This window comes from Zeugodacus cucurbitae, chromosome 2 (genome assembly GCF_028554725.1).
Source record: "Zeugodacus cucurbitae isolate PBARC_wt_2022May chromosome 2, idZeuCucr1.2, whole genome shotgun sequence".
Lineage (NCBI taxonomy): Eukaryota > Metazoa > Arthropoda > Insecta > Diptera > Tephritidae > Zeugodacus > Zeugodacus cucurbitae.
In genome coordinates, this window is record NC_071667.1 from 25,050,794 (window position 1) to 25,111,741 (window position 60,948).

Here is a 60,948-nt window from a genome sequence, read left to right on the forward strand (position 1 = left end):
TGGCAGTATAATGAGCGAAAAGAAGAATAAGAGAGAATAATACTTTTATATGCAGTTAGTTTTTACCTGCATATAAAAGTATTATTTCTCTTTTATTCTTCTTACATATACATATATAATATATAAGCTTTTGAAGATAATATGTAATAAATATCTACAAAGACTAAGCCGAACAGCTTTTCTGTGGATCAGGCACGAACTGCTGGGAACAGAATTAATTAAAAACGACTTAGCCGACAACTGTCTGTCAATATAATTTTGTATATATGGACATAAAAACAATGTATGTGCGCCGACAGGTGGCGCTGTTATCGACATTTTTTTAAATCCCATTTAAAACGTACCACGTCCACAAATATTAAAATTAGGCATCATATGTTTATGCACCGTTTTAATTGAACAAATTGAAGTTGCCACATGATAATGTTTCTTCGTATTTCTGTGTCCGTCTGCAAAATATGGATCCACTAATACACACCAGAGGCCAATGAGTCATTAAAATGGCGGACTTTATCAAGCGAAACTGTTCCGAAGAAGACAAAGACTGTACTATCGGTCGGAAAGGAGATGACACCCATTTTTATACTCTCACATAACGGTTGTTTGTAGGTCCTAAAACTAAACGAGTTAGACATAGGGTTATGTATATGAAAGTGATCAGAGTGACGAGTGGATTTGAAACCCGGATGTCTGTCTGTCCGTCCGTCCGTCCGTGCAAGCTGTAACTTGAGTAAAAACTGAGATATGTTGATAAAACAAAGGATCGTCTTAGGAAGGGGCCTCGCTTCCTACTAAGTATTTTGTACATATCTTGTAAACTAATAAAGCTATACCAACCAAACTCGCTAGAGTCGTTATGTTTAGGCCCTTTCTTATACAGTCTAAATCGGGTTATAACCACGCCTACTTCCCATACAAAGGTTATGTTGAAAACTGCTAAAAATTATTTAATTCAGTAGGGATAAACATCAGAAACCTTAAGTTTCATGGTAAAGATGGCACAGCAGGGCTGAACTCAATTTGGTATACAAAATTTTAAATGGGCGTGGATCCGCCCACTTATGGGCTAAAAACCATTTCTCAGAAACTAATGAAACTATATAATGCTATACTTTGGAGATTAGAGAAATCGATTCGCAACCACACTTATTTTCCTTATACCACAAGTTTGAAGCCCATCTGATTCGTTCACTTTACAATATATTATATAAGTTAAGCACAAGTGAAGATATCGGAAAAATTGTGCACAAATACTGTATTTCTAGTATGACATAACTCATTTTAAAATCACCGAAATCAGACTATAGCTTTTCAAGGCCCCAGATATCGAACATGAGGACCTCGAAGAATTTGGCTTTTTTTTTAATGAAAATATCGATATTCTAAAACATTTCAAAGGAGATATGTTTCTTATTACAGTGTGCCTCAATATTTCCTCTAGTTCCCATACACATTTCTCATAAACAGACTTTCAAACTAGCTTGGAGTTGAAACCGGTCCAGGAATTATCACAGCTCCTATATAGTATATATAATGATTTTCGTTATACTAGTGGACTTTCTGTCAAATATACGGGTCGAATTGTATGTTCTCATAATAAAACTTTGTACATAAATAAATTTGTAAATAAATCTGTCCTAGACATAGTCAAATTGGTCGAATCAGGCTAGTAACTGGCCACCAATCCACCGTATTTTCCATTATTGTCCCATGAGATTTCTTTTTGCATTCAAAATATGAAAAAGTCGGACAGAAATTTTAAGCGGATGAGGAGGATAATTTGCAGATCTCCAGAAAACCTATTTTACAAACGAGTTCAAGTTGGAGCATAGATGGATCAAGTGTACCGAGCTAAAAGAATACTAAGTATATTTATATCTTTTTTTTCAGAAATTTAGGATTTTTTTAAGATTTCAGAAGAATATTTCTAAGTCCCTCAGGTAGCCTGCTCCCTTGTATTACATGCATAAATATATGATCAATGATGTCTTACATCTTGTTAACTTCAAACATAATCAATTTTAGTCACACTACCGCCTTAAAACTTAGCAATTGTCTGAAAAGACAAATTATTATTTTTTTACCAAAAATTCTTATTCAAAATAATTGTAAGCTCTACACTTTTACGACGTCTTTCTTTCTTTCTTTCACTACTTACTCACTTCGCTTTACTGGCTCTCTGTTGCTGTTGTTGATTGTTGTTTTTTGTATATATTTAAACATACTACGCGCGACCTCATTTCATTCCGTATGGTAAGCAACAGCAACACGTTGGCAACGACGAGCAGCAATGAGGCAAGCCAACAAGCAGTAATAACAAAAACACACAATAAACACAGTTACAAGCTTGGCAAGAGCAGCAAAAAGTAGACAGTGCACACAGCAACAAGTCGCCATATATAGAGATGGAAAGAAAAAAATCACAGCAACATTCACATGCGCAGCGTACAACAACAACCAACGCAAGTCGCCATAATGGCCAAAGCAGGCAGGCAGGGAGCAGTTAGGCAGTCAGCATTGTTGTTCTACTTTGAATTTCACTTTTAAAAATGTGCACGCGCAGCCGGCCGCGCCGCCACACCGCCACACCTGCCTCGCATGTGATCACCGCCAAGCGAGCGCCGCCACCGCTTACCCCACATTCACTCAGCGCTAACCAGCGCTATGCCATACTATGCTATGTTGTTGTTGTTGTTGCGCGGCACTTGCTGATGGCGTGTTCTGGTTATTTTATAACTCGATTGCCGTGGCTGACTGTTACGGACGCAGTATTGTTTTTGTTTGCCGTTTTTGTTGTAACGCCATCACGTTCAAGTGCACCGTTTGCTGTTGCGCTGCACACACTGGGAGCGCCTGTCCCCTGCCTGCCCACCGTACACTCACTCTCTTTTTGTTTGACATCATTACATCGTGATTGAATGCGCGCGCACAAACTCCACGAACTGCCGAAGTGGACGCGAAGACGCGGCGGCAGCACGCAATTTAGGTTAAACTGCCAATTGACTGCATGACTGAATGATGACTGCGACGCTGCTGCTTGTTAGGTCGGTTTGGCTGTCTGGCGGAGTGGCTGGTTTTACAAAGTGATTACAATTGATTGCCTGCCGTTTGCCGCTTGACTCTTTCCACCCCAGAAAAGCAGGCGCTGCTCTCCTTCGAGCAGGAATTGTTCAGTCAGTGGCGCTCAACAAGTTTGTCGCTTAAGTCTTTTGTTTGCCAATTGCAGTCAGCATTGTTGTGCTCACATACATAAGTGTGTGTTGCGTGTCTCATACACCAATTTTCCGCTGAAAATCTCAGCCAAATAATTATATATGCAAGCGCAAAAAGTATTGCCAGCCATTTATTATTTATTTCATCATGCGCAGACGCTGCCCTTTGCTTAGTCTGCTTGCTTTTTCGGCTATCAGCAACAATAAATCGCTATTTTATCGCATGAAATATAAATAATGTAAATTTCGGAAATTGCAATAATCAAATTGCACTGTAATTTCGCTTGTCATAATTTCGTTTGCAGATAATCAATAGCGCTACACTTTTTAAATTGCTTTGAGAGAAATTTGAGTATAATTGCACATATATTCGTGCCCAATATTATTGTTTTTGTGTTTTGAGAACACTAAAGTTGTCATGGTATATTAAATTGCACAGAAAATATCACCATCACTGGATTAGACTTCAAATAAGTTCTTCTTCCTTCTGATATAGTTAATCTATCATGGCGTTGTTTTATTATATTCATAGCCAAGGATATATAGACACCATGAATTCGAAAGGTTTAAGTAGGATTAACGTAACGTTTTGGTCCCTAGTAAGCCTGCCGTACCCTCTCTCAGTAAAAAAACTCACACCTTAGAATTTCAGTTTTTTATGAATCATTCGATTACTTTTTCTCACGTCGAAAACCACTGTCTTCTAAATATAATGACATAAAAAAGTTATTACGTTCTCAATAAGGACAGATCTGACTTTTTAAAACCCCATATATCGAATATAATAACCTTAGTGTCTATTGCCTCTTGGATATCTTAATGAAATTCAGAATACATCATTTTGATAATAATGTGCTCTAGTACCAATCCGCATCAAAGCGAGGTTCTTCAACATATCGCTGATTTGCGCCCATGCCCCGACGGAAGAGAAGGACGAAGTGATCAAAGATACTTTCTATGAGCGCCTAGAACGTACCTATGAGCGCTGCCCCCGCCACGATGTCAAAATCGTGCTTGGCGATTTGAACGCTAGGGTGGGTAAAGAAGGTGTCTTTGGCACAGCAGTCGGAAAATTCAGCCTCCATGACGAAACATCACCAAACGGTCTGAGGCTGATCGACTTCGCCGGAGCCCGAAATATGGTCGTCTGTAGTACTAGATTCCAGCATAAGAAAATCCATCAAGCTACTTGGCTGTCCCCGGATCGAATCACTCGCAACCAGATCGATCATGTTGTGGTAGATGGACGACATGTCTCCAGTGTTTTTGATGTGCGTACGCTTCGTGGTCCCAACATCGACTCGGACCACTATCTTGTAGCAGCTAAGATACGCACCCGCCTCTGTGTAGAAAAGCGCACACGTCAACAAACACAAGGAAGGTTCGACATCGAGAAGCTGCAATCACAACCGACAGCCGAACAGTTTTCTACTCGACTTGCACTCCTGCTCTCTGAGAGCACTCATCAGAATCTCGGTATAAGGGAGCTGTGGGACGGCATATCAAACTCCTTGCGTACAGCTGCAACCGAAACCATTGGTTTTCGGAAAAGTCAAAAAAACAGCTGGTATGATGAGGATTGTCGTCTCGCAGTGGAGAGAAAACAGACTGCCTACCTCGCAATGTTGCGATCGACGCAACACGAGCGGGATGGGAAAGATACCGAGAGCTGAAGAGGGAAGCGAGACGCATTTGCAGACAAACAAAGAAAGAGGCCGAAATGCGTGAGTATGAAGAGCTTGACAAGCTGGCCGACATGGGTAATGCTCGAAAATTTTACGAAAAGATCCGGCGAATAACTGAAGGTTTCAAGACCGGAGCACACTCCTGTAGGACCCCCAGAGGTGATCTAGTTATTGATGACCAGAGTATACTGAGTTTGTGGAGGGAACACTTCTCTAGCCTGCTGAATGGCAGTGAAAGTACAACACCAGGAGATGGCGAACCCGATTCTCCAATCGACGACGATGGAGCAGATGTTCCATTGCCCGACCGTGAAGAAATTCGAATAGCAATTACCCGCTTGAAGAACAATAAGGCAGCGGGGGCCGATGAATTACCGGCCGAGCTATTCAAATACGGCGGCGAAGAGCTGATAAGGTGCATGCATCAACTTCTTTGCAGAATATGGTCGGAAGAAAGCATGCCTGACGATTGGAATCTCAGTGTACTCTGCCCAATACACCAAAAGGGAGACCCCACAATTTGCGCCAATTACCGTGGGATAAGCCTCCTCAATCGCGTATAAGGTTCTGTCGAGCGTATTGTGTGAAAGACTAAAGCCCACCGTCAACAAACTGATTGGACCTTATCAGTGTGGCTTTAGACCTGGAAAATCAACAACAGACCAGATATTCACCATGCGCCAAATTTTGGAGAAGACCCGTGAAAATAGGATCGACACACACCATCTCTTTGTCGACTTTAAAGCTGCTTTCGACAGCACGAAAAGGAGTTGCCTTTACGCCGCGATGTCTGAATTTGGTATCCCCGCAAAACTAATACGGCTGTGTAAGCTGACGTTGAGCAACACCAAAAGCTCCGTCAGGGTCGGGAAGGACCTCTCCGAGCCGTTCGATACCAGACGAGGTTTCAGACAAGGTGACTCACTATCGTGCGACTTCTTTAACTTGATGCTGGAGAAAATTATAAGAGCTGCAGAGCTAAAAAGAGAAGGTACAATATTCTACAAGAGTGTACCTCCTCCGAGCCGTTCGATACCAGACGAGGTTTCAGACAAGGTGACTCACTATCGTGCGACTTCTTTAACTTGATGCTGGAGAAAATTATAAGAGCTGCAGAGCTAAATAGAGAAGATACAATCTTCTACAAGAGTGTACAGATACTGGCGTACGCCGTTAGTTCTGCTTTCTCCAGACTGGATAAGGAAGCGAAGCGTATGGGTCTGGTGGTGAATGAGGACAAGACGAAATATCTCCTGTCGTCAAACAAACAGTCAGCGCATTCGCGTCTTAGCTCCCACGTCACTGTTGACAGTCATAACTTTGAAGTTGTTGATAATTTCGTCTACCTGGGAACCAGCATTAACAGCAATAACAATGTCAGCCTGGAAATCCAACGCAGAATCACTCTTGCCAACAGGTGCTACTATGGACTAAGTAGGCAATTGAAAAGTAAAGTCCTCTCTCGACGAACAAAAACCAAACTCTACAAGTCTCTCATCATTCCCGTCCTACTTTACGGTGCAGAAGCGTGGACGATGTCAACATCCGATGAGACGGCACTAGGAGTTTTCGAGAGAAAGGTTTTGCGGAAGATTTATGGTCTCTTAAGAATTGGCAACGGCGAATACCGCAGACGATGGAACGATGAGCTGTATGTGTTATTCGACGACATAGACATAGTCCAGCGAATAAAAAAACAGCGGCTACGCTGGCTAGGACATGTTGTTCGAATGGATGAAGGTGCTCCAGCTCTGAAAGTATTCGATGCAGTACCCGCTGGTGGAAGCCGAGGAAGAGGGAGACCTCCACTCCGATGGAAGGACCGGGTGGAGAGGGACCTGGCTTCGCTTGGAATAACCAATTGGCGCCAAACTGCCAGAAGGAGGGATACGTGGCGCGCTGTTTTGGACTCGGCTATAACCGCGTAAGCGGTGCCTACGCCAGTCAAGAAGAAGAAGAAGTACCAGAAATGGATGAAATCGGATTAATATCTGACATTATATATCGGTCAATATGTGATTTGTGTTACAAATTTAAACTTCGATATTCTATAGTTAGTGCAAGTCCTAATTTCGTAATATTTCGTTTCAACCCGAACCTAGTCCTTCCTTACTTGTTTGTATCACCCAGAAATAAAAGAGTTAAATATGAAATATATATACATATATATATAAATTATCAGAATGACGAGTGGAATCGAAATTCGAATGTCTGTCCGGGCAAGCGATAATTTGAGTAAAAACTGAGATATCTTAATGAAACTTAGTACACATATTCCTTGGCACCCTGAGGAGGTTGAAATTGAAAATGGACGATATCGGACCATTGCCACTCCCACAAAATGCGTGAAACCGTGCGTGAAAACATCGGAAACACTAAATTTTACAGAAGAAATGGCAGAGGAGAGCTACATTCAGATTTAAAAAAAATGGAAAATGGGTCACCCACTTATGGGTCAAAAACCATATCTCAGAAACTACTCGACCGATATCAATCAAATTCGGTACATAATACTTTCTTGACACCCTGATGACACGCATCAAAAAATGGGAGAAATCGGTTCACAACCACGCTTACTTCCCATATATCTCAATTTTAAATTCCAACTGATTCTGACACTTTATAATGTATACATGAGAAACCAATGAAAATAGCGGAATAAAACTTTACACAAATAAATTTACCTCAGCCCTCATATACTATATATAATGATTTTCGTTATTCTAGTGGACTTTATGCCGAATATATTTTCAAATTGTGTGTTATCTTCATAAAATTACATCAATAAATTGCGAGATTATAAAATGTGCGGTTCCACCCTAAATTAGCCTTTCCTTAATTGTTTTATTTGTAACGATTTTGTATACATTTGCTGCGTCTATCATATTCGGTGCTCATATGACCTGCACGAGATTTAGGGAAGTGAGTATAAGATGTGATTCTGTTTATGATGGCTATACTATGAGTGGAAATGAGATTTCTTTTTTTAAAAAAAATCAATGTATGATCATCAACAACTTTAGTTGTTTAATGATGCTTTCTGCTCTTCACTTGACGCTATTATAATTTGTCCAGCTTATGCTTACAGTTGAACATACAATTTTTGATATTGTTATGAAAAGAACTTTTACTCACTCGAAAAGTATTATGTTAGCATTAAAGATATAGCAGCGGCACTCGACAATTCTTTTGGATCCAACCAAATATTTTGAATAGTTGTGATGAGAAATTTTTTGAAGCTAAGATAAAACCTGTATTTGAATTATTTGTAAAGAGAAGACCATGTAGAAGTCGCTCATAAGATATGTACATATGTGCTCACGAAATACAAAAATAAGTCATCTTTCAGTCAATTTATTCGTCAGATTTGCCTCTCTGTAACTATTGCTGATTCTGAAAGTCGTAAATCTGATTCCGGCAATATACCATAGGTCATTGAGATTAGGGAAACAAATGCGTGAATGGATCTAAGACTATTCTAGAAGGAGAAAGTAACAAATTCTAAGGACTACAATAAAAATTTGTATAATAATATTGTTTTTATTTTCCACTATTCGCATTAAATTTGATACTCTACTTCCACCGCTAATAAACTCTGTCACTCTCTCAATTATGATTGCGACTGGCAACTGTTACACATTTATTGCCAATTGTGGCATGCAACATTGTAGTCGTATGAAAAGAGCAACAGCAAATGCAGGTAAATAAACAAACACTTACGATAGCAATGACAAAATGCGAGAATGTCAGCGATTACACTACACTAATAGAAAGTAAAGTAACGGTAGTTGCGACCATTGTGAAAACAAATCAAAATGATAGTAAATACTATTAGGAAAGTAATAACATGAACGCAAATAAAAATAAATTAAATATGTAACAAATAATTAATACATGCTCACATACATATACATACACACATTTCGATTTATTTATTTTTTCAGAAAATTACACTAGAAAAATGCACGTTTGCAATAAAAACAGAAAAGCCATTACAAGTGCCAAATGACAACGGTAGCTAATATAAATATGTATGTATGTATCTATCATAAAACTACAACAACAACAACAATAGCAATAACAAAACACCAGCAATTGGTACAACAATAGCAATCACAACGAAAGCAAACAAACGATGGACACAAATAGACACATTGACCATGGCGGCATTATAATGTAGCGGTGTTGGAAGCAGGGGCGGCACGGGTCGTACAAAAATCGAAGTAAAGAAAAAACAAAATAAATAAACTGCGCAAAAAAGTGACTTCAAAACGTAGCTTACACAGCCAAATGACAGAAAATCGCAAAACGACACAATATGAAGAAGAAAAGAAAAAACAGCAACAACAAATTGGTGGCAAAATGGAGAGCAGTCAGCACTGCTACTTTCACCCAAGGTCATTGTGTTTTAAGCAGCGCAGTCGCGACGACAGCAACAACGATAGCGGCAACAGTAGCAACAGCCAGTTGGTAGGCACCGTCCGAGGCCACCATTGACGCTGCCAGCCAATAGTTGAGTCAAACAATCAGCAGCGCATACTGGTGGCCCGAGTGTTGCTGGTTGCTGTCAGTGGTCGCGACTCACCCAAACTTTGTCTGTTTGTCCGAATGGTTGACTAACCGACTGACTGATTCAAATGAATCAGAAATTAGCTGGAGAAAAAAACGCCCGTGTTTAAACCGTTGAGGAGATTTGCAGTGTGCGGCGCTTTGGTTGTCGCTGGCGGTGCGCATGTGCATGCGCCATTGTGATTGACGTTGTGTTGCTTTGACACAAACTTGCCACTGTTTATTTTTTCTGCTGCAATCGCGATTATTGCTGTGGCAATGCGACTGTGGAATTGTGGAGCAAAATTGTTATGGGTAATTTGGAAATTCGGATGCTATGAGGCGAATGTATGTACTTGTGTAAGCTGGGGTATTTAGAGAAGTCAACAAATTTTGGGAACAAGCTTTCAGGCAAAACGCTTCTTATTCTATTGATGAAGTAACATTGATATATAAATGTTTTATATTTTTAATTCTTCTTTGACTCTTATTTTACTTTGATCTTTTTTGACAGAAATTGCTCACTTTGAGTGTTCCCTGATATTCTATATTTTTTTCATCGGATATTTTAATATAGAAGAAGGATCTCAGAAGATATTAGTCTGATCTGCTTTCCTAACTTTTCTGCTACCATTAATATAAGTAAAATCAATTACAATGTACGAATTTAAAATCTTTAAGCCGTCAGACAGGTGGGTGTTATTTCTTTAAAGATATCGTTACAACCAAAAACCCTTCAACAATTGTTGATATTTTTCTATACTAAATCGCAAGGTCCCTATTAGTATAAATATGTATAATGAAAGTTGAGATTGGATTTGAAGAATGAAGGTGTTCTAATTTTGCAGTAGTAAAAATATAGTAAAATTTTATTAAAAGCCTAACTTTATATACATTCCATGGTGAAATATTTGAGTAAAACTTTGTGGGACAGTTTTTTTTAGAAAATATTGGATAAATATTTTAGAAAACAAGTAAGGAAAGGCTAAGTTCGGGTGCAACCGAACATTTTATACGCTCGCAATTTATTGCTATATCTTTATTAAGAAAACACACAATTTGACCCATATATTCGGCATAAATATATTTCACATATTAACCGATTTATAAGCTATTAAGCTCATCGTATTTTTGGAAATTCTATAATTAGGTATTCTCATATATTCATATATAAGAGAAGTTATGATGACCCGATTTTAACTTTTTCTGGTACAGAGACACACTATTAGAAGAAAAATATTTCCTCTGAATTAAATTAAGATGCCTGAGAGATTTACCGAAATTTTCGGTGAAAAGTTACCTTGGGCACTGAGTTCTTCATATTCGATATCCGGGGCATTGAAAAGTTATAGTCCGAATTCGACAATTTTTTCACAAGTGATGCCACAGATCATATACAGTATTTGTGTACAGTTTTATTTCGCTATCTTCATTGGTTCCTTATGTATATATTATAATATATATATATATATTTGGCGTAGGAACCGCTTTAAGCGATTATAGCCGAATCCACCAGAGCGCGCCACTCATTCCTCCTTTTTGCTTTTTGGCGCCAACTGGAAACACCAAGTGAAGCCAGGTCACTTTGCACTTGGTCTTTCCACCGGAGTGGAGGTCGTCCTCTTCCGCGGCTTCCTCCAGCGGGTACTGCATCGAACACTTTCAGAGCTGGAGTGTTTTCTTCCATCCGTACAACATGGTCTAGCCAGCGTAGCCGCTGTCTTTTTATTCGCTGAACTATGTCAATGTCGTCGTATAAATCGTACAGCTCATCGTTCCATCGTCTGCGGTATTCGCCGTTGCCAATGTTCAGATCGACCCCAAGAGTCGTCTCATCGGATGTTGTCATCGTCCACGCTTCAGCGCCATACATCAGGACGGGAATAATGAGCGACTTATAGAGTTTGATTTTGGTTCGTCGAGAGAGGACTTTACTTTTCAATTGCCTACTCAGTCCAAAGTAGCACCTGTTGGCAAGAGTGATTCTGCGTTGGATTTCAAGGCTGACATTGTTGGTGTTGTTAATGCTGGTTCCCAGATAAACGAAATTATCTACAACTTCAAAGTTATGACTGTCAACAGTGACGTGGGAGCCAAGACGCGAGTGCGCTGACTGTTTGTTTGATGACAGGAAATATTTCGTCTTGTCCTCATTCACCACCAGTCCCATACGCTTCGCTTCTTTATCTAGTCTGGAAAACGCAGAACAAACGGCGCGGTTGTTGCTTCCGATGATATCAATATCATCGGCATACGCCAGGAGCTGTACACTCTTGTAGAAGATTGTACCCTCTCTATTTAGTTCTGCAGCTCGTATTATTTTTTCCAGCAATAGATTGAAGAAGTCGCACGATAGTGAGTCACCCTGTCTGAAGCCTCGTTTGGTATCGAACGGCTCGGAGAGGTCCTTCCCGATCCTGACGGAGCTTTTGGTGTTGCTCAACGTCAGCTTACATAGCCGTATAAGTTTTGCAGGGATACCAAATTCAGACATCGCGGCATAAAGGCAGCTCCTTTTCGTGCTATCGAAGGCAGCTTTAAAATCGATAAAAAGATGGTGAGTATCGATTCTTCTCTCTCGGGTCTTTTCCAAGATTTGGCGCATGGTGAATATCTGGTCCATTGTGGATTTTCCAGGTCTAAAGCCACACTGATAAGGTCCAATCAGTTTGTTGACGGTGGGCTTTAGTCTTTCACACAATACGCTCGACAAAACCTTATATGCGATATTGAGGAGACTTATACCACGGTAGTTGGCGCAGATTGTGGGGTCTCCCTTCTTAAGGATTGGGCAGGGCACACTAAGATTCCAATCGTCAGGCATGCTTTCTTCCGACCATATTCTACAAAGAAGCTGATGCATGCACCTTATCAGTTCTTCGCCGCCGTATTTGAATAGCTCGGCCGGTAATCCATCGGCCCCCGCCGCTTTGTTGTTCTTCAAGCGGGTAATTGCTATTCGAATTTCTTCATGGTCGGGTAATGGAATATCTATTCCATCGTCATCGATTGGGGAATCGGGTTCGCCATCTCCTGGTGTTGTACTTTCACTGCCATTGAGCAGGTCGGAGAAGTGTTCCCTCCATAATCCCAGTGTGCTCTGGACATCCGTTACCAGATTACCTTCTCGGTCCCTACATGATAATGCTCCGGTCTTGAAACCTTCTGTTAATCGCCTCATCTTTTCATAAAATTTTCGAGCATTACCCATGTCGGCCAGCTTTTCAAGCTTTTCATACTCACGCATTTCGGCCTCTTTCTTTTTACGTCTGCAAATGTGTCTTCCTTCCCTCTTCAGTTCTCGATATCTATCCCACCCCGAACGTGTTGTGGTCGATCGCAACGTTGCGAGGTAGGCAGTCTGTTTTCTCTCCACTGCGGAACGACAATTCTCATCGTATCAACTGGTTTTTTGGCGTTGCCGGAGACCAATTGTTTCGGCTGCAGCGGTATGCAATGAGTTTGAGATGCCGTTCCACAGCTCCCTTATATCGAGATGCTGATGAGTGCTCTCAGAGAGCAGGAGTGCAAGTCGAGTAGAAAATCGTTCGGCTGTCGGTTGTGATTGCAGCTTTTCGACGTCGAACCTTCCTTGTGTTTGTTGACGGGCGTTCTTTGCTGCACAGAGGCGAGTGCGTATCTTTGCTGCTACTAGATAATGGTCCGAGTCAATCACAACGTGATCGATTTGATTGCGCGTGTTTCGATCAGGCGACAGCCACGTTGCTTGATGAATTTTTTTTTTCTGGAATCTGGTACTACAGACAACCATATTTCAGGCCCAAGCGAAGTCGATCAGCCTCAGGCCGTTTGGAGATGTTTCGTCATGGAGGCTGAATTTTCCGACTGTTGTGCCAAAGACACCTTCTTTACCCACCCTGACGTTAAAATCGCCAAGCACGACTTTTACATCGTGGCGGGGGCAGCGCTCATAGGTGCGTTCTAGGCGCTCATCCACCGGGGTGAATGCCAGGACTCGGCGACGTAGTCTCTCTCCCACCACAAATCCAACACCGAATTTGCGCTCCTTTATATAGCCGCTGTAGTAGATGTCACAAGGACCCACCTTCTTCCGTCCTTGTCCCGTCCATCGCACTTCTTGGACGGCGGTGATGTCAGCCTTTAGTTGTATGAGGACATCAACCAGCTGGGCAGAGGCACCTTCCCAATTAAGAGTCCGGACATTCCAGGTGCATGCCCTCAAATCATGATCCTTAGTACGTTTGCAGGGGTCGTCATCAAAAGGGGGGTTTCTCATCCGAGACTCGGTGTTTGTTTTCATTGGGGAGGTTTTTTTATGTGGTGGGTCCCAAGCCCTACGCACAACCGCACAAGCGGGCTTCGCCTTCTCACTTTAGCTCGCCTCCAAACGGATGTCTGTTAGCTACCCAGGGGATACTTGGTCTAAAACCGGAAGTCGTGAGCTGCTTGAGTCATATGCAAAAGAATCGTTCCTGGCCACTCCCAAGTGAATGGCAATCAGAAACTTTCCTCACTTGCGTGAACTTCTACATATGACCCCATCCCCCAATATTATAAAGTGAAGGAAAAAGATGGAATTCAAAAATGAGTTATATGGGAAGTTGTCGTGGTTGTGAACCGATTTCGTCCATTTTCCACACGTGTCATCAGGGTGTCAAGAAAATATTATATACCGAATTTCATTCGAATCGGTAAAGTAGTTCCTGAGATATAGTTTTTGACCCATAAGTGGGCGATGCCACGCTCATTTTCCATTTTGTAAAAAAAATTCAGTGCAGCTTCCTTCTGCTATTATTTCTGTGAAATTTAGTATTTCTGACGTTTTTCGTTAGTGAGTTAACCCACTTTTAGTAATTTTCAACCTAGCCTTTGTATGGGGAGGTGGGCGTGGTTATTATCCGATTTCAACTATTTTCATGGTGTGTGGTGGGGTACGTAGGAGAACCGACTGCAAACAGTTTGGTTTATATAGGTTTATTGGTTTGCGATGGTATACAAAAAATCGATTTGGGGGCGGGGCCAAGCCCACTTCCCCAAAAAAATTACATCCAAATATGCGCCTTCCTAGTGCGATCATTTATTCCAAATTTTATTTTTATAACTTTATTTAAGGCTTAGTTATGACACTTTATAGGTTTTTGGTTTTCGCCATTTTGTGGGCGTGGTAATGGACCGATTTTGCCCATTTTCGAAAGCAACCTCCTCAGGGTGCCACAGAATATTGGAACACGTTTCGTTAAGATATCTCAATTTTTACTCAAGTTATCCGATGCACGGACAGACGGGCGGACGGACGGACGGACAGACAGACATCCGGATTTCAACTCGTCTCGTCATCCTGATTATTTTGATATATAAAACCCTATATCTAACTCGTTTAGTTTTATGACTTACAAACAACCGTTATGTGAACAAAACTATAATACTCTCTTAGCAACTTTTGTTGCGAGAGTATAAAAATGAAGAGCATAACATTTGGTTTAGGTACGCTTCTTTAAAAAACTATACGCGAAAGAACTGTGTGTCTTTCAGGTGATCTGAGATCCATACCATCCCATCACTCATGGGTTAGAAAGCAGGCTTATAAATAAAAAATCGGAATTCACATCTTAAATATAATATTCTGAGTCGTCGTATAACATGTACAGTTCATCGTTCCATATTTTGCGGTATTCGCCGTTGCGCATTTTCTAAGGACCATACATCTTCCACAAAATCTATCTCTCGAAAACTTCGATATCGACATTGCCAACGCTTCTGCACCATAATGAAGGACGGGAATAATAAGCGACTTCTAGAGTTTGGTTTTGGTTCGTCGAGAGAGGACTTTTTTTTCAATTGCCTACCTAATTCAGCGTTTGATTTCAAGACTGACATTATTGATGTTGTTAATGCTGGTTCCAAGACGAAATCATCCACAACTTCAAAGTTATGACTGTCAACAGTGACGTGGGAGCCAAAACGCGAATGCGCTGACTGCTTGATTGATGACAGGAAATATTTCGTCCTTTTCTCATTCACCACCAGACACATTCAGATATTACCATGTTGAAACTTTTGGGAAATCTATTCGAAGAATATTTTACTAAGAAAAGATGAAGAGCATCACATTCGGTTTCGGTTCGCTTCTTAAAAAAATATACATGAAACAATCTACTATCTCTCGAATGATCTGGTATCCATCCCAATACGCACATAAAATATAATAATTAAAGTTGTACGATAATGAGAACCTTTGTTGCATGTAAAGTCAACAACAACAATATGTTTCATTTCGAAATAATCTTATAATTTCTGACATCTTGAGTCATTCCACTTAAGCGTTATTTATTTAAGGATTATTTGGGGTGATTCTAACGTAACTCAAACGGAAATGTAAATATGTACATTTGTGATTTGTTTTCATAATCAAGTACTAACTATTTTTTCAAGGTTTAAGCAGCATAAATTTTTATGTTCCATTCAAGTTTATTTTATAATTCAAAAATTTCGAAATTCTGTAATGCATTTTTTGGCTACACAATTATTGCATAATATCTCGCTCAGCTCTGATTACTGGCTATAATTACGCAGAAGTAAATGCGCTTGCAAGTATGAAGTATAAAAACTGAATGCAGTTTTGTTGCCTTTAACTGTTATATTGGGCACAAGTTTTTTGTTTTTTGTTTTTATTTTTTATGTTTTTGCTGTCAAATTTTTGTTATTAATTCATTTTTCACTCTCTAAACATGGCCTTAAACTGCTTTTTCTTTTTGCTTGCCTTTGTTCTTCGCCAATTATTACATATATATTTTTTTAACAAATTATGCAACAAATTGCACAGCAGTTACTTTGGCCGCCGCTTCTAATAAAGAATTAATGTGTTTATTAATTTTTGCCAAGCTCAATTAAATGCATTGACCGAGTGCAGATAGAATTGCTGTTGTTAATTTAGTTTATTCGTTGCTTGATTATTTAGTAGTGTCTGCGTAGCCAAAATAATTAGCCAAGTGTAAAATCGCATAATGCACAGTTACAATGAGCAATGTTTTCGAAGTTCTGGGCTGCGAAGGCCGCTATAATGGAGGCAAGATTGCAACACTACACATTTTGTATGCATGTAACGGTACACTTTGAGTAGTTTATTTATACCACATTTTAATCATATAAAAATATGTATTTGGTAAAATAAATGAAGCCCAAATTTGAATTGAAGATTCTTCTACTATCCATCACTAATCCTTTTAGGGGCCTAAACGTGGATTAAAGTTTACAGAGGGGCGTAAAATTTGAAATGATGGCACAGTAGAATACCGCTATATTCCACATCAGTCCATTGTTGATTTTTTTCTTAAACGAGATTTCAAGTTGGAAGACATATACAGACAGTGAAAATGAGACGGTTTGTTATAAAGAGCAGTAAATTGTTTTCGAAACAATCCACTGCCACTCCCACAAAATGGCGAAAACCGAAAACACATAAAGTGCCATAACTAAGCCATAAATAAAGCTATGGAAATAAAATTGTGTATGAAGGATCGCACTATAAAGGGGCATATTTGGATATAATTTTTTTGGTCAAGTGGTCAAATTTTTTTTACAAAATAGAAAATGGGCGTGGCTACACCCACTTATGGGTCAAAAACCATATCTCAGGAACTACTCGACCGATTTCAATAAAAAAATGATATGTTGTGAAAATAGGCCAAATCGCTTCACAACCACGCCTACTTCCTATATACCAGAACTTTGAAGACGATCTGAATCGTTTACTTTACAATATATAAAGTAAGCACTAGTGAAGATATCGATGCAGAACTTTGCACAAATATTATGTTTATAGTGTGGCAGCCCCATTCTAAAAATCGCCGAAATCGGACCATAGGTTTTTAAGGTCCCATATATCGAACACGAGGACCTCGGTGCTTCTAACCTAATATTAGGGTTTCCAACTTTCAATGGACTTTATACAATATATATGACGAATATGTGCATCAAAATGTGTATTATATGATATAAATAAAGTTAAATAAATAAATTGCGAGAGTATAAAATGTTCGGTTACAACCGAACTTAGCCCTTCCTTACTTGTTTTGTTTGTGTTTCTCACTTATAGTAGAGTTTATGTTCCCCTTCAGCTACTATCTTAAACCTTTTGTTGGGTCAATCGAATCTTCTTAACCACGATAGAGCAGGTAGTACGGTGAGAGATCAGCTGATGCAGGTGAGTGTTGCAACTGCTTCATGCATTTAAATATAACAGTTAAAGACTTCAAATTACATGCGTCACCACTATTATTACTCCTTATCTCGTTTCTTACCTGACGCCATCACTCCACACACATTTCAATCATTCTTTATTCTTCACACAGTTTTATTCTCCGTTGCTATTTACTTTGAAATTTATTATTTCTTTTCATTATTATTAACTTTTACTTGGCCGCCTTAATTATATCATTAAAAGCGCATTAAAGCGTTTACGATGATTCCTTCACATCAGTTTTATGTTAGACTATTATGCTTTATTACTTTTTTATCCAATTATAAGTAAATGTGATATCAATTTTTCTGTATCAACAAAGCAATAACAGAATAAATCAATTTTATCACCCGACAATTAAGACAAGCCCCATCATTCGAACCATTCATTGCTGCTACGACTTGAAACTTAACTTGGGCTTCAACTTAAACTGCAATCTCTTATTTTTCTAGTGTCTTCATCGCTCTTTCGTATTTGCTTTTTCTTTTCGTGAAGTCTTAGCTTTGTGTTTTTGGTATTACTTTTCTTTATGTCTGCTTTTTGATTCTTGTTCGCCTGAAGTTTCTTTCTTTGTGCTTTTATTCACTCGTTTGATGGTGTGTGTTTTATAAATTAATTAAAACTGTTCGTTAAATTACGATAATTGTTCACTTTCCCTTGTAAGACTTAAATACTTGAGTGTTTCTTTCCTCATTAAGACGAACGTGGGGAAAGGTAAGTCTGTAAAAGTCTTAAGCGGTATTTAAAGATGTAACTGTAACCATTTATTCTCAACTGAGCGCAATAATTTTTGAAAGAGTATGGCTGCAGAATAGTATTTATATAGCTGGGTATTTATTTATATATTAATGATATTTATTTGTATATAATTTATTAGATAGCAATTGAAGCAGTATTCAACTGTAGGTTGAGAACTTGTTTGGTAGGGGGGAGTTTAGTTAAGAAATCGCTTGGATTCGAACAAAATTATATTCCAGAAGGTCTAACGTGTTAATCCAGGATTACAATTACCATATTCTTTTTGGTCTAAGCATTTTGATCTAAGCTTAATTTCTTTTTTTCCGAATGTCTTAGGCGAAAAGTTTTTTCGGATGATAAAGGGTTTTTCAAAAGGGACGCTATAAAAGTAGACCGATGGTGACAGCAAACGACATTTCTCTTCAGTAAGGTTTGTTGTTTCATCATGGATTGAAAAACGAGTCGAAATTTTTAAAATTAACTACTGAAATTCGGAGTTAGTGGTCTCAACATTAAGACCGCTACGTCCAATTTTTGTGGTCGTCATAATCGTCCTGTCACATCAACAAATGTCTAGTGGAAAAAATTTAATCCACAAGCGCAGTACAAAATGTTCCCGTGCCAGTGAGACAAAGAAGTGCCCGTAGTGTCGAGAATATTGTTGCCGCTAGCGCATAAATTGAAATTTCCACACGTCGTTCTCAAGCGTAGGGCATATCTGTGTTGCGTTGTGGCGAATTTTGCGAAAACATTTTGGACATCCTTACAAGATCAAACCGAAACCGAAGAACCGAAGCCGCTTGATCACCAGAATCGTCGTATGTTCGTGAATTCGGCTGAGCAACAACTTGAAAATGATCAGGATCTTCATCGAAAAATCTTCTTCAGCGATGAGTCTCATTTCTGGCTGAATGGCTTCGTCGATAAGTAAAATATGCGTTATTGGTCAGGCAGCAATCCACATGTACTCCATGAGTTACCATTGCATCTCGAAACTCTTACGATTTGGTGCGGTTTATGGGTCGGCGGCGTCATTGAGCCGTACTTCTTCCGTGATGAACAAGACCGGCATGTTACAGCGAATGTCACAATCGATTTATTGTAAACCAAGTTTGGTGAACGTGCTTTCTCACGAAATGGCCCATTCAATTGTCCACCTCGGTAGTGCGATTTGACGCCATTACGTCCTTGGGGTTCGTCAAGTCTATGATCAATGCCAGCGACGATTAATGAACTTCGTACGAATATCGAAGTTCAGCGTCTGGACTTCTGCAAGCGTGCCCGTGGTGGCCATTTAGAAGAAAGGCATCGAATGTATGTACTTTCACAGGAATAACGAATTTCATTGATATTGATTTTTGTTTCATTTAAACTTTTGTAGCGCTTTTATTGAAATCCCATTATATATTTATATATATAATGTTAGGACTTTGTAGCATAAAAAAGCTGTGTTACTTATTTAAATCCGAAAAAGTTTGCTCCAAATAGGTTACACAAATTCGTTCCTTATTTTTTATCCCAACATTTATTAGGAAACGTCTTCTATTTCGACTGATATAGTTATCATAGCTATAGATAGCTTTAATATATTGTTCGGCACTCAAAAATATTAGCAATAAAAAATCTCAAAGTTATTATGATTAGAATTATGATTGACTGGAGACAAACCAGACAAAAGGTTTATGAATAAATTGTTCATGTTTAATGCATATTAATCGATGCTCGGTTGTTGCTCCAAAGATAATCGTCGATTTTTAACAAGATCACGGTACAACTGCTTTGGTTACATGTATATGGTAAGCCAGATACCAAAGTTATTGAAATAAATCTTTATTTTTTGGCACACCACTAAGAATATCTGTAAAAATCAGGTCTAATTTTTTGGAAAATCAAGCCCCATATTTTAAACTATAACAAGTAAGAAAGGGCTAAGTTCGGACGTAACCGCACATTATATACTCTAGCAATTTATTTTTTTAATTTTATTAAGAAAACACACATTTTTACTCACATATTCGTAATAAAGTCCACTAGGAAACAAAAGACATTATATATATGCACTGGACAGATCAACTATTTTTGCCAACAAGCTACATTATATCCAAATCTTTTACGTTTATGTTATTTTCTAAGATACCTCACATAGTAACCTATCGAATATGAGGTATATGAGACTCGAGGTAATATTGACCTGATTTTGAACATTTTTGGCACAAATGCGAATTGTTCCGTAGAATATTTTACCGATATTTTCAATAAAAATTTAGCCGCTAGCTTCGAGGTCCTCATGTTCTATATCTGGGGGCCTTGAAAAATGATAGTCCGATTTCGGTGAATTTTTGACGGTCGATATCACATTAGAAAAGCTGTATTTGTGCAAAATTTTGTTCCGATATCTTCACTGGTTATATGTTGTAAAGTGAACGAATCAATTGGACTTCCAAATTGCGTTATATGGGAAAAATGGGTGGTTGTGAATCGCCCATTTTCAAACTATAGAATTACGATGCCACGGAAATTGTTTGTAATGAATTTCGTTGAAATTAGTGGAGTGGATTCTGAGATATGGTTTTTGACCTAAAAGTGGGCGAAGCCATACCCATTTAGAATTTTTTTTTTAATTTGAGTGTAGCTCTTCTGTGCCATCTGTACCATGAAATTTAAGGTTTCTAGTGTTTTTCCTTACAGAATTAAAGCAATTTTAGCAGTTTCTAATATAATCTTTGTGTGGGAGATAGGCGAGGTTATTACACGATTTGCACCATTTTTAGACTGTATAAGGAAGTGCCTAAAGGACTCTTGAGAGTTTGCTTGATATAGCCCACTTTCCCAAAAAACAAAAATTACATCCAAATATGCCCCTTCCTAGTGCGATCCTGTGTTTAATTTTACTTTCATAGCTCTATTTATGGCTTAGTTATAGCTATATATGTATGTTTTCGGTTTTCGCCATTTTGTGGGGGTGGTAGTGGTCCCATTTCGCCCATCTACGAAAGCAACCATCTTACCAACCAAGAATAAAGTGTACCAAGTTTCCTCAAGAAATCTCAATTTTTACTCAAGTTATAGCTTTGTAACATGTTGCGTGAGTAAAAATAAAGACAGATTATGAGAAAAATTAAGCCGATAACTTAGCTCCTTATTTTCAACTATAAAAACAGTTATTACAGGTAAGTTTTCCATGGTTCCAAGTACCGTGTCAACCACCATATGTAGGACCATATGAATTTGTTAACTTAACTCCCTTTTCTTCTACAATCAGTAAAGTAATTGGATACATAATAAATCAGTTGTATTGATATTATATAAAGTTAGTTCAATTTTGAAGAGGATAAGATCTACAAGAGATCGTGCATGTTTAAAAACACCTAAAAAGTGTCCCTGTTATTCCTTTGTCATGAGCACATGCGTTTCGCTATTTTAAAAGCAGTTTTAAGGAAAGTTTGAAGAAAAAAATTACAATTATCGAATAATAAACTTAATAGATTTCTTTAGCAGTAATACAAGAACATATCTTTAATTAAATTTTATAAAATTTTATCCAAATATGTATGTATATGCATATATCTGTAAGTATTATAAGCAAAACTTGTGAATTAGACAATACTTTTCCCTCAATTTTGTTTAAAGTCTAATATTTTTTCTGCACACGAATTAAATACATAAGCCTCAGCACTCACACTCCTACTCACATACGATTGAGCTGTCTATGTTTTCGCTACAATACAGGTATATGGTAAATGAAGTTTTGCCAACTAATGCTCGGCAGCAATTTTACGTTTCTACGTTTCTGTTATTTTTATATTTTTGCTTACTTTCTTTATTGCTTTTTCCTTTTAGCACTTCTACTAGCGCTGGTAATGGTGTGCCTCCCCGCCAAACGCCCGCTGCACCGCTTTCATCATGAATTCTTAGACAAGTTATTGCTGGTGTTTGTAACCGATGTTGGTGTTGTTGTAGGCGCTAGTTGCTGCTTTTTTATGGCTTTTGTTTGTATGTTGTTGTTGATGCACGTAGTTGTTGGCAGGCGAACGATGAACGGAACTAGGTCAGTGGCACACATAAAATTACAAATACACTCATTCAAATGGAATAAAAAACAACACACACACTCACATACATAGGTACATACTAGTTTGTATGGATACGAGTATGTGTAGGCTTGTGTGTGTATTTCAGCTCTTTCTTTTATTATGCATATTTGTATTCTGTTTGCAGTCTACAAATACAACAACTATGGACACCAGTTTTTTTTTTTAAATTGTTGTTGGCCATTACTACAGCTATTACTATTACTGTTCTTGTTATTACTAACTTTTTTCCTCACTCCGGTTTTATTGTTGTTGTTGTAATTTCTCCACACTTACAAACGTGTTTTGTATTTTTAGTGGAATTTTTCTGCAGGCACACATACATATATGTAGCTATATAAAGCTTACTAATAGTTGTTGGAAGTAATTTTGCGACTACTTCTACAAAAAGGCAGCTGAAGAGTAATTGAGAGCATACTCGTCAATGTACGGCTGATCATCTACAAAATGATGATCGATATAAAAGCTTTGTTTCTAATCCACACAAATGTGTTTAAAATTTCATAGATCATATCTATCATATTTAAGGTAGGCACAATTTATAGCTTATAATAAAGTATATGCGCTTTTCTTACTTTATTTTATATTTTAATTAATCGTGGGGTTTATCAGTTGCTATGGTATCAGATTTCCTAACCTCAGAAGATGACGACATTTTGATTATACTTTCCAGCGGAGTCTAATAAAGTTTTTAATGAAGAAAATGAGAACAGTTTGTGTATATTTATTTATAACTGTTATTAAAAATGTTTAAATTCTTTGCAATATTTTAGAAAATTAATATGGGAAATAGAAACAAATAATTATTTTCTTAATTTTTACAAACTGAATGGTTTCGATACCAATTATTATTTTGGGAAGACAAAGGTTAACTATAATGGTGCATAAGAAATTATTAATTAAAATGGCTCAGTTAACAGCTTTTGAAATTTTAAGGAGTACAATGCATTGTAGTGAAGAAATCACTATATAAGGTCCTCATGAACTACAATGTACAACACTCTGGGTATTGGACTAAACTAATTTTTTACGGGAGATTGAGACATAAGTAAAAAAGTGAATTCTCCGATTTTCGAAGTTAACCTCCAAAATCGAAATATTTGGTTTCAAAGTTCGAAAAAAGGTTTTTCTTTAAAATGATAAGATTGGCGGACAAATTTTTTACACCATTGAATATAGAGATTTAGATTGTTTCCATATTTCTGATTTTTAGTAACTATAGCCTGTAGTTAATAATATTTATTTAAGAAAATAATTTAATCGATCTTCGAAAGCAAATATTTCGATTTTGGAGACTATTTTCGAAAATCGCAGAATGCATTGTTTTAAATTATGTCTCAATCCCCCGGAAAAATTAGTTTGGTTCAATATCCAGAAAAACTGTCGATTTTTAGCTACTATGCTAAATATATCCTAAAAGGTATGGATTAATTTAATGGTTTGATAAGAGAGAATGTGGTATGCTTAGATTAGACTTCTTATTTTTTATAATAGTAAAATATTCCATAAACTGAATTAATATTTAAAAAGTAGAGATTGGAATTGTCGGTAACTATTTTCTGATCGATTTGATCTGGTGATAACTAGAACGAAATATCTCAAACTCTGCATATCTTTCTTACTGGAATTCTTCAAGAGAACAAGATTGGTTTCAATGACACAAAAACTGAAACAACTTTTAATTTAAAAAATCACGCAATTATTGAAAAAATAATAGTTATGAGGCAACACCACAAAAACGTATCTGCATTACTTACCATATTTTTCATTATAAAATGAATTGCAATTTTTTTAAGCAAAAAATATTTATATTTCTAAAATTCTCAGAAACAATTTGCAACACATTTTATATTAAATATAATTTAATTTAAATTAAAACTAAATGCTAAATACAATAAACTATTTACATTTTTATAACTTTTATATTTCTTTAATTTCTTTTTAAATAAAAACAGCTCTTTGCGCAGAACTGCAGCAGGGATGAAGAGATAAAGCAAGCTGTATTTGCTGCTACTGTTGGAGTGGGGAATGGTGGGAGTATACACATTTAAATAAATAATTGCACAAAGGTGTATAATTAAAAATAAATAATAAATATTTTACATTAATTTTAGTTACATAAATTATTTAACTGAGCAACTGCTGCATATATGTATGTTTGTTCGTTAGTTATATACTTAGAATTGCATGGATTACATACTTACAGTACGATGTGATATGCGTTTTAGTTTCTATTTAATTTAAATTACAATAAATTAAGGTTAATTAATGTTTAGTATATATATAAACTAAAATAAAGCATCATGGATTCAGCAAATTTAATGTTTTTTTACAATTTTAATTTAAAAACTTTTTATATTTTAAATTTTAAAATAAAAATTGCTATAATTTCAAATAAAAATTAAAATATATATGTATTTATGAATTTGAATAACTTTTTTTAACAAATCTCTTAACTTTCAAAAACAAAAAACACTTAACGCACCGCCAGGGTTGTTAGAGATTGCAACAATTTTCAAATTATTATTATTTTTTCATAAACGAAATTTTGTTTTTTATCTTTTTATACAAAAAATTTCACTAAGTTAATTAAATTAATTAATTTTCACGTTTATTGCAATTGCATTTCGCTTATTCAACACACTACTTTATTGCATATTCGTTTGTACATATTGCTTTTAAACTTATTTATATACGTTTTTTTAATTAATTAATTAATTTTTCATTAATTAAAAGTTTTCTTATTAACATTTTTGTATTGCTAAATTACTTGTATGAAATATTTTTCCACTTTGAGGTACAATTTCTCTGCTCTCTTTTACGCCATATGCATATTTTACAAAATTCGCTGCACATATGTAGTTTAAATTAAAACTACGGTTATATTATTTAATTATGTTTTTACACGCTGTTCTTGGAACTTAAATGTACATAGATATTAAAAATTTATTATTTTACAACGTTTTTTGTTTTTTTTTTTAGTTGAAGCCAAATTTTAGAAAAATATTTTATTTTTTTTATTATAACTGTAAGTGCGTAAGTTACAGGCAACAGTTCCACAGCGTTGTTTCCTTAGTAGAGCGCACACTTGCATCAAAACGGAACAACAGTTGCAAAAAGACAATTGGACGCTCCGTTGTTCTTACATTGCTTGTGCTCTCTTTGAGTTTTCACTGGCAACAGTCGCTCAATTGCGTTACGCTAACAACCTGCTGGCCTAACGCTACTCATTCGCTAATTGTATTTTAAGTATGTTTTAGTTTGACCGTTAAGTTAAAGAGCCGATATCATTCGCTTGACGCATTCGGATTTGTGGATTTATCTTAACTAATTTGGTCTAATATTGCATTAACTCAATAGAGCATTGCGCTCAGCTGCGACTAGTCTCCCTATAGAGCTATTAATTTCTCTAGAGATGAAATTTATTTTTTCGGTCCTGATATCAACTTCTTGAAGGATATTATGTAAACTGCGACTATTTTTTTTTTGTTTTCTGAAGTTTCGTAACAAAAAAATAAGGAATTCAATTTAAAATTTCTGGTAGTGGAAGCTTTTGAGCTCTTTCCGAAATGAAAGCTCAAATAATGAGCTTTTTCAAATATTTGCAAGAATCCGCTGTATTTTGTATCATTAGTAAGTTACAATATAATAGAAATGAGCTTTAAGAAGCGGATAATTGCTTTCTCTTTTTTTTGTAACTTTTTTATGAAAAGAAATTAAAATAAAATTAAAGAAACTCCAAAAACTTCCAATTACATTGGAATTATAATGAAATGCTTAACATACAAAATGTTAAGCTTTAGAAAGAGTGAAAGCTCCTCGTATTTACATTGAAATTAAGCTTTAACTGAATACATTGAAAAAATGTTAATCTTGAAAGCCACTAAGATTTGTTTCCTAAAAACAGTGAAAGTTTCTTTTAAAATCCATCATTTCAAATAGTGGCATCTTCACTAATTAAAAAATTGTTTCTATACTACCTAGTTAATATTCTCCGAAAATCTGTAAGAGAATGTCGGGCTAAATGCCTTTAATTCATTTATTGGAACTATCTGTTTAATACAAAATCAACAATTTTTAACGAACCTTCTTCAACTAATAAACCTACATTGAGTAAAACTAAAGAGATCAAAAGCAACCAACAACAACGAATAACAAATATTGACTGCGTGCCACGTATTCCAAAATAGCCACAATCAAATATAAAATTTTCAAAGTAAAAGTATTTTCGTTACCAACTAAACTACAAAAGATTGTACTCTCATCCCATGGAATAGAAGTGGTTTTCGAATGTAGTCAAATTAATATACAGAAAATACTCACCACAGCTTCTTTAATGGCATACATTTGGGAATTCGCAACACGCACTCGCTCACTGAAGGACATTGAATTGCGTAACACTTACAAAGAGTCGTCAAGTGTTTGAGCTTTGAGCTTTAAGCTCTCACTCAATTGACACTCACATGCTCAGCGTAGTGAGAACAGCACTTCAACACCTTCAATGAACACTACGCTGCCTCCGTGAGTGTTGTTGTGTGGCGGATTTGGTGTAGCTCTAATGTGGCTAATTGTCGGAGAAACTCCGAAGATAGCCACAAAACAGCTAACCACTCTAATAGTAGCTTTCGTGTAATTGAATATAAACGAGATATTCAAATACGTGCTCTCGACGCAAAGGCGTACACTCACACATTTAGGACACTCGCAGACGCAACGATTTTGTAGATTTGGGCTTGAAAGCTCGCATATTGGCGTGCATCATTACAACACTGCTATGTTGTTCGTGATCCTCGCGCGCATCGTGTCAGTCACGCCCAATTCTCTTATGTATCTGTTGATGTTTGAGCAAGTGCGCCTTCTGTCGAAACGCTTTGGCGCAAACATCACAACGGAACGGTTTCTCGCCCGTATGCGTGCGCAGGTGGACCTTGATGTTGCTCTTATTGAGAAAACCTCGATTACATATACTACACCGATGCACCGGTTTCTCTTTACCCAACAGACCGGACAGATCGTTGGCGCTGAAATTGACGGATGACGGTGAAATTGCACTCAGCTGTTGCGGTCCAAGTCCGCTATTACTGGACTGTGCATTCGCTTGTTGTTGTTGACTGGATTTCTTTTGGGTGCGCGAACGTTTCGTTTTCGGCGTACCGGTGGGTGTAATGGTCGTCGTGTGCGGATAATTGCCGAGCATGTCGGGACTGCAGAGACCATCGGATTTCATTGAGGACATGGAGACTTGGTATTGCTGCGGATTCGTAAGATAGCGCGGATTGATCATTAGATTGTCTGTGGTCGAGACAACGGAACCTGGCGGACTCGAGGTGGACGTTGCTGTGGACAGCTCGTTACAGTATGAGGTAGAACTGGGCGCTTCACTTTTCATTGTGCCTGCATTGGCTTGTTGCGTTTGCTGTTGTTGTGGTGGACCATTTTGTAGTCGGTTCTGCAGGAACGGCATGTAGCCGTGCGTCAGCAAATTCTGCAGCGTTGAACTTGGATGCACGGGTGAGTGTGGCAAGATAAATTCGCTTAGCGTATCCTGTTGCGACACAAGCAGTTTCCCATCTTGCTGTATGCAATTACCTTCGATCCACGTTTCCAAATCCATCCAAGAATTGCGCGTGTCATTACCATCATCCTTGTCCAGTTGATTGGGCACCGTTGTGTCTGCTATCGCCGAACCGATTATGGCCGCAATGTCGTCTATCGAGTTCATGTCTACATATTCGGACAGATCTTTGGCGTCGGTATAAATTCGTACACTACTGTGCAACGAATCTGTGCCTTGGTCGCCACCGCCCACCATACCGTTACCATTGTTAACTATGCCACCGCCAATACCGCCACCACCACCACCTAGACCGGCCGAACCACCCGCCGACATAACACAGCTATCGGCCATCGAGTATAGCTTATTATCTAATTGACTATCGGCGAACAGCTTCACATCACTCAGGCAGGCGTCCGCATCCGGACTCAGTACGCTCTCGGGCAGGCAAGTAGACGAGGAAACTATGTTGTGATCGGCTGAAGAGCCATGACTGTTGACACCACCGCCACCACTCGACATCGAGGGTAACGGCGATGTGCCCGACGTCGCCGCCGCCAATTGTATACTCGTCGTGCCATTGCCGGTCGTCGACGTGTAATTATTTGTCTGGTAGGCGCTTTGAATGTAATTGTTGTTACTCTCATCAGGTAATCTCTGTGCGATCGCATGATAATGATGTCCGGAGATGCCATTTATGGACAAATGTCCCGTATAGCCGGTGAACGGTGGTAACGGTTTCAGGTCGGATAGAGCATTCAGGGAGGATGTATTCAAGAGCAGATTATCGAGCATATCCAGTGAATTCTTCTGTTCCGTATCGCTGGGCAGCGAATCCAGTTCGTGCTCCAGCAGTAATTTATGGCCATCGAGCAGATATTGATCCTGACTGCCGTTCTGTGTGGGACCCCAGCATGGACTCATAAGTAAACTTTCAACTTCAGATTCACTTGGTCCATTCATGCTGCAAAACTTCATTGTATTTTACGGTGCATACGAGTAATTTTGTTCCTTCCGGTTCTTGTGGACACAAGATGATTACGAGTTGAGGACGGGGTGTGAATATCCAAAATGTTGGGATAATTTTATTGGGAGAGGTGCAATTACGGAATTTTTTGGGATTAATTGTTAATTTTCCTTGTAGTTAACTGGAAATAAAGAAAGCAAAATGTGGTATTTTAAAAATATTATATTCTTATTTTATGTTTATTTTTCTAAACTAATATGTAGAAGATTTAGCCAGGGTAACAACAAAAAATCTACGCAGAAATTTCTTAAAGTTTGTATACCAAAATGTCAAGGTCAATAAGCATTCCTGAAATATTACAAAATTTATACTCATATAAAGGAGTAAGCATTCAACAGACTAAAGTTGAGCAGCGCCTGCAGTATATTCATAGGCCTACCTATTGACTTGAAGACAATGTTTTTACATTAAGTTAAAAAAATTGCAGGTATAAAATGTTACCTCAAATATATCTATCAAAAAATATTCTCAAATCGAACCAAATCACACAATAATTATGAAATTATAGAAAAATTCGCTACCAGCGCCATATAGCGAAAAATTATTACAATATTACTTTTATGGAAATATAATATATGTACATTTTTTTTTAAATATTTTAAAACTGAATTTTCCTTATTAATTAAAACTTTATAAATTAAACAAAAAAATCTATTCAGTGTAAATTAGATTTGCAGCTAAAAATTATATTTGTTTAAATTATATTATATTTTCTTAATAATTTACTAACAAGAAGTCATGCCAGCAAAACATGTTTCAGAAAATAAATATATATTTGATCTACTCTTCAAATAAAATCTTAAATTTCCTAAAAATTCAGACTAACTGAATATTCACTTCATGAAATGAAAAAGTATATGAAAAAAATATAAAATTAAAAATCATAAAGTCAAAGAGGAGAGTCAACTTCATACATACATATACACAATATAACTATTCATAGTTGTATATAGGTATATGAATACATAAATAAATATGCATGCATTGCCGTGCATTCTATACAGAGGAATAACAGCGATAGCACAGCATCAGCAACAGTAACAGCGTGAGCAAGAAACGTCATGGGATCACCGACAGCTAATAATAACAACAACAACAACAAAATTTTCATGTGGTATTTGGGTCAAAACATTAATAATCTACAGAATCAGCATACAAATAGCTTAGAAAAAAATCTTGACATAATTTATGCAAGTATATCTACCTATATAGATTCCTCTAAACATGCATATGCATATGTATATAAACTTATATGTGATTGAAGTGTATTAGAACCAAAAAAATTATAGAAAAAAAAAACAAAAATAGCAGTACCTATTTAGATTATTGATACAAGAATATAATTTCTGTTAAATATTACAATAACAACAGCAATTCGACTTAATTTTAGATAACTGAGATTAGAACATAAGCAGTCTGAGATACAAAAAGAAAAAAAAACTAACACAAAAGGGAAGAAAGAAAATAAAATACAAAAAATAAACAAAAAACGACAAAACAAATCAACGACAGCAAAGACCGCTACAACAAAGCGCTAACGGTAGTTATAGTAAATTTTAAGCGCTCAGCGCCAGTCGCCGCAGCGGAGATACGCTTTTAGTATAGACGACTTATGGTACATATAATGATGATGCTTGAAAAAGAAGCTGGGAAATGTATTTTTTGTAAGATTAAACTGTTGTACAAGAATTTACAATATTTTTTAGATACATACATACATTGGTATGTACATGAGTGTGCCCATTATAAACTGAAGGCAAAATGTTGAGGAATTTCGCCTCAGTAAAAGTGCTAAGCCACAACTATACATACGAGTATATACATGCATACTATACTATATGTCTTCCTGAGTATCTATACACTTGTAAAATCAATCTACAAACTGACACTCATACAACTCTGCTCTTAAGCTGTTGAATCGTCGAATCATTACCATTACCACTAATAATCGGTGGATTAACAATGAACAATACATTGCAGTTTGACAGGTGGTTGGACAAGTGGTTGAGCATATCAGAAAATCAAAAGCGGCTTTAACAAAAGCAAGAAAGCCAAAGTACTGCCAAAAGCTTCAAAAACTTCACGAAAACTACACGGGCCCAGAAGAAAGCGTGGAAAGCAAATGTGTAGAATATTTTAAGCGAAAGACGTTGTTTGAACAGGTAGAAGAAAAAAAAACAGTTGAGCCTAGCGTATACTTACGCGTTTACAGTTATGTACTTTCATGCGTGCAGACCTGTTCCTATGAACTTTTTTGTGGGTTTGGTCATACGAAATATGTTCAAAAAGTAGGTGTGTTTATTCTTTTAAGTTGTTTGCTTTTTTATTTATTTTGTAATTTAATGTTGCTGAGCCAAAAACTGTTGCCTTGTGTCGTAAGTGAACGTATGAGTGTAGGGGAAGACAGGTGATGTAGGTTAGAGATATTCAAAGAGTCTAGATAAATATGTATAGAAATAAAAATAAAGTAATAACAAATTACAAGTCGGGATTTATGCATACTACCGATTTTTTTATACAGATATATGTGAATAAATTTAGTTCTAAATATCTGTAACCAAAATAATCTTTAAACAAAAGAATATATTAAATAATTATATGCTTTAGAAAAAGTCCTTATATTTTTAAGAAATTCTGACTTTTGAGTTTGTCAATAAAAATGTTGTGGTAGTTTAACGCAATTTAATTTAAATTTTTTGAATATTTGTACGTTTTCTAAGTTATTGTTATTTGTTTTAATTCGAAAATTAAAAATCAAGTTCTAAAAATTAAAATTTTCTTTAGTTATTAAATAATAATTAATAATGCAAAATATGAAATAAATCAAAATGTGTTAAAACGAAAATATAGACGCCAATTTTCATATTTACATACATTAGTATATTAGAACAAATTATGGCATAAAGTTTGTGTCTAAAATCTTTAGTAATGGAACTTTGGCCGTTTTCGTGAAGTTTGTGTTCTTAGTTTTTCGTTGCCAATTCACACACACTCCATATTAGTTCCCAAGTTCGTGTCTAAGTCTTTTGAATGGAACTGTTTGCGTTCACAACTAGTTTGTGACTTAAGTCTTTGGTAAAAAAATATTTTTTCCATCGGTATTTTATATTTAAATAATTTTTAAGTTTTAAATAAACCAATAAACTGTTTTTAAAAATATTATAATTGTTAGGTAAATATTTATATAAATATATTTTTCAGTTATCTATTTATTAAAAACTAAACTTTTCATTTATATAACTCTATCAGTATACTTTATTTACTTTCTTATATGAAGTCTTTGGTTGGGCAACAAAAAATTGTTTTAAGATCTAAAAAGTTAAAAGAACTATCCAGGTCCTAGATAATAGATAATGCTAAATAAATATTTCGTTTTTTGTTTTTAATTAAATATTCAAAGAGTTCAAATTAAGCTTGTTTATTCTTGTATTTGAAGTTCGTGTCTTAAGTCTTTAATAAAGAACATTTATTTATTTTCTTATTTAAAGTTTGTGTCTTAAGTCTTTGATGAGGTAAATTCGTGCAAATTTCTCAAAAAAAATTAGGAGGTAAATAAAAATATACCGCCCTTAAATAATATATAAAGGTGATAAATATTTAGCCAATTTTTTTATTTCATAATTATTTTTATTTTATAAAAAAAAACTACAAAATAGTTTCTATAATGTAATAAAATTATACAAAGATTTATTTATTTATAGTAATTGCAATGTTGCTTTTTCTTTGATCGTCACTGTAAGGTGTAACTACTCTTTATTTAAAATTTGTTTCTAACGTCTTTAATAAAAAACTGGGTTTGTTGAGTTCCTGTTCTAAGTCTTCTGTAACCGAATTCTAGTTCGAATGCCGGGTTCGTCTCTTAAGTCTTTAATAAATGAACTAAAACTTCTGTACATATGCGTCAAGTTCGTGTCTTAAGTCTTTCATATGCTTACAAATTCATGTGTAGGCGCCGAAGGTATATCCTTAGCCCAACATTTTCAGCCATAAAAGCTATAGCTGTAAGCAATATTCCTCTGCTAAGAAAAGGCCTCATTCGAACACAATTTTATATATGTATGTATATTCGCAAACAAGCATACATGTATTTAGATAATAACTACGTACAGATGTATGTATGTATGTAAATTGTGTGAAAGTGCTCATTCCTTAAAGTAATTCCAAGTATGCAGGTTGCATAGAAATTCACAGTCTGTTGCAGCACAAATATGCCAACACAACAAAAGCAAAATACAACCTCTGTATGTACATATGTATGTATACAAGTATATGATTGAAATATGTATATGTATGCACATGGAAAAACGATGGAAATAAGGTAAATCGCACAAAAGCGCTGCCAGCAGTAATATCATAATAAATTTCGCTTTCAACAAGTTCGCGGACACAGGCAGACCCCGGACGTTCGGACGATTTGCCTTGGCAACATGGAAATCAAGTAAAACCAAAACGCTAACCAAGAATGAGAATAGGCCACAACCACAAAAACAAAAACAACACGAACAATTCACATAAATGCGAAAATAGCTTTGGCATATATAAATGCCACAGAAGAAGAGGAAGATAAAGGAAAAACAATAGGAACAACAACAACTAGCTTGCACAAACAGCAATTGAGGAACACGAAAAACACGTTGCTGGGAAAATTAGGTAATGTTGCTTCAACATGTTGCGACGTAACAAAAGCGGAGAACTTTCAGAAGAGAGCGTTGCAAATGGAGAGCGGGAGCGCAGCATATTGTAAGTTGAAGAAATTTCTTCTCTAAGACTATGAATTAAGTGAACTTTTTATGAAATAAGAAAGAAAGGTGTATTGAAAGAGAAAATCTTCAAGAGAGCCAGGTGTCGTGACATAGAGAGCAGTACGCAGCAAGAGAAAGAGAGAGCTACATTCATTAGAGACAGTTAAATGGCATTGAGCAGTAAAAATGAATGAACGTGAGCATATTGGTGAAATGAACGCGATACGATGTTGACTCTCATTAACAAGATATATAACAATAACAACAACAGCCAACACAAACAACGGCATATAAGTTATACCAGCATTGTAGCAAAACGGTCTACCGGCAACAATAACACATATAGCCAATGTACCGTTATTCGAAAGACCTGCTGACATACTTCCGCAATCGGCTAAATGCGTTTAAAGCCGACGACTGACGAACATAAAATGAAAACACGAAGTTACAACTCAAGTTGTAGTCAAAACCGAGTTGGAGCACGCAGCAACATGGCTGAGCTCACGTTGAAGCCGAATCTGTAGTTCGCTGGCTGGATGGCGCTTTGAATTTGTGGACTCATCAGTGGTGTATTATTAAGTCTTCGTGCGTTGGAGCGCTCAGCATAGACTTCGCAAAGATGTTGTTGTAAGTGTACCAAAAATTCAAAATTATACACTAGCTGGCTACACGTATTACGGTTGCTGGGCTTTGATTTTGCTCACTGCGATGCTGTTGCTGTGCGCTCTTTTTACTGTAGTGCTGTAAATGAACGCAGCACATAAGACACAGTGGGTATAAACCCCTGTATTATACAACTAAATATTTAATTTTTCTTCTTTTTTCGCAAAAATACAAATCGATAAAGGCGTGAAATTGAAAAATCCTGATGATAACTGAAAGTAAATTTTATTGCCTTGAAATTCTTACACAATTGTGCCAACTATAATTAAATTTTCTTTATCACAAGCAACTAGTTTGAATTTTGTTATTTGCGACTGACAAAAAATAATTATTATTTTAGATTATAATGATTATTTATTTTAGAATAATTTAATACTTGTTTTACTCCATAAAAATTAAAAAAATATTAATAATTTCACTTTTTGAATATATTTTTATAATATTGAACATATAATATATATATCGAAATAACACACTGTGCGTATGAAAAATATGCTGTCGTATTGCTATAAGTTAGCTTATTAAATATTATACTACTACAAAAACTGCTACAACAAAAACAGCAACAACAATGAAATTACAAAAACAACAATATCTACTACTACTAACAATCATTATTAGTGGAAAGACTACTAAAAAAACTTCTTTTTGCATTTCACGCCATTTCTGTCTTTAGTCATTACCTCGCTGATTGGCATAGATTTTCTGAAAGCTAAAAAAATTATTTCACCATTACGCTTTCATTTCTTTTCTACGCACGTTTGGTGCTATTGCTTTCGCTCGCATTTCATTTCGTATTTGCCGTCTCTTTCCATTTCTTTTACGTCTTAATAAATATTAGCGCCGAGTGAGTACATAGAATATGCCAAGGTGTGTGTGTGTATATTGATGCACATAAAGGTGTACATATATGTATATATGTGCGTTTGTAACACGTTTCTCGAATTATTGTAAAAGTTTCGAACAATAGCAAATGCTATTGGCATTCAAATGTTATAGTTTTGCTGTTAATTGCTGTTGCTGAGTGTCCGAATATTGTCAGGTTTTATAATGAATGCAATTGATGTGCCCATATTTTAATATAGAACAATTTCCACTATGGAAAAATGTTATTACAAGAAAAAAAAAGTTGAAGAATTTTTTGCTGCCGATTTAATTTACTTTAGAAAGTCTACTTTCTCAAGAACGGAGGCATTTTGGTGACTGAATGAGAATCTGCAAAAAGTTCTCTCATACGAGTTTTTCATCACAGTTAACGATGCTAGCATAGAATAAGTGTAAATAATTGCAAAATAAATGCCTTATGCCTTGAAAAAATATTTTTATTGTCGTAATTAAGAAGATGTGCAGCATTCAGATATAATATTTTTTTTTTTTTCAAACCCAGCACATCTGCTTAAGAATTCACCTGTCGCCTGTCACTCTTGACAAACTAACCTTTAAAATCGTACCAGCAGATTATATTTCTACAATATATGGAGCGAACAGCATATTAATTACCTTATAGGTGCTCCAATATTTTTTTCTTCAATCCAATTTTGAGCATAAAATAATTTTTTACGACCAAATATATGTTATGTGTAGCAAGTAATAATAAAAATACTATTACGGTTACAATTCAAAGCGATTTATGCGCCGCAAATGTAACATTAAAACTATAAAATTTATACCCACACGTACAAACAAATGTGGTTAGTGCACGAAAACAATAAAAATTATTCTGATCTGAGGTCCCCACTCGATTGGCATTACAAGTGTGTCCCTATGACTTTGACAATGGCGCTGCACCACATACAAAAACAAACAAGGTGTCCGTTAGTTTTTATTCACACTCATTTTATAGTTGTTGTTGTCACCAGCCACCTATTTTTATTGTTATTATTTTTTATGTACAAATGTATGTATGGGCATTATCATTGTACTCTATGAATGTTTATTGTCATATTATGCATAGAGAGTGAGAGAATCGAAAATGAGGTCAATTTCATTTGTAACGGCGCATCGCATGTGGCGCGCGTTGGCGTCTCTCAACCGCAGTATTAAATACCAAAAAACACACATGCCGTGTATTTGCATGAATTTACACGCTGTGAGTACAACAAAAGAGTTTAGAATTTTTTTTGGTATTTTCATTCTCTGTGCGTAGGTTGAACAGGTGCTTTGTGCGTCAGGTCAGTTTACATACGACGCTTTGTGTGGACAAACAATAACAAAAAACATATGGCAAAAATGGATATCACAACCAATATAAGTTAATTAGCCAACAAAAAATTGTGTATGCTGGCTAATAGTGTAATATATTAAAGAACCGTTACAATTTTATTGTACACATTTGAGTGCGACTTCTTAGTTTACTTTTAAAAAAATGGCGTGGAGTGAATTTATTATATAGAATTAATTTTTTAGCACTATCTTGATAAAAGCGGGCTTCGAGATATAATTTTACGTTTTAGGAAAATTTTGATAAAACTTAATTAAATTAAAAAAATGTTCTAAGTTCTTAAAATTCATTCTTGTCAATTAGCCTATAATTTCAATTTAAAGTTAACTGCTTTCAAATTCGAAACAAATATGGTATTGATTTAAGCCTATAAGTTGATCCATCTTTGCTAAATGCTTTCTCGAACTTCCTCTCCATCCAACTTTTTCTCTGTTGCTTTGTACTTTATGATTTAATTTGTTAGATAAGGAGAGATTGCACTAATGTTGAACTATTCCGAATGACCGGCAGATTTTATATGTCTGTAATGATGGCTACAGGAAAACCAATGTTTGAAAGATTTTCCTCAATCCTTAGTTAAGTTACGAACCTCTCACACTCGGCCTCTGCCTTTGTGAATACAATTTGAGTTCAAGATCTAATATGATTTATAAATATCGTTTTTTGGGCAATAAAATGTAACCGAAGTCGTTATCGTTCTTTCATATTTTTGCCATTAACTGTATGTAAAAAAATTCGAGTACCCTATATACATAAAAATTATTCTAGATTATATTTGATTTATGTAAAGAGAAGTAAAAAAAATTTAAAACAAACTATTGTCTGTTACAAACGAAAGCAAAAACTGAAAAAAAAAATCAAAGAAACCAATTATTCCTTTTCGAAACAAAAATTCAGGAAGTACAAAAAATACACTTCCGCTGGCTAACCGACATTGTAATGAGAAAATTAAACACTCGTTATACATATGTGTGTGAGAATATGTAAGTAAGTAAATACATAAGTACACCGCTATGGACGATGGAAGCGAAGCAGCTAATAAACCTCCGTACACACACACACCTTCATAACATTTGCATACTAACGCAGTAAAACAAGTAAGGTATTTAAATGTCAATGTGTGCGTTTGTACTTGAATTGGTGTGAGAAGTGGAGTGAAAAAGCGAAACCAGGTCGAGTTCAAGAAAAATGCAGTTGAAAATCAAACGCAATGAAGAGCAGCTTCAGATTAGCCAAGAAAAAAGTAAGCAAAGGCCAACTTGAGAAAATCATGCAAGTTAGTTGTTGTTGTTAAGTAGAAGATACATACATACATATAAAAGCAAAATGGTGTCACATATCAAATCAAAATGGAAAATTGTGTGAAAAACAATGACCGAGTGGAACATAAACAGAAGGGCATATACATATTACACATATACATATATACATATTTATATGTGTATATATAATATACAGGTACATACTAGCCCCAACGTCAAGGCTGTGAAAACGCATTCCGCTCTGTTGTTGTATACTAAAAGAGTGCTAATCGAACATACCTCCAAGGTTGAAATTATGAAATACAACAATAACAAGTAAGGAAGGCCTAAGTTCGGGTGTAACCGAACATTTTATACTCTCGCAATTTATTTATTTAACTTTATTTATATTATATAATACACAATTTGACCCACATATTCGTCATATATATTGTATAAAGTCCATTGAAAGTTGGAAACCCTAATATTAGGTTAGAAGTACCGAGGTCCTCATGTTCGATATATGGGGCCTTGACAACCTATGGTCCGATTTCGGTGATTTTTAGAATGGGGCTGCCACACTATAAACGTAGTATTTGTGCAAAGTTCTGCACCGATATCTTCACTAGTGCTTACTTTATATATTGTAAAGTAAACAATTCAGATCGTCTTCAAAGTTCTGGTATATAGGAAGTAGGCGTGGCTGTGAAGCGATTTGGCCAATTTTCACAACATATTATTTGGAGGTAAGGAAACTATTACAAACCAAGTTTCATTGAAATCGGTCGAGTAGTTCCTGAGATATGGTTTTTGACCCATAAGTGGGCGACGCCACGCCATTTTGTAAAAAAATCTGAGTGCAGCTTCCATCTGCCATTTCTTATGTGAAATTTAGTGTTTTTGACGTTTTTCATTAGAGAGTAAACCCACTTTTAGTAATTTTCAACCTAACTTTTGTATGGGAGGTGGGCGTGGTTATTACCCGATTTCTTTCATTTTTGGACTGCATTAGGAAGTGGCTAAAAAAAACGACTTGAAAGTTTGGTTTATATAGCTCTATTGGTTTGCGAGATATGTAAAAAAACGTAGTAGTAAAAAATTACATCCAAATATGTCCCTTCATAGTGCGATCCTTCATACCAAATTTTATTTCCATAGCTTTATTTATGGCTTAGTTATGGCACTTTATGTGTTTTCGGTTTTCGCCATTTTGTGGGCGTGGCAGTGGTCCGATTTCGCTCATTTTCGAAAGCAACCTTCCTATGGTGCCAAGAAATAAGTGTGCCAAGTTTCATCAAGATATCTTAATTTTTACTCAAGTTACATCTTGCACAGACGGACAGACAGATATTCGGATTTGAACTCCACTCTTCACCCTGATCTCTTTGGTATATATAACCCTATATCTAACTCGTTTAGTTTTGGGTGTTACAAACAACCGTTATGTGAACAAAACTATAATACTCTCTTTAGCAACATTTGTTGCGAGAGTATAAAAATAAATTCAAACATACATATGTAAAAATGTGAAAAAAAAATTATGTATACAAATCTGGCCTTTCTCTCACGCTAAGCTTTATTTTTGCAACTCTGATTGTACAAAACCTCCATTTGGAGGCTAACCAGAGTTAGTTAGTTAGAATTTTGTGATAAAATATTTTCGGAAGAAACTAAATTATTTTCGAAATACACCAAAAATATTAAAAATGCCCGATAATTGAGTCCAAAGATCAAACAAAGTTTATCGGAATTAATTTTTTATAATTTTTAGGAGAAATTTTCTACTGTTTTGATTTTGAATTGTACACAATAAATAGTCCATAACCGAAAATATGTCCAAAGCCATGAAAAAAAATATTTCGGATCTTAATAGAAGTTCATTATAATCGTTCTTAGAAGTGTTTGATCATATTTTTAGTGTTGGACTCGTCAGGACTATATTGAATGCTATTGAGGCTATATTGAATGTAGGAGGAGTTTGGGAGGGCTCATCCAACAGGGGGTAATAATTTCTATGGAAATATTAATTACATTATTTTAAATGCACTTCTAGATTATATTTTAAGCTATTATAAGCTACTGCTTGACACAGACCGCTAGCATTGCGATTGAGTTTAATTCAAAGAACTTGACTTGGCATTAACTTGGTAGCGGGCAGTGCGGAAATGAGTAAGAAAAAGTGAAGATATTACCGCTGCCGAGTACAAGTGTAGAAATTAAGGACAACCATTGGCCGAAATAACCATGACTTGGCCCCAACATACAGATGGCAATGAATGGCTTGTGGCGGATGCTGTGCAGAATATGAAAACAGATGGCAACAACCACAACAAGAAACAACAATAGCAATGGCAATAGCTACAGCAATTAGCCGACATTACATGTTCGTGCAGCGCACGTGAGAAGATGCAAACGACAACAACAATAGCAACAGCAAAAAAAATAAAAACAATACAGCAATAAAGCATGCAATTGCAATAAAAACAAAGCGATTAAAGAAGAAAACGAACACATGTGACCACATTGAGGCCACATTTCTGTAGATGTGTGGCGGTAATAAAGTGATACAACAACAACAAGAAATAAAGTGGCAGCAAGTAGCGCTTGTACTACGAAAAACTTGGCAAGGTTGTGCAGCTGTTGCAAGTAGCCAGCAACAAATTGAGGCTAAAGTTGTTTACTTGCAGCAACAGTTATTGGCCAGCAGTGGCGATTGTGGCAGCAATGCTAATGCCACAACACGTACCACACACATGCATATATGGGCAAATGTGTGACCATGGCGCATGCGCGCACTTGCTTGCCAATGACACACGTGCCACGGTAGTGCGGCGACTTGGCTGACTATTTTTATAGCGCTCTGAAATATGCATATACTCGTACATATGTGTGCTTTATTGCCATATGCAGCTGCATATATATGTATTTGCATATATGTACGTGTGTGTGAGTGTGTGCATTTTTCATTCAATGAATCTCTTCGCGGTTTCATGTGAAAACTCGGCCAAGTCAATGGAAAACGAAAAGCCTTAATGCCAACTATAAAAATACGACAACAACAGCCACAGAAAAACTCATTGAATAAAATAGCTGCTTATGGATGTGTGTGTGTGTGTTCTTGCAGAAAAACTTGCTAAAATATGCATTCGCACACACGAACCCACAAACAGTCGCACAATCGCACTTGTTGTCTCACGCCGCATGCACGTGTGCTTAGTGCTTTATTAGCTTACTTATCTCTGGTGTGTTATTTATGGCCACGTCGCCGCTGCTTTGTCGCGTGTCATGCGCCTGCGCATACAACTATTCCCACAAAACAATGCGCGCAGTATTTGAGTTTTTTCTGTTTTTGCTGATAAGCCTGCTACCACTATGTGGCAAATGAGGGTATTTTTTGTGTGTATTTATATCTTCAGCTGCATTTGCAGGAATGAGACACACATTTGTATGACATTTTTTCCGCTTAATAGTTTGTTTTTTTAACTTAGGCTCTTCACTAGCTCCTCCCAACACGAAATTTTGTCGACCTCATATATCAACAGTCATGTTTTAAAAAGCCATTGTGTGTTTTCAATACTAGTCTGAAATCCGGTTGTATCCGGTAATATGGCTTTAATGTTTACTCCTACAATCACAATCTTAGAATGGCTTCTACATCAAATATTATCTCGGCATTAACATATACCTACCGAATCCAAGTCTTTGTCTTATCAAGGTCATAAGTGTCCTGTGGTTTCATGGAATACTTTCGGATCGATCGTGTACGGATGAAGTCAAGCCGCCGAAATATGTGTTGTCTAAAATCTATTTGCTCAAAAGTTCTATAGAGTTATGCTTCATGGTTCTCAATATATTAAATATTATTCACTAACTTCAGCCAGAATAGTCAGATTTTATAGAAGACCAACCTAATTATTTACACTACAGTATCTAGCTGACTATCGAATGTGGATGTTAAGCTCCCTTTGAGTCCCTATGTTTCACCTGGGATGATCGGAATATATATATACATATATAAGGCCAATATGGCCACACAACATCATCAGTTAGTGAATATCGAAACAATATCTTGCCTATATACCGAGAGGAGATTAATAATCTATCATTCAAGATGTCACCACATTTGAAGAGATCTGTTTGGTTGTTCTGAGAAAATATCTCTATGCAGTACTACAATAATATCAAGATTTTTCTTCTTAAAATTATTAAGTGCTCAATAGTAGCCTAACAGGTTCTACGAGAGAAAAGTAGCTAATAGCTGCTGGCATTTTTGTGTACCGTAAGATCTACGAGAAGCGGTGGCTTTGGAAAGCAATTGGAAAGAATTTAAACTGGAAATAATCTATACAAACTAGTCTGATTCGGTAGATTATCGCGTGCGTTGGAAGCATTGGAAATAATGGGCCTCATGCATAAAACGTGAGCTTGAGCTCGGACTCGATTTTTTGAGTAAAAGGTGCTTGTCGTATGCATAATAAAATTTGATGTGTTTGCTTTTACTCGCTGATTCCGTTTGATCTCATCGTGCTCAGTATGAACGAAGTTAGATGAGCTAGTGCTCATTTTCATATGCATAAAAACAAGCTTTTGCTTTCTTTTGTGAGCTCTTGCTCAAATTTTGTTGAGGCTGCCTTATAGTTGACTCGCGTACACTAAAAAGGAATCATGGCTGAATATTTTGTGCCACAAAGAAATATAAAATGTTATCAACAGCGTAAAACAAATTTAACAAGTGAGGATAAAAAATTATATAGGTTTGTATTCTTAATTATTAATTTTTTTATTATATAATTAATAATAAAATGATAAATACATAGGTTTGATGACACTAGCATCTGTTGGTTGGCTTATTATTTTTTTGAGAAGTCAGAAGAAACACTTAGTGATGCCCTCAGTAACATTGATAACATTTGACTTTATTTAATATTTTGTGCAGATCCTGGATTCCAAAATGGTATAACCTCAAAATTGCATAGTAATGTTCAAATCCGGATATCTGTCTGTCTGTCCGTCCGTCCGTCTATCCGTCCGCGCAAACTGTAACTTGAGAAAAAATAGTCACATATCTTCCTGAAATTAGTAGACGTGTTTTTTGGCACTATATGAAGATTGATTTCGTCCACCAAATGGCGGAACCCGAAAAGGCATAAAGTGCCATAACTAGGCCATAAAATAAGCTATGAAAGTAAAATTAGGTACAAAGGATCGCGCTGTAAAGGGGCATATTTGGATGTAATTTTTGTACATATCTCGTAAACTACATACAAAAGCTATATCAACCAAACTCTCTAAAACCATTTCTTTTAATCGGATTATAACCACGCCCACCTCCCATGCAAAGGTTATGTTGAAAACTACTAAAAATGCTTTAATAGGAAAGGAAAAGTAAGGAAAACCCCAGAAACCTGAAATTTCGTTATAAAGATGGTACATAAAAGCTGCACTCAAATTGGAATACAAAAGTTCAAATTGGCTCCTCCCACAAACCCATACGACAGAAACTAATCCACCAATTTCAATGAAATTCGGTTCATAATATATTCCAGCCATCCCAATAATTTGTTGTGAAAATTGGCCAAATCGGTTCATAACAACGCCTACTTCCTATAACCAGAACTGTGAAGTCAATCTGAATCGTCGGGTCATAACTTCAGCTAGCTTCCATGTACCTAATATTAAGGTTTCCAACTTTCAATGTACTTTATACCATATAACTATATGACGAATATGTGAGTCAAATTGTATGTTATAGTAGTAAAATTAAATGATTAATCGGAATTTAGAGAGTATAAAATGTTCGGTTACACCCGAACTTAATGCTTTTCCCGTTAATTGAATGCCCAATTTTTGCTCAATTTCTTTTACACATGTTTCTAGTGTATGTTTATTTTATTTTTAATGCTTGGTAATTGACCTTTTTCTAGCAAATATTTATTTTGTTTTAGTTTTTCTACTAAAAATTTAGAAACGTCGTAAGTTTCTATTTTATTATTATTATTTGATCCTACTTCTACTTCACTTTCACTTGACGACACGTTTGCACTTCTATAACATTAGATGTTTGATCTCCCTTTGTTCAAGTAATTGCAATTGGTTTGAACTCATTTTTATGCATACGAAATTGAGGAAAAGCTGTTGCTGTTTGATCGAACTCGACTTACGAGCAATTGCTCACATGCCTCAACTCAGCGCTTTTACTCGTTTTTATGCATGAGACCCAATATCTCTATACCAGTCTAGTTGAAGGAAGAGTCTAGTTGTCTAGTCGAGCATAAATACGCCAGTTCCGAAAATATTCGATTGGGCAACTACCAACATTTTGCACTGGAAAAGAAATTATGGTACAATTTGAAAAGAAATACAATAATATTATTTTAATACATTCCCAACAATTATTTGAACTCGAATCTTCACAAAACCACAACACCAAAAACTATCCATATAGAATTGAAGCAAAAATCTCAAAAAAATATTCATTTCCGATTTGTTTGCGGAAACAAACTACTCCCATTTGCATTTCCAGCTGTTTTGAAGGCAAAAAAACACAGCAACAATAACAATAATAAATACAACAGCACTCAGCACGGAGCACAGTTCAATAAACTCACAAAGTGCGGATAGTATTCTAAGTAGTAACCGAAAACAAATTTGAATAGCGACACAGATTTTATGCATGGAACAGCGCGCGCATCCAGAAGCAGCCGCGCCGAGCACACCATACAATGCTGTGCGCTATTTTATATTTGCCAAGCTCATAAAATATTCAAAATACGAATACGAATACGAATACGAATTGAGTGAATGGCATTTTTGCGCGCACATGCAGATCTCACCACACGTGCACACGCACAACTTATATGGTATGTATATGGTATATAGATGTAGGTGTACGTGTGTGCGTGAGTGTGTAATTGCTTGTGGACACTACGAAATTCACGCAACAATAGCAATAAAGCTCGCAAAACGTCACAGTCACAATTTCTGTTCTGACTTAATTGCGTTTGCACGTTCTTATTGGCAGTTATTACGCTACAATATGCTGTAATTGTTTTTATACTCTCGCAATATATTGCACGGAGCGTATAATAGCTTTGTTCATATAACGGTTGTTTGTAACAATGAAGTCTAAAAGAGTTAGATATAGGGTTATACATACCAAAGTGATCAGTGTGACGAGACGAGTTGAAATCCGGATGTATGTCTGTCTAAAGAAAATCAGATTATAACCACGCCCACCTCCCATACAAGTGTTATGTTGAAAACTACTCTAAATAAAACTATAAATTTTATGGCTCTCAAATATGTATATAAAATTTGGAATGGGCATGGCTCCGCCCACTTATGGGTCAAAAACCTTACCTCAGAAACTACTTCACCAATGTCAACGAAATTCGGTTCATAGCATTTCCCTTGCATCACATTGCTACAGTTTGGTTGAGATCGGTTCACAACCACGCCTACTTTCCATACACCACAATTTTGAATTCCATCTGATTTGTTCACTTTACAATATACAAAGCACCAGTGATGATATAGGAATAAAACTTTTCACAAATACTTAATTTCTAGTATGGCATAGCACGTTTAAAAGTCGGCTAAACCGGAGTATAAATTTTCAAAGCCACAGGTATCGAACATGAGGCCCCCAAAGCTTGCGGCTAATTGTTTATTGAGAATCAGGGGCGAACGCAGGGGGGGGGGGGGTTTGAATTTTTAAATAATAGAATTTAATTCTACATAGTCATTTGAAAATATGTAATTTGTTGTTTTCAAAGCAATCTTTCTGACGACGATGTATGAATATGTAAAATAAATGAATACATTAGTCACTAACAGCGTTGCCGTTTTGATACATTTGTATCTTTTTTGATACTTTTTTTCTAAATTGTGTTTTGATACTTTTTTGTTCACAAATGACCTATTTTGATACTTTTCTGCTGATAGAATTTAATTTTTTGAAACTATGAAAATGTTAAACTAAAAACAAAACTATTGTATCTGGATAGTATTAAAAAGTTGTGGGAATGTAGGCCAATTAAAAAACCCAGAAAAATATAAACTGGACAGAGACATTTTTTTAATTTGCTTCAAAGTAAGGAGTTTGCCTTATAACTCTGTGGCTGCTGAACTGGATTTTTTTTTAGATTTAAGGGGAATTGTGAGTCGAAAATGGACTTCTTTTGAAAATTAGTTCTGAACTGAAAAGTCACCAATAAGGTTTCTATTATTTTTTTAGAGTTTATTGTTAATCATAATACAGGAAAAATAAAAACTCATTTATTACGACTTTCAGTTTTCGTTCCATGAGCAAACTGTTGTGAAATAAATTTACATTAAAAAAAATTATGCTATTTGCAAAAAAATTGACGAAAAGCAGACATATGAGCTATTAACGAATGTGTGGCAGCCTGATTTATTATTTATTTTTCCGTCGTCTGGTGATCGAAACTTAAAATTTCAGTTGTCGTGGCTGAAGTCTTTTCCATGGCTAGTATATTCGCCTAGCCAAGATGGTGCCTACTGTCTATATTGCGTTGCTTTTGTTTGGAAAAACTTTGGAAATGGTAGTCACCAAAAGGCAAATGCTTTTGTTCAAACTGCTTTTAAAACTTTTATATTAACAGAAAGTGATCATGGCCACGAAAAACAACAGCTTGAAAATCGAGGAAAATTACATCCTATAATCCGTGTTTTGCTTGTCTGCGGGAGGCAAGGGCTTGCGTTAAGAGGCCATCGTGACGAAGGAAATCTTTCTTTAGAAATGCCTGCTGAAAACGACGGGAACTTCAAGGCTCTTTTGCGTTTAGCAATAGATGGTGACGACGAAAATTAAAAAAAAACATGTTGAAACTTGAACTTGAAATAGCAGGACAAATATTACAAAAAAAAATTATTAACCGTATTAATAAATCTCAATGCTTTACAATGATTGCTGATGAAACCACAGATGTTAGTGGCATTGAGCAATTTTCCATTTGTATACGGTTTGTTGATCGTTTTGAGAATGAGGATACAACTGGCAGTGGTCTTGCGAATGTGCTAATTGATAAATTAAAAGAACTTAAACTTAATTTTGCACACATAAGGGGTCCAGGTGAGTTTTCAACTCTTCTATTTTTGGGACAATTAAATTATACTTTTTTCTTTCTAAAGGTTATGACAGAGCGCGGTCGATGAGTGGACATGTCAAAGGTTGTGCTAGTGTCATCCAAAATTTAGATCCAGCGGCTCTTTATGTGCACTGTGCTAATCACAGCTTAAATTTAGCCATCACAACGACTTGCAAAATACCTGCTATAAGAAATTGTATTGGTTCCATGAGAGAGACCGTAAATCTTTTTCGGATGTCAACAAAAGCAGGCACACTGCTCAAAAATCTTATTCTTGAATCCTTTCCAAACTCAAAGTAAGTGAGGTTACTTAAATTCTGCGAAACACGTTGGATGGAGCATTTAGAATCTCTTTCTTTATTTAACGATTTATTCCCATAGATCTGTACAGCGTTGGAAGAGCTTGATACTGAAAATTTAAGAAAAGATTTATCAAAGCCACATGCTTGGTTGACTGCAATCCAATCACCTCAATTTGTGATTGCTATGGCGATACTAAAGCCATTTTTGCATTATCAAAACACATAAGCCTATGTTTGCAGCAAATAGACTGAGATTTGAGCAGCAATTAATTTGTATGCTGAAATTAGTGAAATGCGTAAGGATTCTGAACAATCGTTTAAACTAATTTTTGAATCAGTTAAAACAATAGCCGCAGAATTAGATTTAGAAATCAAAATTCCGCGTTTGGCGAAACGGCAAACTAATCGCGACAATTATGAAGGCGAACCGGAAGAATATGACCGCAGATCAATTTATATACCGTTTTTAGATCATTTTTTGGACCAAATCAATGAACGATTTTTAAAACATCGAGAGCTGCTTTCCAAAATTGAAAACATTTTGCCAAATAAATGCATAAATCTTGACGTTATTGAGATGCAGGAGGGAGCTCACTTCGCAGGCTTAAAACATATTTAAGAAATAAAACTGGAGAAGCACGCCTGAATACTCTTTTGAATATCCATAGAGATATAGACGTGACGGAGGAAGAGATTTTAAATGTTATGGCTCAAAATAAAAGAAGATTAGACATCAATTTGTGAATAAAATAATGAAACATTTACCTTAAACCCCTAAAATTTTTTTTCCTGCGTTCGCCACTGTTGAGAATATAGGTAAATCTCTCACACATTCTAAAGAAATTCAAAGAAAAGGTGTTACAGCTAATAGTGTGCCTCTGTGCCAAAAATAGTCAAAATTAGGTCAACATATACTTCATTTACTGATTTTCAAACCTCCGGTGGACTTTATACCGTATATAACGATTATATCAATGAGTGAGTATCTTAAGTGAACGTGCCATTTTTTAGATAATGGAGCTTAGTCACAAAAATAGCTGAAATCGATTCAGGAATTATGCCGACTTCTATATAAATAATGATATTCGCTATTCTAGTAGACTTTATGCCGTATAAACGGTTCAAATTATGTGTTATCAAAATTAAATAAATAAATTGTGATAGTATATAATGTTCGGTTGCACCCGAGCTTAGGCCTTCCTTACTTGTTCAAATATTTGCCATCGAATCAGGAAAAAAGTCGATTTTGCCGTATAGTGTTATTTGTTCTCGATTTCAACTTTAATTGTTTTCTTATATATTATATATACACGTTTTAATAAATTTCTAATTCTTTTTTCAAGTACTTGGCCTTAATACACATCTGCCTTATCTACAACCATTAAAGTTTTCTTAGTACTACTATATGTACATAGGGAGTGTCTTAATTATCTGCAATCATGTCATAAATAAAAGTAAATCAACAAGCTTATTTAGTACTCTTGGATAATTTATGAAGCGTAAAGTATTTGCTAATTTCAATAAATGATAATATTGGAAATTGTAAAAACTGATATTTCCTATAGAACTTATATAAAAATAAATGCACTCGTATTTGCATATGAGATATATTTATAAGTCAAGGTAAGTTGTTCGAAAAAACTGAAATTTGCGAGATTTAAAGAGCGCTTATGAGGAAATACAGAATAAAAGTTCGTGAACATTTTACTTTCAGAAATTGAGTATTTAGGTGAGTGTTCGATCAGTTGATCCAATTCAATTAGATTGGAGAGATTATTTCCAAAGATTTCTAAACCAATTGCTTTAAATTAAATAATCTGGCTGAACCAGACCGATTTTGAGAGAGTTTTCCCTATTTAAATGCTTCTCAATTGATGTCTACATCTCATGGGTGGTGCGATACATATTGGGTCGTTCACTAAGTAATTTCGTTTGACAACAACAGCTGAATTTTTCGCAGCCAACTTCACTCTTTACCACTTTAGCGTTATATATTTGAACAACTGATATAGTATGATTTGTTTTGTAAACAATTTTATTAAATTTTTTGGAATAATTTTTTTTTCAAACCATGATAATCCACAAAAAAACTTCGTGAAGTATAAAAAAAAAAATTAAAAAGCTGTAAAATATGGCTGTAATAAGATTCTGTAATCTTATTGAAATAAAGCATTATCTTTGTATCCCCACTAATTGGGAAATCGAAATAAAGTGTTCTTTGAACCACCCTACCCTATCTATCACTATTACCATCTTGACACTATATACGAGTATTAACTAAAAAAAAATATTGCACTGTTAAGTGTTTGCCACAGCTCGATCAGTCAACTTGTAGCACTTCATTTCTCCTACGGTGTTCCAACAGCTCGAAAAAAAATGGAAAATAAGCGGATAGATGATGATGAGCATAAAGGTTCGCAAAGAGAAATAGCACAAAACATACTTTTTATTTCAAAAAATATTAAATTTTTTAACCGAAAAAAATTTCATCAAAATATGTGTTCATAAAAAAGGAACTCATATTATGCATTTTCATGCATTTTCAGTGAATATTGAAAACCAAATGCGTGAGCTTTTATTTAATTATGCAAATATTTCGTTAAATTTTAGTGCCGCTCTTCGGCGCACGTCATCTACAGATGCTTCTAATATTTCTTGGACTAGCTGCAGCGATAATGCAACGAGTTAATCTCTCGGTAGCGATAGTGGCAATGATGGATAAAAATTTGGCAAACCCCAACTTTGAGGTGAGAAACCCTAACCAATATATATATATATAGTATACTTATGTGCGGTATATGAATATAATAATGACTGTATTTTTGACTGTAATTTTTTTTTTTTTACGCAAGGATTACAAATGGTCTGAGAGCACAAAATCTTATCTGCTCAGCAGTTTCTTTTGGGGCTATTGTATAACACAAATACCGGGCAGTCAGTTGGCGCATAAGTTTGGTGGTAAAATAACATTACTTTGCAGTGTAGCATTAAGTGGAGTGCTGGCTTTACTCACACCGCTGAGCGTCCGTTTGGGCGACTGGAAACTACTATGTGCGCTACGTTTGTGTCAAGGTCTCATACAGGGTAGTACCTTTGCATCGATTCATACGTTGGTCTCGAAATGGGCACCAGCCAAGGAGCGTGGCTTATTTTGTATACTTTGTTACACAGGCTTGCCTTTCGGTAGCGTATTGATCATGGTGGTCAGTGGTTGGATTGCCACATCTTCACTGGGTTGGCCAGGTATATTTTATTTCTGCGGCTTAATCGGCTTAATTTGGGGTTTGATCTGGTACTTGGTTGGTGCTAGCACACCCAGCGAATGTAAATGGATGAGTGTAGAGGAGCGTTTGTTCATTGAAGTCATGATGGTGACATCGGCCACGCCGGAGCATGAGCATGTACCAACGAAAACACCTTGGTTGAAGATACTCACATCTGTGCCTTTCTGGATGCTATTAGTGGCACATAGCGTATACGTTGCGTGCTTTTGGGCAATGATAACAGAAATACCTTCGTACATGAATAGCGTACTGGAACTGGATATCAATAGCAATGCACTTATGTCATCGTTACCATATCTGGCCAACATGTTATTGTCATTTGTATTTAGTGTTTTAGCTGATTTTCTGATTAAACGTGGCTACACGAGCATCAATACCAGTCGTAAACTGTTTAACAGTATCGGGTGCTGGGTGCCCGTAGTGCCACTTATACTACTCGGCTATATGAGCGCCGATCAGAGTGAGTTGACACTCGGGTTACTTGTTATTGCTGTTGGTACGAATACGGCCTGCAATTTGGGTTACCTCGTTAATCCTATTGATCTATCACCCAATTTTGCTGGCATTCTTATGGGCATAGCTAATTGTGTAGGAAATATTATGAGTTTATTGGCACCACTGACCGTGGGCTTCATCGTAACAGATGCGGTTCGTATGCTTATAAATCCCCCATCTACTCGTATTAACTAGAAACTTTACTTTTTATAACGCACTTCAATTATAGGAAAATATACAACAGTGGCGTATCGTGTTCTACATTATCGGGGGTATGTACTTCATTGGAAACTTATTGTTTGTATCCTTTGGCCAGACGAAAATCCAAACCTGGAACTGGGCGGAATGATTGCCACCACATTTGGTTCGAAGTCAACGAAATGAAAAATGACGAGGTGTGAAGTTTCCGTGTGTTTTTATTGCAAATAAAAATATAACTTTTTCAAAATATTAGAAATTCCATTAGATATAGTTTTGTCAATTCGGATCATTGGTTTAAGAATATAAATATATGCAAAAGTTTTATAATAAACAGAACAACATCGGGTTTATCAAAGTATCAAACTGCTCTATGTATATCTGTTACTAGGTTTTTATACTGATTGCATTCCATAAATAATTACTTTCATAAATATAGAGATAAAGAGTTACGTGAAATTTTGCATTTTTATCTATTTAAAAAGACCGTAAATGCAATATAAATAATGATTACTGCAAATGTAGTGCTACGAGATAGTGATAACATAAATTTTTAAAAAATTTTAGTTAGTGAGTCACATCCTAGGTCAAGCAGTCAGTCAGTGGGTGACATTCAAAAAATATATTGATCAATACTCGGTACAATTTTAACATGATACCAATTATCAATACCAGAACATCATCTATTGTCTTTCGACTGAAGTCAATTCAGACTTATTTCAAACATAGTGGGAAACACATAGAACTATCATATTTTCGATTCACACAGTATGGAAAACCCATTGACGATTTCATTGAGTTCGAGAAAATATACATATATCTAGTATCACCATTAATACTTATAGTTTTCAAAATTGAAGAAAAGATTTAATAATAAATTTTTAAAATCATTTAATGTTTGAACTAAAAATTCCTAAAGCGAAAAAGTAATTCATAATATTTAGTATTAGATAAAAAAAAAATGTTAGAAAATAAAATAGAAATGTGAGCGTAAAATTTTATAAATTCTTTTTAAATTAAATTTTGTAAACAGGTGGCAACTTCAATTTTTTTCTTTGCTTTGAAAGCTTTCTACCATTTCATTTCCAGTTTACAGGAAGAGAAGTGTAAATATTTAATGTCTGCCTTAACATTTCAAGGAATAAAATTACATTTATTTTATGAATTATCAGGGAGCCCTGGCAATTTTAGTTAATTTGAATATTTAACCCTTAAATGCATAGTATACCATATACATATGGTACATGCGATTTAAGGCAATTAAGGCTTCGTAATTTGATCAAATCAATTTGGTTTGTTTGGTTTACTCATAGTAGGCGTCATAAATGCTAACGGTTATTTAAAAATTATGGCAGCTTTCGGAACTTTAAACTCAGCTGACAGTGACCTAACAAAGAGGTCGAAAGTCTCTATTTTGTGACTGAACTCATGCATTTTAGGGTTAAGAAGTACTACAAACGAGTGTACACAATTAGATATATAATTTCAAAAATATTTTATTTTATTAAAAAAACTGAAAAAAATTGGTTCATAAAAGTTGTCACACCTTTAGGTGCCTCTCAAGCCAGCGGTCATCGGCCACAATATGATATGTATATCGCCTTTGTATGACATATTTCAGGCTTTTAGTAATTTTTAGCCTTTGTTTTGTCATTATTTATTTATTTGCATTTTTTAAATAAGTTTTTGGTCACTACACTTGGCCATACGAGTACAACTAAGAGCTAGCACAGCAAATATAGCGGCAAATATTATTAGACAGCCAAATAAACGCTAAGCGAACAGCAGCGGGTCAGCGAACTTTCGTCTTCGGCTGAATTTCGTGAATTTATTTGATTGTTTTATTCGTTACTTTTTAACAAGCGCAGCTGCTGCGACGACGCGACGCTGCTGAAATTTTTAACTTTTTGTTGTTGTTTGCCACAGTTTAGCTAACTACGTTTGGAGTAACTATGTGTGTTTTGCTTTTTGCTGTCGCTACCGCTTCAATTTCGTACACTTGACTGATTTTGCGCGCCTCTGCAGCGCACACAAATCGCTCGCTCGTCAGCCACTGCTCACTTCGAAGCTGTGCTGGCGTACTGTAGACTAGTTGTTACTCTTTTCAGGTGCTACTAACTGTAGTATTTATTGTTGTTGTTGCATTTTAGTTTGTATGCAGCTCTATACATACATATAAACACACGAGTATTAATGGGAGTTAGCATGCGCTTATGCATAAACTAAAGCGGGAGCAGCTGTAAATTACAGCAAAAACAACAGCAATATGAACATCCAAATTAATTAATGTTAGAAAAGTAAATAATATACCATTTTGCGCTACTTCTTCCAGGCAACTTTAGCACGGTATTTTCCTTCCTTTCAGTTAGTTAGTTTATTAAATTTATTTTAATGTCTGTCTGTCTATCCGCCTGTCTGCCCATCGCTTTGTGTTGTGTTCACCCATGTTGGTGTTACTAGCGTGTATTTTGCTATGCGCATAACTACTACTGTATGTGCTGCTGTTACTGTTGCTGTATGGCTATTTTGATTTGAGTTACTATGCCCGCCACATGAGTAATTGTATGACTAAGCAGTTTACTACATCAGCTAACGGTATTTGATTTTTGTAAATAGTTCATTTGCATTTTGTAATGTTTTGATGAGATTTCCTAGAATTGTGTATTTCATAAGAAAATTGTTTTTAAATTAATGGAGAGTCGAATCCTTTTAATAATTTAAAAGCGATTTTTGTTTGTGTATTTTTTGCTTTCCATCAAAGCCGGGTCTAAATATAAGTTTTACATAATCGGCTGATTCTATGAACCATCCTATCTAGACGGTTGTTTATATAACAGTTCATCTCAGAATTTAATTGGAAAGGAAATTGTGTTACGCAACAAAATTTCCTCTCGCTACCAAAATACGACCACCAACATAATAAATGTCGTACTCATTTGAATATTCCTTTTGAAGAGCTTAGTGTACGAAAAATGCTGTTGATTAAATTCTAAAAGAACGTACGATGTTGCCATCTGCTTGAAAAAAATGTCGTAAAAAAATTAAACTAAAAAATTTTAGTGTTAAGGGTTTTGGAAAAAAATTTTCAAATTTTTTCAGTATATACAAATTTTTGTGAACAGAGTTGCCACTTATATAATGTTATAATTATGAAATTAAAAATAAAATAAAATAATTATTTCATTTTGGTTATTAACAATATTAATATTTGAAAGCATATTATAGCGGGGTTACCACTTTTATAATTTTTTTATTTTATTGGGAAATTTCGAAATTAAAAAAAAAAATTTAACAATTTCTGTAAATATATCAAAAATGCCCACTTTCAGAATGCATTCTTTCGCTGTGATTAGATCAGCAAATCAGTTGTCGGTATGTTTAAACGCATACAAAATCCCGGCTGTTAATATCCCGCGTTTCTAAAATTTTAAAATGGAGTTGTTGGGATCAATAGACCGTTACCACCAAATTTAATTTGGGAATTTGCAATTGGCAATTAACCTTTAACCCCCAAAAATACACTTTTTAATTACCCATTAAACACCTTTCTCAACCAATTCTCTTTCCAATCAACTACTGGTCGGCCATTCAGTAAAAGAATGCTCTGCATGACACACCCATTGAACAGAATTCACGTACTACTACAGGTATTTCGCAATTTTTGGCAAAAACGAAAAAAAGACAGATTCCATGAAGTGACGTAATATTGGTCGCTGTTAGAATACAGTTAGCCGAGAATTAACGATGATGCGATGACGCAGCGCTTCATTAAATCTCCAGTCAGTCAGTCACGTAGTGCATTGACCCAATGGACTTACATACATACAAACATTTAGAAATATGTATATTTGTGTAAGTATATTTGCTCGACGCGCATTTACATATTAAGGAGGCGTTGGCAACTAACTACATGTGCCGTTAGAGCAGTATTTAAAGATATATGAGTTAGACTAAAGTAACTTAAAAGGTGGTGCTAATTTGGACTAAAGAAATTGGAAGTTTTGGGAAGGTATGTTTGTAAGTATATTAGTGTCTGCCTTTTCGAATTAAATTATATAATAATTTTAATGAATGAATTTTATTGTTTTATTTTTTTTTTTCAAACTAGTTCTTGGAATTTTAATGCAAAATATTTAAAGCGATTTATTAGAACTCATTCAATAGTCATTGAGGGTGAACGCTACGGAGATATGTTCATAAAATTGGCAAAAGGATCTCTTCGCACTGAGGTTGAGGTTTTTCCAATAAAATTATTCTTATTCTTTAATTTTGGGTGATTACCCTAAAGTAAATTAATAAAAATAAATTCGTATTTTTCAATTGGGTATCTGTGTGAATAATAAAAGATTTCTCAAATAGATCTTTACTGATGTGAAAATTGTCTGTTTCCACAAATTAAGAATATATTGAAAGTTAAAATATATAGTTCCAATGAATAGGTCAGTATTGAAAGTAATCTTTAGAGGAGGCAGGTTGGGTTAAATTAAGCGAAGTTAAGCTAGGTTAGGTTGAACTTATAACTCCAAAGCAAAATTCCACAACATCAACCTATTTACTATCACATGATTGAAATGTAACAGAGGTCAAATGATTTCTTCATTTAGGAACTCTAGAAGTCTTCTTTGTTCAAATATATTTCTTTTAGTAATATTCGAAGAACAAAACTAAGAAAACATATTAAACATAAATAAGAAAGAATCAAATCTTGTTTGCCCATTGGAATATTACAAAAACGAAAGAATTTTTAATGGGGATCTACATAACCTCAATACATCCTGCTTCAATGAAAACTAAAATGTTTCCACTAATTTCTACTAACTCAATTGAAATAAAAAAAATCGTTGAAAACTTTCTTTTTCTATACTAAATCCTCATCACTGCGATTTTTAATAAGTTGCAACCGCAACTAAGTGAAATTAACTATGCACTAAACACAGCAACAAATAACTTTCCTATCATCGCTTACAAAGTTGTGACCCATCCTCAAATATACCGAAATCTCTTAATTAAAAATCCAAATATATAAATTATTTGGGTCAACTATGTTTTTTACTGATTGCAGTAGTTGTTGTTGTCATCGTATGACTCATTTTTGTTTACATTGCAGTGTTGTTGTTTACACTTGGGACACAACAACAAGCAGCGAATGTAATGAAAGTGAAAATCATATAAAGCAAAAAATCAACGAAAACGAAATGCTTGGAATGACAAGGTCTCGAATTTCGCAGAAAACCCCAACGTCATTTTGACAGATTAAAGATTACAGGAAACAGCATTCAATTAGCGAGCACCTGCTCGGTGCTCTTTTGTGCGTGTGGTGAGAGATGTGTAATGTATTGAGATTGTTTTGGTACAATCAATAGCGGGGGCGGAAATTAAATATTTTGACGTATATTTGTATGTATATTATATTTACAGGCACAAATATTATATATAATTACTCCTAAAATTATCTAAAAGAAAATCGTCAAGAAAATATTTGGGGGATATTAATTTTAAAATTTGTAATAGAGTTGCCATTTATAAAATGATATTATCGAGTAAAATATATAGTAACTATAGGTTTCAAATTTATCTTGTTGCACTTGTTTGCTGATTGTAAAATTAAGAATTAAAAATTAGAATGTAAACTATATATAAAATCAGTTTATGAATATGAAGTATTATATGTATATACCAAAATGTATTCTAAAAATATTTTGTTTAAAAAAATATTCATTCTTACACTTGTTGCTTGCGAGAAATCACAACATTTTCAAATATCCTTTTAATCCGTATTAGTTGTTGTTGATATTGCAGCTTTGCCACTGTTCTTATACAGTTATTTGTTATCCCAGCAAATGAATGTGTTTGTATGTTTGTGTCCTTGGTGTGCGGGCAACACTTTAAATATTGTTTTAGTTTTTGATTTGCAGGAAATTTTCATGATTTGCCAATATTTCCGTGGAATATATTATTCAATTATGTTTTTTTTTGCGTGAAAAACGGAAAAAGAAATACAAAAAGTGAGTGTAGTAGAGGAGAATAACGTAAAGGGGCAGGCAGTGATAGAACAAATATGAAATGAAATACGAGTAAGTATCGAAAAGGAAATTGAGAGAACTGTATAAGGAAGCTCATGCAAATGGTTTATCATAGAAAGAAATCACAGATATTGAAGGAGACAGCAAAGGGTATGGAGCAAATAATTGAATTGAGAAATAAAGACAAAAGTCAAGAACAAAAAAAATTAGAAAGATATATAAATTATATTTAAAAATTAGGTTATACTCTTTTGTGAAATAAATTGTTTTAATAAATAATGGGAAATAAATTTAAAATATTTAAACATAAATATTTATTTTTCTGCACATTTTAAGCTTATAGGAACTTGAATGAAGCAATTGCCATATTCAAAATTTGTGAAATAAATAATTATAAAAAAGAAAAAACAATAAAAGCATCAAAGTTGGAAAATTTTTAAATTATTCACTTAAATAATTTCGAAAAGTGGAAGTTTTTCACTTTTGAAAACCAAATGGGTTGAAAATCATTTTAAATATGAAACATTTCATATTTTTTTAACAAAAATCATGCATACTGCTTAAAAGACTTAAATGTAAATGATTTAATTTAGATTTTTTTTCTTAAAAAATGTAGAAGATTTTGCAAATGAGAGTAAAGTAAGCATGAATAAAATATTAAATTTATAAAAAATAAGCAAATTAATAAATAATTAAATGAAATTAAAAAAAAATAATAATTTTTAATTTAAATTTTAATTTTAAAAGGACAAATGTATTTGAAATATTTTTTTAGAATAAGTTTTTATGTTTTTAATAAAAAAGATTTGATAGAAAAAATTAAATTTATTATATTGTAATTAAAAATACGTGAAATTTAATTTATTTAGATATCATAAATAAAATACTGAAAAATTTTAAAATAGCTCGTTTTAAAAATTTTATAAAAAAAATTAAATACGAAGAAATCAAATATGAGAAAAATAAAAATAAAATCATAAACTCAGATAGCGAGAAAAAAAATTATAAAAAAGCTCAGTTTAAAAAAAAAATGATAGTTTAACTCTGAAATCAACTATAAACAAATACACATAAAATTTAAAAATTTACTATACTCACAAATAATTTGTGTGTGTTTTGTATGTATGTAGAAAAAATACTTGTTAAAAATATAAAAACAGCGACAGCACTCATAACAAAAAACTTTAAGGGGCACAGCACGCAAAACGATGAAATTTTGATAAATGCCAATAACTAAATTTTTTAACAAACATTTTTTTTTAAATATTTTTTTTCAACGTTTGTTTTGTAACATATTTACTATTTTCTTTTAAAATGATTAATTATTAAGTTTATATTATTTTTTCTTCTTTTTGGTTTTGAACTAATTGTTAGTAAGTGCAAAATTTCGGTACTATTGTGCCAATATGTTTGTTAGTGTGAGTAGTGAAATAGGAAATGGAAGTAAAAATATTTACAATTCAAAATAAATGACAGCAATTAACGTTTCATAGCGGTATTGCTATTATTGTTGGACTGGTTGCTTGCAGGCGGTTGGTTGGAGAGCTGGGGTGTAGAGTTTTTGGTACGGTTGGATACTTTTGTTTTTGTGTTTATATATTTGAGGTATTAACGCCAACACCCGGGATTTGCCAAAATTATTTTTCGTTGAGATTGAGATTTTATTTTTGTTTGGATTCTGTATGTATGAAAATATTTACAACAGTTTCAATGACAGATCCTGTGCGGTTTCTGGAGCTAGTTTGGCATTCAGTTTATTTGTATTGCAAATTTTGAAAAATTTTTTATGTTTTTATAAATTTTTGTAAAATATTTTTTAATTTATTATTATTTTTTATTAATTTTTATTCAATTTCTTTGTCAATTTATTAATTCTTTTTTTTTTTTAATTTCACTCGTTTTGCGTTTGATTTGTTGGTTTCTAGGTTTTTAAGTTTTTAAACTTTTTCAAAATTGTATTTCCTGCTTGGTTCTGGTGTTGCTTTATTTTCATTTCTTTCGCCGAATATCACGTTTTCCAATTTATTTTGTGGTTTTTGCAATTTTTAAAGGTTTTACTTGTGTTCTTTAGCAGAAAGAACATTTTTTTAAAAAACAAAAAATTCTGAAATTGCTCTTTATTTTCATTTGCATATATTTTTAATGGTTGCGCTATTTTGAAAACACATTAGCGGCTTCAATAAATATTTTTAATGCGATCAATAACTGTGTACTTTTATTTATTATTTTTTGTTTTTGAAATTTTTTTACACAATTATTTGCTACAAAATATATGAGTATATTGGGTTTCTGTTTTATTCACTTACAAATTAGACACTTTTGTTTTTAATTGCTTAACAAATATTGTGTACTGCATATTAACAGGGTTGTATTTCGAAAATTATTCACTTATTTTATTTCTCAATTCTTGTCATTTTTTATATTCATTGCATAAAATAATATTCATATATTTTTTAAATATATTTCACTGTTTTCAAATTAGACTTTTATTTTCAAACCGTAATTCTGTTTAAAATTTTATTAGCATTTTTAACACTGACACAAATGCTATTCTTAATTATTTAATTTCAAATCCAAAATTACATGAAAATACATCGGTATTCGAAATAAATCACTTTAAGAGCTGTTGATGATTTTTTGTTTTTATTCTGAATTTTTTTACAAATTTTTTAAATTATTTTTTTCATAACAGAAATTCTGTTTTTTTTTTATTTTGCCACACATTTTATTTTTTACTTTATTCGAGTTTCAACGTTTCCAAAATTACAAAAGATTTTCGGTTTTCAAATGCTGCCCTCTTCAGTATTTTATATTGCGCAATATTATCACTTTTTTAATTTTCTCAATTTTTGTCTTCGAAATTTTTACTTAAATCATATTTTGTTTCTATTTCATAAATAAATAATATTTTTTGTCTGCGTGTAATCCAATCAGTGTACATATGTATGGTCTCTACGCACAGTACGCCCGTAAGCAGCAGAGCAGAGAAATTTCCACAAATCCGAATACGTCAACGGTAGAAAGCCGACTGTGCGCAGGCGCACCAAAAGAAATGCGCACAACGGTACTGCCACAAGAGCAACGAGCGCGCGCGGTGACTGCGGGGCTGGTTAATGCCAAAAAACAGCAACAACAATAGCGCACGAAGAGCAACAGCAGCAGCAGCAGAGGCTGAAGTAGAAGTAGAAGCGAAAAAGAATGGTTTGACGATGACGAAGACGATGAGGATGGGAGCGCACACGCTTACAGACTTTATTTCGTTAGTCTGCACAAGCAGCGTTTGATCATACCAGAAGGCCATGAACACACTAGCTCAAGCCGCTACCAAAGTGGCAAGGCAACTCACTCACTCAGTTAATATTTTGGCTAACGAACATCATTTGCACGAATGCATAGCGCGGCCAAAGCCGACACACGCTGCTCAAAGTCTTTCGTCCGGCTTACCATTAGTTGGGCGCAAGAATCACACAGTTGTTGTTGGTAGTGCCAGCAGCAGAGCGCCAACTCAACTGAGCGCACCATACAACATGTTCGAAGCGCAACATAACTGTATTTGTGTCGCCATATTTGTGTGTGCATGTATGTGTGGTGTG

General features: G+C 35.0%; 2 protein-coding genes across 6 annotated transcripts; one reads left to right on the forward strand and one right to left on the reverse strand.

Annotated features, from left to right (window-relative positions):
• Positions 1–24,322: 24,322 nt before the first annotated feature.
• Znf32_1 (ichor) lies at positions 24,323–60,635 on the reverse strand. Of its 5 annotated transcripts, none has more exons than XM_054235957.1 (3): positions 59,299–60,635; positions 57,058–57,197; positions 24,323–29,197 (listed from the first exon to the last, which is right to left on the reverse strand). In XM_054235957.1, the coding sequence occupies exon 3, from the start codon at positions 29,025–29,027 to the stop codon at positions 27,300–27,302; it is 1,728 nt and encodes a 575-aa protein (XP_054091932.1). In that variant the 5' UTR covers positions 29,028–29,197; positions 57,058–57,197; positions 59,299–60,635; the 3' UTR covers positions 24,323–27,299. The 5 variants fall into 5 exon arrangements, with proteins under 5 accessions (XP_054091932.1, XP_028896748.2, XP_011184111.2 ...); XM_029040915.2 differs by lacking the exon at positions 59,299–60,635 and adding an exon at positions 58,813–59,145 and having other exon boundaries at positions 57,058–57,215; XM_011185809.3 differs by lacking the exon at positions 59,299–60,635 and adding an exon at positions 58,454–59,145 and having other exon boundaries at positions 57,058–57,215.
• LOC105213175 (putative inorganic phosphate cotransporter) lies at positions 49,659–51,591 on the forward strand. Its single transcript, XM_011185807.3, has 4 exons — positions 49,659–49,768; positions 49,966–50,102; positions 50,208–51,287; positions 51,364–51,591. Exons 1-4 carry the CDS (start codon positions 49,732–49,734, stop codon positions 51,481–51,483), a joined length of 1,374 nt encoding a protein of 457 aa, XP_011184109.1. The 5' UTR covers positions 49,659–49,731; the 3' UTR covers positions 51,484–51,591.
• Positions 60,636–60,948: the final 313 nt, after the last annotated feature.

What these genes read in the sequence shown, in the direction of transcription:
- Znf32_1 (XM_054235957.1), bottom strand. Translation starts at nt 29,027, where the DNA reads ATGAAGTTTTGCAGCATGAATGGACCAAGTGAATCTGAAGTTGAAAGT.
- LOC105213175 (XM_011185807.3), top strand. Translation starts at nt 49,732, where the DNA reads ATGGAAAATAAGCGGATAGATGATGATGAGCATAAAG. An exon ending in AGATGATGATGAGCATAAAG is followed by an intron (nt 49,769 to 49,965) that starts GTTCGCAAAGAG and finishes GTTAAATTTTAG; the next exon opens with TGCCGCTCTTCGGCGCACGT. An exon ending in GCTTCATCGTAACAGATGCG is followed by an intron (nt 51,288 to 51,363) that starts GTTCGTATGCTT and finishes CTTCAATTATAG; the next exon opens with GAAAATATACAACAGTGGCG.